This window comes from Ascidiella aspersa, chromosome 4 (genome assembly GCF_963924565.1).
Source record: "Ascidiella aspersa chromosome 4, kaAscAspe10.2, whole genome shotgun sequence".
Classification (NCBI taxonomy): domain Eukaryota; kingdom Metazoa; phylum Chordata; class Ascidiacea; order Phlebobranchia; family Ascidiidae; genus Ascidiella; species Ascidiella aspersa.
The window spans coordinates 4,880,729-4,933,199 of record NC_139450.1 but is presented as its reverse complement, the minus strand read 5'-3'; the positions used below and the strand labels follow the sequence as shown (position 1 = coordinate 4,933,199).

The following is a 52,471-nucleotide window of genomic DNA, read 5'->3' as shown; positions in this document are numbered from 1 at the left end:
ATGCTAGATCATTTTGCAAAGATGTTAAAGGAATGCCCGAAGCACAAAAAAGATTCAGTCCTTGTTTGCAGAGCTTTCATAAATGTTTCTGACTTACGGCTTTGTAGTCTTTTTAAGTAGACGACAATGAAATCTTAATATGGTTTCTTGTTTTTGTTTCTTTTACTTGGGAAGCAATGCGGTGTTATCTAAATAAACGAGTTGAAAACCATCGTAAATATAACGAATGTTTGGTAGCAAAAATACAAGGCCCTAAGTCGATAAATTACGAGAACCATAAGTGTTCCATTACTAAAACTAAAACAACGTCCTTCGACCCCTATTAATGAATAACTTAAATTGGAAAACCTTTACTATAGGCGTGTAGTTGTTGTATGTTAAAACATTGAAAACGTAAAAAAACAAACATGCGTACAAAGCAAAACACAGGCACGTTTTAGAAAGTGACAAATAATAACTAGATTGCTCTAAAGTAGAGCAAGTAATGGAGTCGCCTACTTTTCCAGTATATTGCAGTTGTGAACGAGAGTGAGTGAAAGTGCTGTATGTACGATGCAGTTGGTCACAGCTGTTGGCAGCAAACGCCGCTTCCAAGGGTAGTTCGCCCCTTGGCCTTGTATAGTGACGTACATTGCTGGCGGAACGGTGTCAATACTTGCTGACGAGCTAAGCAGTAATTTCGTGTTAATTGTCCCTAAAGCGACCGGTTTGGCAGCGAATGAGGGCGAACGTGACCTTGCGGTGCCAGCGCCTGCCGATAATGTGCGGTCGCCGCTGACATCACCGTGGTCGTCCGCGCCTAGGCCGAAACTTTTTCCTTGTTTTCCAACGCGGAGAGCTTAACCGTCGAGGAAACGATTTTGGCAACGCCCCTAGCTGAAACGGCCCGTATAGTGTGAAATTTACTACGTTCTGTGACGTGCGATCTCGGGTTGTTTTGCCAGTTGATATGTTTGTCTAAACCCGCCTCTGGCAGCGGGTATTGTTTTCGCGCCTTGATTTTGGTATTATTCCTTTGTCAGATATAAATACAGCCCATTTATAGTTTTAGATGGTATACCAATAATCTGCAAAGCACCCTAATACAAAATAGAGTTTTATTGTTCTTGTACAACATGTGTAGCCAACTTATGTTTGATTTTGATCGACTGAAATATTTTTTAGAGACTCTCGATCGACTGGTTCAGTAAAATATCACAAGAACACTTATTGAACATTTTTGGGATTAAATGCATTCCAAGCCAGCGATGGAGGTTAATTTGTTAGGTCAAGAAACGCTTTATTAGGCTTGTCCAGACAACAGTTGGTCATTCTAATGTTTCGCTTGTGTGGGACAGTTACCGCAATGACGTAACACATATTCGACGCGATCGACCAGGTAAAATGTGGCGATCGACATGTTGGCCACCCCTGTTGCATAAGATCAAAGGCGCTCTCGTCACCTTTTAAATTGGTAGCTGTTGTTTTTCAGGACGGATGCGGTTGTCGTGAAATATTCAGGTTTGGCAGCATCGCTTCAATGCGCCTTTCACCCTGAGTTGGACAATCCCGGTCATTACACCTTTCGTCCTTCTAACATGCCATTACACGACCAGAGGAACACAATATACGGGTTTTTGTAGTAATTTCAATAAAAATATCAAAGCCATAATATTCGATAAAATCTACATTTCGCAATTTACAAACGTTTCAGCAATACCATCACCAGTGTTAGATGGCATTAGTTATTGCTGAAACGTCTGTAAATTGCGAAATGTCGATTTTATCGAATATTATGGCTTTGGTATTTTTATTGAAATTACGACCAGAGGGTATTCGTAAAACTAGCTGGTGTTGCTTTACCCCTGATGTCGTGTTCAGCGCAATCGTTAAATCTGGCGTCGAATTTTTATGCGTATATGGTATACGTAAGGATATACGCTTTTGGCGTAAATAGTTTTCCGGGCGCTTGTCTTCGTCATAAAGCGATAACAACGTGCGTCACTCGGGATAAGTGTCGAACTCGGCAACCGGGAATTTCGTGGCGTCGGTTTCTCTTCAACCGACGACAACAACAACAAAAAAAACAACAACAAAAAACAATATAATCGCCGTGGTTCGGAGCCGCCTTGTGGCGAATTTCGCAGCAGGCAAAGCTCTATAAACTTGCCGTCACGCGATAGAAATAAAATATTAATGAATGACTGATGCCGAAAGAGGTGCCATATCGCTGCCGCACCACTATGCGAGGCTGGCTGTTTCTCGCCGAAAAAGACCCAGCCATTTGCGCGCGGCCGTGTAGCGCGGTAACACGGCGCTGGGCGGCTGGCTGTTTTTCTAGACTTGTTTACGTCGAATGCTACCTCGTCACATGACCAGCGCCAGACTACAAGCATTAAAAGGGGAGCAGCAACTCCCGAGTGCTAACCCTTTGTTCGCTTTCCGTTAAGTAGAGAGAGCGTCGCCGCTCATCGCCGAAAACAAGGATCTCTCTCTCTCTCTCTATCTATCTCTGGCAAAACACAAACAGGCGTCGCGAAACACGGCGGCTTGCATGTTGCCAACAAACACTATAGATGCGGCGATATCAAATGGCGAAAAAGTTCACATCGTTCTAGGTGTAAACATGGTACTTTAACAGAGAAACTCACCTTTTTAAAATAGGTTCTTACATGGGAAGCTTTAAACGTTAATGTTGTTGTCAACATACTTCTTTCTTTTTTTTAACATCGGTTTTCAACATAAAAAATGTAAATCATTAGCAACCTCTCTATGTTTACATACCCACTGTATCGAGTTGACTGGACTATTTTTTGAGGGCTTTGTTAAATATGTATTGGGGCAGAATGTTTGTCAATATTTGATGTGGAAACACCTGATGCTGGTAAAAGTGGACTATTGACATACGGACAAATATTAATACTAAATCAAAAACAGCTCCTCTGCTAGTTTCAATTGTTTATTACGATTCCCGGTAGCAAGAGTTTATATATTAAATTTATAACACGGTAGACAAAAATAGTTTGTCACACATTTTTAAAGTTTTCTTTACGCACTTACTAATGAATTAAATAGGTATGGAAATCCAGTGGCATAAAATTATTATCGAACTTAGTTGATTTTATATGGTCGTCGCCTTACTATCGTCAGACCTTAACTCTGCTGAATAAATAATGACGTTGAAAGACTTGAATGCTTTTCGAGAAATCTTTTGTATTTTTGGCATCTGAAGCTTTTTGATTGAGTAATTTAGTAAAATGTTGGTGTACATGACTCGGCGAATTTAAGTTCTAGGCGCAACAAAGTATTGGCGTTTCCTTTGCTGGAGTGCACCGTTAAACCGCCATTCCAAAGAATAAACAAAGCAAAGTCGTTTTTATTGTACTAAGATTAAAATTTCGATAAAAATGATTACCACAATAAACACTTCGAAGCATAATGGTTGGAGGTTGTAGTAAGACGTAGTAAGAATATCAAAAAGCCCATAAAGAAGTAGGTAGCATTTTGAACGTTTCGAACGTTTGGTCATCATTTTCATCGAAATTTTCGAAATATATAACTCAAAACCGAAGGCAATTTATGAATAGAGTTATTCGATTACCGGGTTTTCTGATTAGTAAAACCCAATGATTCAATGAATAACACGAAACATGTGGACCGAGTTAGACGTGTGTTTGTTAATCTTTATCGCCGTCTAGTGTTGGGAATATAAACTCGTATATTTTCGAAAAACATTCTTCGGATCGTCAATATGATTTAGATATATAATGATATCGAACCCGCTAAGAGTAGCAGTAAGTAGTGTCCTATGCAGTAAACAAGTCACTTTGAAACAGAACGTCGAATTAAATCGAACAGTTTCGACTTATGTTTTACAGAACATAAGTTTTCGACTTATGTTTTACAGAGTGGAGTTATATCATGTTCAAATTTTGCGCTGTTTTAAAACCTAAAGTGATCAAAATATGAAACATCTCAGGACAACGTTTATTCGGTAATTTTTATCATAATTTTTAACATGCTGGTTATGGAATAAATTTGAGCCACAAAATATTTATCACATAGGCTAAAACAGGTACTACAGATTATCTCCAGTATGCAACAAAATCATACTCTGTATCAGCGTGAAAATAATGGTAAAACACTGCATGTTTTTTTAATGTAAGCGTTTTTTCATTGTTTATAGCAGGAATGACCAACCTTATAGCAGAATGGGCTGCATTGTCACTTTAAAAATTTCAATGGGCCGCAAACCTATTATATTAAAGGGGTTGACGTCATAAGTTACGTCATATCGTGACGCCATAAAACAACTTAACTTATAAACACCCCGTCTTCCAGAGTGAATTTGCGTGCAAATATGCAAGTAAATTCCGGCCTTATCGCGCGAAGCGCGAAAAATTCAGTTTACATGCCGTATTATGCCATGGTAAGACACCTTGGGCTGATATATTGCCTTAAAAACAGTCCACAAAAACACACATTTTTACAATGATGGCTAAACAAATGTTTGATGCTGTTGAAATGCGACATTGAACTCGATTATAGTCTCAGAAAAATATGACATGAGACCTTCATTAAATACGTTTTGACGATAGTCAAAACAATTGTTTTCAATAAAGGATACTGGAAATGAGAATAAGTGATGGGCCGCACGTTAAGATCAGGCAGGCTGCGGGTTCATCCCTGTTTTAAAGTAACTCTGTAACCATAGTATCATTGCTGTGACGTTACGTTATGTTACCAAAATTATGCTTTGTTTAAGAACTCTATGAACGCAGGCCTAATATGCGTCATGCTTGAGTGCTTGGTGTTCCAATAAATAAGTGCAACTTGCAAATGTGCTTCGTATTTATTATTTAATGCTAACCTTTTACAAAACTCTTATCATATTTCAAAATGTACTTATTATCACCTGTAACATACATATTAAATCCTGGTACATATTATGTTATTTCTGACTGTGGTATATGCCAGGTGACATCTGACATGCTTGCCGTAATGCAATATTCCTAGATTGTTGTTGTTATTTGTTTTCCATTCTTTCTTGAAAGTTACTACCGAGTGAGAGAACACTCTTGGCGCAAGTCTAGAATCCTACAACAGTTTTGTCCGGGGTTTAACATTATTTGGGTTGCAGTACAAGTTAGCGTTTAGGTTCAGGTCGGTCAAATATTATTATTATATGTATTCTCCCATTATTTTCTAGTCCTTACTATTTTTTTTTCTTAGTCCTTACTATTTTTATAAGATGACTGTATTTGCAATATATATAATCAACAAAGCTGGAGGGCTAATCTTTCATTGTGACCACCACAAATCAAATGTTGAAATGGAAAAGACATTCAGGTAGAATCCCCCAAATTTGTTGCTATTCAATCGAAACATATTTGTCAACATTGAAGCCAATTCAGTGTTCAAAATATTCTCTTTTCATGTTATGTCTGTTTCTTAATTTTAAATTAAATTTAAGTAACATTTCTTGTTGCTCCTGTAGTTATCCATTGGATTTAAAGTTGGATTTTCAGTCAGACCAGGTGGCAGTTGTATTTGGTCAGCGAGACGGTATTCATGTAGGACACATTGTCCTTTCTGTAAATGGAAAATTAGCTAATGGAAGAAAGCTTGAAGATGGTTCTGATACTATTGAGGTTTGATGATTTAAGGCTCTGAGAATAGAATTTTACTGTTTAGGGCCATGTCCCATTTAATATTACTTAAAAAACTTGCTGAAATGCTGTCCTGTTCAAATAATGCCTTTCGCAGTCACAAAAAATGTTTGCTCATACTGTATCCCTTAGCATAGAAGTTTTATATTTCCAAAAGCAGCCCCAAAATAGTACAAGCAGGCACCTTAAATATAAAACTGAAGGATAGTGCAAAATGCTGAATGTTTTTTTAAATGATGTGAAAAAAGGGGTGCTCAAAGTAGCTCAATTGTATATTGGAAATATTTTATTTCACTAATAGTTCCTTTTTTGAGTTACAGCCAAAATAATTTAATAGTAGAGAACGACTGAACATTCATACATCTACTTAAATTATCACTTGAGTGACTGGTTTGGTTAATTCGATTAGACTATAGAAGGCTTCAAGGGTGGTAAAAATACTAATATCCGCCATCTGGTCAAGTAAAAATAAAAACTAATGATAGATGTTTCTCAACATTAATGAATTGATGTTTACACATTTTTTAGACAATTGCAAATGAGAAGAACTATCCAATCAGTATTAAGTTTGGAAGGCCCAAACTTTCCTCCAACCAAAAAATCATGATGGCGAGCATGTTTCATTCTTTGTATGCAATCAGTGTCCAGCTTTCCCCAGTGCCTGGAAGTTCTGGCATTCAAAAGCTTGAAACCGATATGTTTACGCTGCACTGTAACCAAACCTCCACTGGTGTGAAGTTTGTGGTTATAGCAGATCCAAAGCAGGTTTACACTGATTACATTGTTGTTTAAATCAGGGCTGCGGAGTAAGTTAAAAATAACTGGAGTCCAACTCCGGCCAAAAAAATAAACCCGAGTCCGACCTCGGCTAAATGTGCGATTTTGTCGAGCCTCGAATCAGGCTTCGATTCAACAGAATGCATTTCACCAAATTACATAACTCAATTAAGGTGGATTTTTAGCAGTCCCTGCATAGGAGTGTCATATAATTCATTTAATCACAATACCGGAAATATTTCACCATTTGGTATTGCGCTTTTACGATTTATAAATGGCGGTAATATCAGTTTTTAAATTTGGAACTGCACACGTCGGACTCTGGACTCTGGTAGTTTTCTGTGGTCTCACCCGAGTCCGACTCCAGCAAAACAAACCAACTCCGTTGAGTCCCTAGTCCGACTCCGACTCGGCAGCCCTGGTTTAAATATATGTGTGTGTTTAGTTTGTAGAATTTTTGCAATGCATTTTCAAGTATCTAGATATCAATATTTATTGTTGCTTGTTTCCAGGTTGGAGTTGATTCCCTGCTCAGCAGACTTTATCAAATCTATGCAGACTTTGCTTTGAAGAATCCTTTTTATTCCCTGGAAATGCCAATAAGGACAGAACAATTTGACGCAAACATTTTAATTGCCGTTGAAAATACAGAAAAGACTGGTTCTGCTGCCTAGTTAACAGTGCCATTTTATGTGTTGGACATTTTTTGCTTGAGAAAAATCAAGCTGCTGTATTACACCGTAAAAGTTAAATATTCTTTTATCCAATATGTCTTGGACTAACTGGTTTGAATAAGTTTTCCTTTTACATAACTTTAGACAAAAAGCACAATTAACAAAGCTTAAAACTTAAATTCCTCAGAAATAGTTTGTTAAACCTTAAAACAATAATAAATAAAATTCCCATTTTATAAGCTTTTATTTACATTGGTAAACTGTAGGATACTCTTATTTGACCTACTAACAAAAACTTTTTTTTCATATAACTATACCTAAGGTATTGGAAACAACTCATTTTATTTTTTTTGTAATTTTCCGTTGATTTCTAAGGTATAACTATAAAGCAATCATTAAGCAATCATTAAATTTTTCTGAAAATAAAAAATAGTGCAATAAATACTGTTTTTAGCTTACTGTGTGAACTATTTCATGGTGTGATTTGACCTGATGCGATGCTAATAAGTTTCCATTAGTTCTTCATTTAAACGTCGGTTTTTGAATATACTATTGTAATTTTTTGTTCCGTGTATTTCAATACCAAAGTAAGCTGCTCTGCTTACTATTATTTTTAGTATTGCAAAAACAATTTTGTTGTTTCTATTGGAATATTTTCTATTATATATATTTGCCCAGTTTTGCTGCACATGTGTGCAAGTAAATAACTTTTTCAAATGACAAAGTTTAAGTTTAAAAGCTTTGAACCGTCTTTCTGAAAGTAGTAGAGTTGTACAAGGTCAGGGTGGTCCAAGGTTGCCTGCATCATGGGCCACAAAATTGTATTGTGTTTGAAGTTGAAAAGGTGCTTATGACTAATTGACCAAATTTCAAACAACTTATTGATTCATGCAAAAAATGCCTTTGGGTTTGGATCTAGCTTTTAGACATAAAAAAACATGTCAAAAAATACTTCCAATAGTGTGTTTAGTTTTATTGTTTATTTGGTTTAAAGTTGTACAAATTGTATTTTAAATAAGTCCAGTGTTCTTTCTATGTTGCCGTCAAAGGAAAAGACTGGGGCCCTGGATTTGGACCACCCTCTGTTAGAGTATGAACTAACTGTAACTATATTTATTTATTGTTTACATTGATTACTTAACTTTACAGCACCGTATCAATTATTCCTTCTTATATTTTTTGATAAAAATTGTAAAAGATTATTTTGGTGTGTTTTCACTACCAACGATGGATGAGTTTATTGGACCCGCACTTCCAAGCTCAAAGGTAGTTAGGGATGATGCCAACACAATTGGCCCTGCAATGCCACCTGGTTTTCAAACAAGCTCATCAGAAAATGACATCTGTGGACCAGCATTACCGCCCACAAAGTCGTCTACACACTCTGTAAACAAAAGTATTGGTCCAGTATTACCAGCAAGCAAACTCGAAGATGCAGAGGTTGATGATGAGATTTTTGGACCGGCACTTCCTCCAACTTTCAAAAAGACCCAATCCACAGAACAGCAAAGAGTAGTTGGACCCTTACTGCCACCTGGGTTCCTAAGGTATGCCATTTGTTTATTTATACAGATAGTATTTTAGTTTCTAACTTAAACTCTCACCTATTGTTGATAGAGTTTAATCGGACCAAATAAAAATAAAGTAACACTTTAAGAATAATATCCATGTGCCTTCTCTCTATGTTGAAAGTGAATAAAGAGTTATTTGAAACGTTCAAATTGCTACCTACTTCTGTAGGTTGCTACCTACTTCTGTCAAAATATCCACATAATTATGTTGGACAACAAATAAACTAAAATTGCTATCTAAATTACTGTTTTTTTTGTTTAAAATTATTGTGTTTAAAAGACAGAGTGATGAAGAAGACGTTGATGATGACAATGATGATGTCATAGGTCCTCTTCCTCCTTCAAAAGATCAAACTATTGACAGCAAAGAAATCATTGCCAAGGAATTCGAGGAGAGGTTGTTCTGCTTATTGCATGTTTATAGATAACTGCTACTTTTGTTTACTCCAATTTTTCAACACACTCACTGGCACATACATACTACATTTTTTCACTATTTTTTTATTAATAAATTATCCCCTTTAATTTCAGACATAGTCCAAGTCAAGTCATCTGTAAAATAACTACAGTTTAAGTCAGTCATTTGTAAAATAACTTCAGTTTAAGTCAAGTCATATGTAAAATAACTTCAGTTTGAGTCAAGTCATATGTAAAATAACTTCAGTTTGAGTCAAGTCATATGTAAAATAACTTCAGTTTAAGTCAAGTCATTTGTAAAATAACTTCAGTTTAAGTCAAGTCATATGTAAAATAACTTCAGTTTGAGTCAAGTCATATGTAAAATAACTTCAGTTTGAGTCAAGTCATATGTAAAATAACTTCAGTTTAAGTCAAGTCATATGTAAAATAACTTCAGTTTGAGTCAAGTCATATGTAAAATAACTTCAGTTTAAGTCAAGTCATATGTAAAATAACTTCAGTTTAAGTCAAGTCATATGTAAAATAACTTCAGTTTGAGTCAAGTCATATGTAAAATAACTTCAATTTAAGTCAAGTCATATGTAAAATAACTTCAGTTTAAGTCAAGTCATATGTAAAATAACTTCAGTTTAAGTCAAGTCATATGTAAAATAACTTCAGTTTGAGTCAAGTCATATGTAAAATAACTTCAGTTTAAGTCAATTCATATGTAAAATAACTTCAGTTTAAGTCAAGTCATATGTAAAATAACTTCAGTTTAAGTCAAGTCATATGTAAAATAACTTCAGTTTAAGTCAAGTCATATGTAAAATAACTTCAGTTTAAGTCAAGTCATATGTAAAATAACTTCAGTTTAAGTCAAGTCATATGTAAAATAACTTCAGTTTGAGTCAAGTCATATGTAAAATAACTTCAGTTTAAGTCAATTCATATGTAAAATAACTTCAGTTTAAGTCAAGTCATATGTAAAATAACTTCAGTTTAAGTCAAGTCATATGTAAAATAACTTCAGTTTAAGTCAAGTCATATGTAAAATAACTTCAGTTTGAGTCTTTTTGAATAAATAACAGGCCAAGTCATAATTAAAGCAAGTCAATTCCAAGTCAAGTGCTTGTCATAAAAATTACATGTTAAGCTATTAAAATTGGGTAAACTTGTTTGATTATGAGCAATAACTTAACTAAAAAATACCAAAAAGGCCATAGAGGGCAAGTAAATTGTTTTATGTGCAAAAATATGGATAAATAACCCAATTTTACCAAAAAATGCTTCATTACCACACTGGTGTAAAGTCAATATAGATTCTGATCTTCTCGTTTTCAAGTTTTTAAACCACTTTGACCAGGGTTCAACAAATGATTTTATGCGACCCTATTTTAACAAGAAATATGTTTTTTCTTAGAAACAATTTCTGTAATTTGAATTACAATATTGTAATTTTTTATTGAATCTTTTTTTTTTCTGGAATATATTCAACATGCAACAATACGTAATAGTCCCTAATAAAACTTTTTACCGAAAAAGATAAATTATAATTTGGAAGGGTGTTTATCTCGATTTTTTTTGCCTCATGCTTTAGAACAAGGTCCAGTGTTTTTTCCTTTATTGTTTGTCACGTATAATATATATCTTTTTTGCCTATATTTGCAATAATATTGCCATGAAGAAGATTGCCGGAATAGGTGGTCGAAGATTGCTATTTGATTTATAAATGACAGCATTTTTTATGGCGCCTATTTATTTTGGAAATTTTTTCCACGAAAAAAAATAGGCTTTCAAGTCATTCCTTTATAAGTTGACTGATATGTAGCCTGGCCCATAGTTACTGGTTTTCACTATTGAGCCAACTTATATTTCCATGAACACAGATCTAAAAGAATGAAAGATAATCTAACTGGCAAAGGAAAACCTAAGAAGCTTGAACGAGAGGAATGGATGACAGAATTGCCCCCTGTGCTTCAGGTAATTCGTACTTCTGTATAGAGATGGACCGATATCACTTTTTGAGACCGATACCCGATTTTTTTTAAATTTAGCTAACCGATACCTGAGTTTTTATATACCTGGGAAATCTTCAAAACTTAAATTAATTGAAAATAAAATCGAAATACCATTTTACATTATATACCTCTATTCATTTATAAACTATTATTTTGCATATTAACTTAGCGTGATGCTAAAACAGAAAATTTTTGGTCAAAAATGGGAAAAAAAATTTGTTTATTGTACAGTAACAATTATATCATATTAAAATATCGGCCAAAGTATCAGCCTACATTTACTGATACCAAAATATCTGTAGAAGCCAAATATTGGCCGATATTATTGATAAACCGGTATATTGGTCTATCTATAGTTCTGTAGCATTTGCGGTCAAAAACTAACTAATCAAGGATCTTTATAGGGCTTTGGAATGGGTCCACGGGCGTTTAAAGCAAACCCAACGCAGATTGGAGACAGGTCTGTGTGGACAGACACACCAGAGGATAAGCTCAAGCGGGTTTGTTCCGATTTAACTTTTATTGCTAATTACAGCCGTACAGATTTAAAAAAATCCTACAGTACGTAACCTTAATGCATATATTTATCCTAGCGCTTAGCTAATTTTTCCACTGCTTTGTCATTTTTGTTCTTCTAAAATTTGTTTTAACCGTTAGAATCTATATGTTGTTTATCTATGCACTTTTTATTTCCAATTAGTGTTACTTTGAACATTGCCACTAAACTAATTTAGTTTTGATGGGCAGCTTGATCCGATGACCATAAGGTACTTTTACTGTACTTGTGTTATTCTTTAGCACTCTTTCAAATGTTTGCAAAAATGTTTGCAAAAATGTACAAAATTAATTTTAATCTTGGATTTGAATTACATCTGGTGTGAGGTAATCTGTTTTAATTTGGTAATTTTCTCTAGGCCAGTAAAAAACCTACTAAAGTTGAAATTGATCCTTCTGAAAAGTATGTCCAAGAAAGGGACACTGCAATTGCGCAGCAAATTTCAAAATACGAGGTAAGGCCAATAGTACTTCCATGTGAACAACATGGGATATTTATTATAGCAGTTACAACTTTGTGTGATGTGGAACAAAAATCTAATATTGAATAGGGAAATGTTAGTTGAATACGAGAGCAGTGGTGATAAGGCAACATACATGTAAATGCTAGTATTTCTAAAACTGGTTGCTACATTGTTCAGTGAAATTTGTGTTATTTAAATGTTATCATGCAACCAACAAAGTATTATTCAAATTTCAAAGTAAATGTTTACTTTTAAAAAAGACCGAAACTTACTTTATGTTGAAAATATGCACAAATGTAATTTATGCCACCTTTGTGGTTATGGAATCGCACATATAAAGTCACTTGACACTTAGGGCAAAAACAGATCTGCGAATGTGTGATTTCCAACCTTATTGGCTATGTTAGTGATTTAAATGATAACAAACCAAGCAATCAACAATAATGTTCTCCTTATTGGGTTTGATATATTATTACATATATTTCATATGCTTTATTGATCTCTATATCATACTGTTTATTAGGATGGAGTAGAAGCAGAATCTCTTATGTCTCTTCATGAAAAGTCAAGAAAACGAAAGTTAAAGGAAGAGAGCAAAGACGGCCCTGTTAGGCGTCCGTTCGATCGTGACACCGATCTTCAGGTTTTTATTTTTTCTAGTTTTAATTTAATTATAAACTTGTCATTTACTACCTTGAAAATAAGTTCTTTTGGTATTTATTTGTTTATCGTGCGTTTCGGCTTCCTATTTAGAAAGCCTTCGTCAGGGACTCACAAAAAGGAGATAAAAATGCGCTAAGAGCGACAATGCCCATTTTTAAACATTATTTGGCACTTTTTTATTTCTTTTTTGTGTCTTTTTACTTTGTGTGGTTTTAGTTTCATTCCCTGATAAGGTATCCTAGAAAGGTAGCAGAAACGTCATATAAACAAATGAATGCCAGAGAGAACCTATTTTCTTTATGTACTATGCCTGTTAGTCACAGCATATTTATTGCCATTTACTACCTGCCTTATAAATGTAATTTAACTGAACAAATGCAATTGCTGAGAGTTTAAAAGTTCAGAAAACACTTTTAATTGTCGGCCCTATTGATACTCTAATATTACATTGGTACTCTAATATTACGAGTGAAACAAAGCAAAATAGTTTTTCTATGTTGTACAGTTAGCATGTAACGTTCAAAGAAAGTTTATTGTGACATCACAGTTACCCACTTGAAATATTGCAGTAAGGGTGCCGCAAAAAAACATTTACATTTCATGGAAGGTGCCCAATAAGTTTGGGTACCACTGCTCCCTTTGTATATACATTTATTTTAAAATAGATATTGTATTTGTACTTTATTCAAGTTTATTAATTATATAATTAAAATTTTCAAATAGGTAAACAGATTTGACGAAGCAGCAAAGAAAAGAATGATGAAACAATCAGCTGGTTTATCGTCAAGGTTCTCCCATGCTGAAACAACAGGGACATTTCTATGAACACGACATTATCAAATTTCATTCATTTGCTAACGTTCATCACATTAGACCTGGGTTTCTCAACCAGGGGTGCAAGAACTGTTCCTGGGGGTGTGGGGATGCTGACTCAGACATAGAAAATGTATTACCATAATTTTTCTTTGCTCAGTTAAATTTAAAACTAACTCACATTTTGGTATGTTGTTACTGTGTTATCAGTTACCTGAATGAAAAGTATATTACAATGGATTTGTTATTTAAGCACTTTCTAGAAGGTGGTCTGCGAATTTGTTGATTTAAAAGGGGAGCAGCAAGAAAAAAGATTAAAAACCACTGGATTGGACTAATTATTCAGGCAAAGGCATGGAAAAAGCTGGATTCAAGAGCAACCGGTGACACTTAAAGAAAGGACTTTCTTTAAGACTTTTCCGCAAATTTCAGTCTGAAATTGAGGAGAATACCTTGATTTAACATTTCTTGAGACATGTGCACCATGTTCCTAAAAAGAAAGCCAACTATTGCGCTTATGTTATTAATTTCTTTGTCAAATTTCATCTCTTCTTGCTGTGTTAAAATACCATTTCAATTGGCGTTGTTGCATGTTATGGTTTTACGAAGGTAGTTCCACTAAGTACTTTTTCTCCTATTCCTAGCATAGGTGGTAGTAAATTTTGTTTATGTGATGGAAGTTGACCCTGACTATGCTTTTGAGGCTGTGGAAGAACACCAACCCAAAACCAAAATTGGATCAAGATTTCTGGAACAGAGTGGTATGTTGGGAAGAAATGACCCTATGTTTATCTGTTATATGCAATTGTCATTGTGATATATGCTGCCAACATTAGGGATATTTTCTATGCTTAGTCTGTGTATATAAAACATAAATTTTTATTTCTAGGATGTGAGCAGGCCAAAGAAAAGATAAGAAAAATTATCAAGGAGCAATTTTCCCAGGAAATATTACGAAAGGTGTTATTTTTATAATTTTTTTACTTCATAAAAGACATTAATTTCTTCCACCATAAGACCGAATTCTACCTTTTAATGATTTACTAAAAAGTGATTGTCCACTACAAAACATTGGCTAATAATATGTAAGAATGTAATACATACTGGCCTTAAAAAATACAAAATTAAAAATCCATCTTCCTCTTATTTAACAAATCCATACAAAATTAAAAATCCATCTTCCTCTGTTAGTAACTTCACCACATAAAACAAAGTTTACTGCTGATTGCACATTTTAGGTTAATAACAGCCCCGAATTTATACGCATTTGTATTTCAACTAGACATTAACTTATATGCTTTGTTCTATCCCTTAGAAATTTGTGCTAATCTTTTATGATTTTCCTAAAGGAAGAAGAGGCCGCTCTGATAACTGATCGCTTAGTGGAGACCCGGCAGCTCTTAGATCGACTTCGAGCTTGCATTGTCGCAAGTTACTATGCGTCAAGTTTCACAAAACCACTGGAGAAAAATAAAGGCTCTGTTCCAGGAACTGCTCAGCACCCAGCTATCCAGGTTATATTTATCAATTTTGATATAGTATTTATTGCTAATAAGGTGTTTCTTGTTAGCACTCCAGTTAATTGTATTTTTGCAAATTTATGTAAGACCCTAGTGTCTGTGGACCCTAGTGTTTGTAGTCAATAAAGCAATTACACAACACAACTTTAAAACAATTTATTAAATAAGGTAAAAAACAAAAATGCTCTGGACAGTTGCCACAGCTTAAATTTCCTGCGTTCTTTTCATGAATTGGAAAACCAAAAAATGAACAACTGACATAAAAACGATGATTGTAGCAAGATGCCAGGTGAAGAACATAGTTGCGAACATCACGTTGACATGCAAATCTGGCGCCCATGGTTCTCCATTTGGTGGATATAAAATAAAAGAAACCTGAAAAATGACAGATGGAAATCAAGTTAAACATACTTTTTAAAAATAGCTGTGCCAAGCACAAAAGGCTTTTTTTTTTTTTCGAAACAAGTCTTCCAAAATAAACCAAATGTTCTGTAACAAACTCGTACTTACAGCTATTAATGAAATTTACCTTTTTGTTTAAATTAGGCAAATTTTTAATTTAGAAACAGATACGTTGGACACATAAAGGAGATTGCATGTTGCTTGTTATATGGTTGTTTATCAAAAGATATTGGTTACAAATTATGAGGGCCATTAGATCTATGTGTGTAAGCGCTGTGACAAAGTGCTAAGAAAAAGAGGTGTCTTGTTTCAAAAAATTACCCCAAATTGCAAAAATTCATTAACTGAATAGATTTTGCAGAAATGGAAGTCCACACATCGCTAGCCTGCAGTGATATAGAAAAGGTGTCAGAAAATACTTTCAGGCAGTGGGCTAACTTTTTTGTTAATCCAATTCAAGTTTGCAAAAAACAGGATATGCATGAGACCCAGGAGTGAACTGATTCAAACAGGCTAAAAGATCCCCAGTGCAAAATTGTTGTGTTTAAATTGTTGTGTTTAACAGTAAAATTTGGCAAAAAGTAATTTCAGGGGGCACAGTCTTGTTTTCACTTATTTCTGAATTTGACCTGCTTTTATTGTACATTTTTGGTATTTTCTTGATATAGGGGGTACAAGATTAGACTCAACGATATGTTGTCCATATGTGGCCCCCTGAACTGCGTTTAAGCCTTGGGCAACCCTGCTTTAGTTGATGGTCATAACTTTTACGAGATGCTTATTTGCCATTCTTCAAATGCTTCTACTTCAGAGTTTTTTGTATGTTTTAAAGAAATAACTTTACTCCTAGTCCATATTACATGTTTAATTAAAAGAAACAATGCTTTACTTAAAAATGCCATGTTAAGATAAACTGAGATTAATTTTACTTGCCTGCCAAAACCAAGATCCCTGAAGTAAAATTGATGCAACTGCTGTAAATCTAATAAGAGTTGAAAATCCATTTTCCGAGTTGTTATTGTTTTTCTCCATTTTACCATTGATTGCTTGCAAAAGTAGTTTAAAGTCCATATCATGAAAAATCTTCGATCTTGAATTTTCTAATGCATCATTTTCATCAAGGGATGTTGTTTCTAGCACTTCGCCATTTTCTTCAATTGCAGCATACCTTTTATTGTTGTACTTTTTATCATCTGAAAAAATGCAGATTGTTGCATTTTCTGTATTGTGTACTCAATGAGCTTACCCGAAATAGAAACAAAAAAGGATAAAAAATGAATGTTAAATATACTTTCATTGGCCTGCGGCAAACCAGTTGGAAATGCTTACCTAAAGCCATGTTTAATTAACCATTGATGTATTTAAATTGGTTTAATGTTTTATTTTTGCAAATTGAGAAAAATGCTAACTATTTTGGTGAATTTGTCTAATAGGTTAAATATAACATCACAAAAAAGCCATGTACATGTATATATATGTGATATATATATACATTTTATATATACATTAAAAGCAAGATAGTTTTTGGTGACCAGCCTTACTTTGTGGAAGTTTCTCGTCGTGAAAAGCAGCCAATAGTAGCATTGCAAAGGCCCCTGTCCATATTGCAAGCACCAGAAGCATATGAAGGCGTACATCCAATTCTTCTCTTCCGTGAGTGTGAAAATAAAACAGATAGCCTTCCACAAACAAGGCAAGGCTCATCATAAAATCCGAAGAACCTAAAAAACAAATTCTCATGGCTGTAGAATAAGACCCCGTAACTATATTTAAGTGCAACACTAAATATTCGAATATAACGGCTTTAATCTTTTCATTTAAATTGTTGTATTTCTTGTATTGTTCGCTCGAGGAGTAAAATAGAAAGGGAGTAACGAATAAATGAAACAAGCATTTATAGCTTGGATAATTAGCAATTTACATAGCACAGATGAATAGTAATCACCACAGGCAAAACAGTAAATAAATGCGGTACAATTAATGAATCACGTGACTGTGAAATGCGCATACGCAATTACTGCCTTAAGGAAAGTAAACGGAGTGAGACCACAACAGAAATTACGAAAGAAACCTGTGTATTGTGTTCCAAAATAATATTATATTTCAGTATATGATTCTAACTGGATCTTATCAAACAATGATTTTCTTAGAGCTACAATTAACTGGTTTAACCAACCTTTAGGTGTTCCTTTTGGAAAATATACCACAAGAATATCTGCCATTCCGGCAAAGATAAAGAATGTGTACATTGTGCAGTGAGACCAGTTGTTACCCATTTGGAATTCTGTTGGTTTATTTGGGTTCATAATATGAAATTCAGGCCCATTGTTGGTAACTTGCTCCATAAGAAATCCTGCATTTGGATAAGAGACACATTTAATAGGGTATTTAATCTATTGTATTTATCTATTGTGTTGACCTGACTGAGCCTGTGTGACACAGATAATCTCAATTTATTAGTGTTTTAGATTTTTTGGAGTATGTTTTTTACTATAAAAGTTATGCAAAATAACAACTCTAATTTGATGTTGGTTATACATACCAATAGCAGATAAGAAGACTTTTGTTATTCCCTCAAACAATACCACATTACACCTGCAGCACCTTTTCTTTTGTTGATTTGTTTTTCTTAGCGAAGCAAAATGTCTAGTAATAAACTTAGTGTTATTACTGAAATAATGTTGTTTAGCAAAATAAATAGAGCAACAATATCCAAATTATAATAATCTATAACAGGGGCGTGCAACCTTTCATACTGCCGGGCCAAATATCTGTATTCGGATTAGACCACGGGCCACTTGCATATCTCATCGTCTACCTGTTAGTGCAGTCGTCGGCAAACATTTTGTTGCGGCCCAAAGTAACCTTTTCAGAGCTACTTAAAGGCCCACTACGTAAAACCACCACGAAAACAGTGGCGAATTCTGGGGGATATTTGGTTTTAAGGTGAAATATTGTATGGCGCTTAATGGCCAAAACACTACCATGCTATAATATAAAACATTATATAAAAAAAGAATATACGCGCGAAGCGCGAAAATTTTGCGTTTAGAGTTAAAGTTGGCAGAAAATATAGTTTTACAGGCTCACAAGACCACATTTGGCATGTGGGTCTTTCCAAGCTGAGCCAATTTAAAACATTATATGCCACACCAATTGTTAAAATAAAGTGCAATGAATGTACGGCTATCATGCGGCCAACAACTACGGTACATGATAACACCAAGCTATTCAAAAATAACTCGCGGTCCACAGTTGGCCTACCACTGTGTTAGTGACTACCACAAAAAAATTTGGTCACACACGTACGTACGTTGAACCGAACAATGCCACCTTAAATGCGACAAATTTTCTCAGCTGTGGAAACTTATTTAGATTGAGATGTTCGCGGTAAAAAAAATACTTTTTGGCTGCGCAGAGAGAAATTTGTTTCTTTTTTTTACAACTCACATGATCATTGAAATTGAATGTAAAACAATAACATTTCATATGAGCGCCAAAGAACAAACGGACATTTTTAACATGCTATCTTTACATGGCCATAAGTAGCTATTCGAAAGCATTTCAAGAACAAAAATATTGCAGCGCTCAGTGCAATTCACTTTCACACAAAGTTGTACACTTTCCGCAACAGCATCCAAAACACATTTTGTAGTTTTATTTTGTTAGCAGGTCACATTCTATTCTAATATGTTAGCAGGTCCATTATATTCTAATTCTAATAAACTGAAAATTTACATGCTATATAAGGCGACCTAGACTAAGGAACATTCAGGAAGTCTAATTTTAACAGTTACCTGAATGTTAAATGGTGCGGGCCAAAAATCAAAGCACACCGCGGGCCACATATTTCGGTTCCGCGGGCCGCAGGTTGCACGCCCCTGATCTATAATACCACAGTATTAAGACCAGCAACATAATAAGGCCTAATTTGGAGTAATAACCCTGCAAAATAAAATCTAAAATTGTCTGAATAAGACTCTGAATAAGACCTAAATGGTCAAAATACGCCTAAAATTCTAATTTAAATTATTAGGGGAGTTAGTGATAAAGCTAGGCGTTGGGTTTGAGGTGTTGGGTTAGGATAAACAGTGTATAGTCCTTATACTGGCCATTTAGGTCTCATTCCGACATATATTAGGCCTTATTCCGAATTGTGTTTTATTACGACATTAGTGTTGTTCTAATTTTGATCGTAAGGCTGGAGTCCATAATAATATTGTGATATAGGTAACAAAATCAATAAACAACATGATTAATACAGGGTTTACTGTAAAATGGCGAGGAATGTTGTTAACAATTGTGTTTTTCAATTATCCTAAATGCAAAAACAACTTTTCCATACTGAAAATTAATACATAAAACAGTTCAGACTAAATAACTGCAATCAATTCACTTACTTGTATGACGACCTTGCTGTCAGCCAGATACCAAATAATATAAAAAACGTTCCTGGCAACGCATGCCCTGCAAAACTTCCCATTATTTTATCATAAAACCTAAGATTTCTAAAAATAACCAAGGTTGTTATACATGTGTCTTACCTTACTATCTTTCCAACATACTTAAAAAGCATTGCATTTTAGTCTACCTTTAAAAGGTTTTAGGGGTTTGGCTAACAAATTATTCATGAGGTTGGTAAAAGGATGATTAACGTGGCCAGCTCTATGCATGTAGTGAAACACATTCAGTGTCAACTATATCACAATAAGAATGTTATAAAACTTTAAAATATAGACTAGTGTTCCAATTTGAAAACTAACAAAAGCTGAATACTACTTATTATTTGCATGAATGTCATATGGTAATAAGCCTATTTCTGCACTTATGTCTTGATCTTTAAATTGTTGATACCAAGGCAATGTAAGATAATATTTTACATTTCAGAACATTTTGCGAAAAGCTGTTACATCAGTTTTGAGCAAAAATTCTCCAGTAGATAATATCAAAGATCAAAAGGAGTCTGTAAATGAACTTCACCAAGCTTCTGTGGTTGATGAAGCCCTTATTGAAGAATCCCTGCCCTGCCCAAACGATGCTGCTACAGGTAATCTTCAATAAGCTTTTTTATTAGGTCAATTCATATTATCTGAACCAATTAACTGTTGCAGGTGCAGAGACGAAAATTAATGACACGAAAAACATCACAAGCGATGCTCAAATGCAAGATGCAACGCCGAAAAAATCTACAACCTCTTTACCGGCAAACAACAACCAAAGTAACATCGGGTAATGGCTGATAATCTAATACATTTAAACTGCGGTAAGAAACCGCCATCCTGGCGCAACGCCTGGCAATAGTCAACCCAGTGATTAACGCCGCCTTTTGGCCTCGGGCGATTTTTCTAAAGACTACTATGAAAGATTAATGTGGTTTGCATGTTGCGTTGCTGCCAGCTGACACGCATGCCATATTGCTCGCGCAGGGCCCGTCACAGAATTAAGAAGACGGTAATCGTAGGAAATGTGTCGAAGTACATCCCGCCTGACAAAAGGGAAGGCAATGACAAGTCGACGCACAAGTGGATGGTGTATGTGCGCGGCAGTAAAGATGAACCCAGGATTGACCACTTTGTTCGAAAGGTATCAACCTTAAATTAAAGTTTACCCTGTTCAATGTAACATTTAATGCCTAACGATGTGCAGGTGTACAAAAAGCGTGTTTTACTCGATTGATAGCTTGTTTAAAGCAACGTTTCTAGAAATGAGCTATTGCTGACAGGCATAATGTATGACCGAGTGTTGCTCATCGAGCAGTAGTATATAATCAATCGACGTTTCGACGTCCTATACAGAACGCCTTCATCAGGATACTGACATATCTTGTGAAACAGATTCCTTATAAAGCGACAAATGACAAATCGTGCGATTACTAACTAGTTCGATTGACAACAAGTAGTAACCAACGTTTGTAGGAGCATTTAATATTGACAGATATCCTACGTACTTTGTATCACATCTATTTTGCGTGTCACATAAAGGTTTTGTTTAACTTTTGAGCGTTAAAAGTTCTAAGCCAAAACGTCATATTCTAACATTTTAGGTGTTTCCAACAATCAACTCTTTCGCATTGAAACAACAACCAGACTTAAGAATAGCAATTTACCATTACCGAAATTACCCCAAGCTATGCTCGATTTTAATCAGAGTGCAGATAAGACCGTGTACCAAAAGCAATTCACATCGACCAAATTCACCCTAAACTGACTTGGTAGTAACCTTACAGTCCATTCTCCATTTTTATTAGTCAGTACCGGTCGATAAGGGAAGTTCGTTTTTTTTTTTTTTTTTTTTTTAAAAGTGCGATTTGAAGTTTTATTTAAACCGGACTTCAAACTACCCGGAGTGTCACGGGTCTAAAACGGAAGACTGCCTGTTGCCACATATTTCGTTCTGCGGACGGCAGGTTGCACAACCCTTTACAGAGTTTACACAATGGGCAACATACGGCCCGCGCGCCATATCCTGTCAACGCAAATCATGCGCCCGTCGATCTATTTTACAAACTGGGCACGAGGTAATTTCTCGTATTTTTTAGTTTTTTTTTCCCAACCTTTTTTAGGTTGCGGCACCCTACAGAAGTTATAAATAGTTCGCGACACCCTTGCTCGTATTTTGGCTTAATGGTTAACTGTAACGGTGCAATAAATGAGATTGAAACAGCACAATAACTGTGCAATAAGGTTGAACAAAACCTTTCTAATGTTTGGCCGTTTTATCGTACCCAAAAAATTGTTTTAAGAAGCTCACCAATAGAGCGAAAATTGGAATACTAAATAATTTGAAATATATCTCGGCACCCTTGAGTGTTAAAATAGCACACTAGAGTGCCGCGAACCCCCGGTTAAGAACCACTTGTCTAGTGTTACCCCGGATTAACAGTCGTTACGATTGTTTTAGTAACATGCAAGCCCTGTTAGCACGTTAGAACAGTTCGACATATTTTTGTAAGGTTTGGTTTTTCCTTCATCCGAGCTACAGACCGAATGACCTTGTAGAGGTCACCGAGGCGCCGTTCCATCTGACCAGGAGAGGCTGGGGGGAATTCCCGATTCGCTGTCAGCTCCACTTTTGCGACCCGAGAAATCGTCGGGTCGACATTATTCACAACTTGAGGCTTGACAGGTAATATAACTTGTCAATATGGGAAACCTATGAAACTTGCACACACATATGTGTGTTAACAACTGTGATCTAGCCCTTCTGAAGCTGATTTTTGACCAACGATTACGGCCTACGAATCATTAGTACACCGAAAGCCATCGCGGACTCGCCGAATCTGTCGATGGTCGTGAGTTCGAACCTCACTGCCGGCTAGTTGTTTTTCTAGCTTTGCCTGTTTGCATCATTGGTCGACAAATTCGTTGAGTCTGCAATGACTTTCGGTGTAGTTTCAATAAAATAATTTCGGTGTACTATGGCAAACCTAATGTGCAAAATATTAACAACTAATCGACAAAATAAACTAGTCAAATAACTCGTTTACTCAACTAACTTAACCACTTACTCACCTAACCGACCTACTCACCCAAATCACCTAACATCCGAACCCGACTACTCACCGATCTAACTACTCATCAAATTCGACTACTCCCATACAAACGCAGACTAGAGTGTAATTGCACGTCCTATAGTTGCCTATTCCTTTAAACTTAACCTCTTAATTTCGTATGACGTTTTACCTTTTTAGTTATTTCTTTAGGACTTACACCGGCCTCCAGACGCTTGGAGCCGAGACTGTGTGCAATGTCGAACTTGACCAAAGCACCATCGACTTAAGAATTGATCGCTTCCTGAATCAACCTGTTTCTGACAAGGAGCTTGAGAATAAACAGAATAAAGCGGGTAAGTACAGCACTACTACACCGAAAGCCATTGCAGACTCACCGAATCTGTCGATCAATGATACAAGCAGGACAGGCTAGAAAAACATATAACCTGTGGTGAGGTTCGAACTCACGACCTCCGGCCATACCGAGACCGTCGCTCTGCCAACTGAGCTACACAGGCTCAGAGAGGAGCGAGTCGAGAAACAACCCTACGCCAATGCTTGCTACATACTGTAGGTATAAGCAACTTCATATTGAAGGAGATCTACTGTACGATATCATTCATGCACATACATATGTGTGTTAATTACTGTGATCTGGCCCTTTTTGACCAACGATTACGGCTTACACCACGTTAGACTTACTCCACATCAGTGTTGAACTACGATGGCTTTTTCCCGTGCAAATCTATTTATCCTTTTGCAGATGCAGATGTGAACGAAAAGGAGTTTGACGGGAGCGTCTCCCAAGCCGAACCCATGGTAAACATACTTTGATTTTGACTTCTTATATATTAATTTTGGAAAACATTCGTAAATGTTGTTTTACAGGAATCGGAAGAAAATGTCGCAGAAAACGCAAATGATGCCTCGTCAAGTTTAGGTATTTAAATATTAACTTAAATTAAATAGAGCTGTGGCATTATAGATGCTAACGATTGTAACCCTTTACTATAGCATTCAATGAAAGATACACACACATATACGTGTTTAACAACTGTGATCGAGCCCTTCTGAAGCTGTTTTTTACCTTTACAGGCATATTACGCCGTTAACTTTTCCGTTTTTATTTAAATGATTATTTCAGTCAAAATGTTGCATTTGCCTTTATAACCCTATTTGCGGATAATTGTGGCATGGCTAAGCATTTTAACTGATATCCAAATTTAGTTTGTTTTTATATTTTCTCATATTCCTGAAAAGAAGGTGTCGCCTTTACCTTTGTGCTTTTTAGTTTACCACTTAATGGAACGCAACGCCTTTCTCATAATTCCTCCGACACAGTTTATCGTATTTACTTATGTCAGCGGTTCTCAACCAGTGGGCCATGGCTCACTGGTAGGCAAAGGAAACAGTTTAAGTAGGTCACAGACCAATTTAAAAAAGCTAGATTTATTGAAGGATAGTTTCATTTGTGTCACTATACCTAATTTTACTGGAATAATGGCTTGGGGAGGAATTGAGAAGGAATGTAAATGAAATGTAAATGTATTGGTATATGTTTCGCTGTTTTTGATATAAACCTTTTTTATAGTTTGTTCTTTCATAAAAAATTTTGGGGCCACAGAATTTTTGTGCAACGAAAATGTGCCACGAAAGAAAAAAGGTTAAGAACCACTGGCTTACGTTGTCAACTAAGTTTTATTAACCTTTGGCTACAGATGGTAAACCACAAGGCAGTTTGCCAGAATCACCTTCAGAAGGTGAAAAGACGGACACGCAAGTGGCGCTCGTCAGTGAGAAGAAAACACGACGAAGAAGGGGTGACAGTTGTGCTTTGGCTGATCAAGAAGATACGAACGGGATCCACGAAGCTGTAAGTTTGCGTAAACGGGCGCTTACCTTTTTTAGTCTTAAATGGCCGTGTATGTCTAGTTCTAAATCAGTGGTTCCCAAACTTTTTAATTTCGTAGCCTAATTTTTTTATAAAACAGTTTGTGGCCCACCATGTGCCGTAACCTTTTTGATATGCACTTTAGACCTTCATCTAAATAAGATATTTCAACCTGCCTGATATACATATAGCAAAAGTCTGCAATTTACGTCTACATAGTCGGACACTTCTTCAATAAATGTATTGATTCTAAAACATACAAATAATCCTTTTTACATCCGGTTCATTTTTAGATTGAAGTTAAATATCTCTTTGACAACAATTTGAATTTCAAGTAAACTGCCGTGCTAACTGCGTAGCAAATAAAAAGCATAATTCGTGAGATATTGCCTTTACCTATATAGTTCATAAATAGCCAAAACTATGGAAAAGAACTCGTTTCTATATATTGTTTTAGACTAACAATTTTTTAAGTAGAACAAAACAAATTTAGTTGCAACATTTTCAAATAGCTCTATGGCCCACTTTAAAATGGTCACTTCTGGGCCACTTCTGGGCGACGAGCCCACAATTTTTGAACCACTGTTCTAAATAGAGGAATAAAATGGCACTGTGTAAAGACAAATTTCATTGAATTCTCGACAAAGCTTTAAAGTTTACTTTGACCTGATGAAGCACGGTTGTGCAAAAGCTTGACGAGAATTCAATAAAATTGTTATACTTTATACAGTGCCGCCTTATTCCTCTATCTTTTTCAACTGTTTTTAACTTTTTACCTTGCGACGGCCTAACAATAGCCGTTCTTCTAAGGGTAATTTAACGTATGAAGTTACCGACCTTACCAGATTGTAATTAATCGAACTCCGAACCGACGCCATATTTGGTCTCAAGCTCGGCCCAGGATTGCCACAACCTTCACCCTGGTTGCTAGTCCTCTTTGTATATTGCCTTTACATTTCAAATCTAACTTCTACGCTATTATCCCGGCTGTAGGGCATAGGACTAAGTAACAACTGGTTAATCATTGTTTTTCTTGATCAGAAAAAGTGCTTGATAGAAGACTTGTCAGACCAAGAATTGGATGACGTATCTTTATCAGGTTGGTGGTAATATGTTAGTTTTCAAAGTGTTGTTACAGCTATCAAAATATCAACCAAAATATATCAAGTGCTCACTGTAGGGCAAAATATATAAAAGCGCGACAACAAAGCGCAGGCTTCAAGTACAATGATTGCCACGACACGAGCTATAACAGTTTTAAAGTTTAATAAACTTAGTAATTTTATGTAAAATAAGTGATGTTCTATTCACAATCGAAATAATGAAATATATAGTGTTATCATTCTTAACCTATGTTCTAACCTATTACGGAAGACATATTATGCTGTGCAAATAAAATATATTCTCTCTGATATGATATTTCAGCTAACGAAGTCATAGAAGAAACAGAAACTTCAAAAAGGTAAGAGGCAAACATGAACACTATACTCTTAACCTGTTCTAAGCATTTTTCGCGACAATATTTTTGCATATACCTTCAAGGTCAACTGACTCACCATGTGTATTTTTGTTCTACTTTCGCTACTAGTGTTTGCGTCGACAAGTAAACAACGTACCTCTGTTTCACTGTGCAATGCACGCAGCACAACTGATTAGCGCACAAAAAGAGCTATGTTATAGTGGCCCAAACGCTAAACTGATGTTAACCTTTTCAGACAGTATATTTTACTGTGCAATGCACGCAGCAGAACTGATAGGCGATTACATACACATACGTTGCACTGACTTAAACGCTAAACTGCTATTTACCTTTTCAGCGATACGCCACAACCTTCGCCGAAAGAGGTCAAAGTCGAGCTCGGGGCGCCTTTAGACGCAACAAACACCGAAGCGAGCGAATCGCAATCACCTCACGCCACCCAAGCCGCCTCCCAAAATACACCACCGACCACAAACACCACAAACAACAGCAGTAGCAGTAACAGCGGCGTCGTAACTCCAACAGGCACACCCGCCAAGTCCCTATCACTGCCAGGCACGCCGGTGCGCTCCAAAACTTGCGTGATACTGACTGCCAGTCCAAAACCGCTGACGTCCAAAGGCGCAACAACAGGCGCGACGGCCGACGCTGGTCGCCCGAGGTCGGTGTCGGCCGACAGCGGCTCCGTGATCGCGCAGTCGGCCGACAGCAGTGGCAAGCTGGTTGTACTGCAACGCGGTGGTGGAGGCTCCAAACAACAGGTTGTCGTACTTCGCGGTCGCTCGCAGTCGTCCGCTGGTGAAGCAGCCAAGTTGGGCGCACAGGTCGGGCAAAACTACACTGTTTTGAAGCGGATATCAATTCCCGGGGCCGGACAGTCGTCTGCTGTCCAGCTTTCAAGCGCCAGCCCCCGTAAACGCCAGTTGCAGCTTTCGCCAGGCAGCGTCGTGCTTAGCGTGGTGCCGGAAAAACAGATTAAACTGAGTTTGCCGGAAAAAAGAAGGTCGTCGTCCGACCCACTTAGTCAGAAGATTGTATCGACCACTCTGCTGAACAGCTCTGGCGTTTCGAGCAACGGTAAATATTTTCTAACGACCTGTTTTTCGCAGCTAGTTTGCCGGTGTTTAGCCTCAGCAGTAATATATGCGCCCTTGGGTAAAAATATTGAAACTGTTTGCGAAATGACCTTTCCAGCTCCCGATTCGACCACTTACATAACCTTATAACTCATTCGATCGACATTTTGGGACAAACTTAATAAAATTATTTAAACGTTTCAAATGATAAACATGATTTTCTTTAATATTATGTAGAATGTCCGAAAATATAGGTGCAGGGCCGATACACAACGAGCGGTAGTATCGATAGTTGTCCGATACTAGGCTGGTATCGTGGCCGATCCGATATCAAATTAACTGAAACGTTTCTGACTCGACCTGAAGCTTCTAACTTTGAAACGTTTCAAATAGCAACGACCGCGCTTGGTAAAAGTTGTACACATTCTCTGATCTTTTCCACTAAACGTCAACGTGTTTTCTAGGCACGAGCTCAATTGTGCCAACGGCAGGTCGGCCATTGCTTGGCTCAAATCACCCTCATACCGCGCAACCGAAATCCTTCATCGTCAAGAACACGAAACAGGGCTTGGTTCTGGTCAGCGACAAGCATCAGTCGGCAAAGCCCTACCAGCTGCCAGCGGCCACCGTTAAAACGAAAGTAAGTGTCTGGAGGGCCGAGTTTTTTTTTCGAAGTGTGCCTTGGTGCGGTCGATCGATATCACTTTTTTGGACCGATACCGATAAACGATTTTTTACAATTTTGTCAACCCGATAGATACCATAACGATTTTTTTATGTACCTCGGAAATGTTCAAAACTTGAATTGATTGAAAATGTCCAAATGACGCTTTTATATATACCTTTATTGATTAATTATTAAACTATTATTTTGCATATTAACTTGGCGTGATGCTAAAACCAATTTTTTTTATATCAAAAATGGGTAAGTTGTTTGTTGTCAGGAAAAATTATATTATATTTTCGTCCTAAAATATCGGTCAAAGTATCGGCCTACATCTACCGATACCGATATATCGGTAGAAGCAAAATATCGGCCGATATTATTGGTAAACCGATATATCGGTCTATCTCTAGTGCTGTCGGTTGCCATCATAATGATAAGTCGTAAAAATGTTTTACACCAGAGTTTATCCAAATGTGCATCGCGACGCCCTGGTTCGTCGGTTAATTTTTCCAAGAGCTAACTGATTTCGTTTCGTTTATGTTATGCCTTACCATGACTTGTTTAGTGGGCCTTATGCCTAAAAGCCCGTTTACACTACAATGTGAATTTAAACGTTATCAAATAGCAGCAATTAACATATATTTGTTTTAAACTTAATGTGAGCGAGCCAGACCGCCTATTACGGCGTCTGCCGTCTAACGGCTGAGCAAAACCAACTGCTTTTACGCTTATATACACAAAATATAACTGTTACAAACAATAATTTCAATCGTCCGTCAGTTAGCCAAGTATTTTAAACGTCTATGTGCAACCCAGCTGTTTCCAAACTTAGGTCCGTACAATAGTTTCGGAGCGTCCGCAAGGCGCATTAGTCTTTAAGTTTTTTAACATTAGGCTTTAGCGAATGTTTTTAAACATTAGTCTGTCTTTTAAACATTATCTCTCATTATTATTAGTCTTTAGTTATACTTTATTATTCTATAATAAAGCGTGTTTTATGATGTCTCTTGACATCATAGAGCATCTATTATGTTGTACTACCTTCTTTCAGCGAATCGTTCGCATTAGTCAGAAAGTTGTTACATTAGAGAGACTCGTAACCGCACTAGTGTACAAGAAACATGGGTCAACTGACCCTTGAGTTTTATAGGGCCGCGAATTATCAAAATAATTGCAACGGGGCCACCAGGCAAAATATTTAGAAAAGTTTGGAAACCGCTACTGTAACCCGTCGCCAGACGGTCACTTTTGGCGTCACGCGAGAAATATCTTAAAGCGTCCATTGTAAGAAAGGCCGGTAAATATTAACACAAAAGAAATGGAAGGGTCATATTACGAATCACCAGTGTAAATTATAAGCCAACGGTTAAATTGGTAACACAGTGAACACAAACGTGTTGAACACAGGCAAGTCACTACATCATGAAATAATACTTTTATGCCACCAATAAAAACATTTGATTATGTAAAAGCTAGAACGCGCTAATCTAAGACCCTATTGATCTATTTGAAAAAAAACCTAATGATAATAAGAACTCTGAGATTTGGCTGATGACAATTAACCGATTTAGGTTATTAATGTGTCAGTGAAAACGTAACAGTTTCTAACTCTAAACGTTATGGCGGTAATAAAATGCTTGCAGATATTATTAAAATTGCATTCGAACTTAGTATTACGCAAAACCAAATCTGATTTTTCTAAACGAACAAATAATAATTGGCTTTAGCGTACGAGTTTTAGTAAAAATTAATAAAATTTTCATTTCCGAGTTTGTCAAGAAAGTACAACAAACTTTTTCAAAGGCGTGAAAAAAAAGTTTGAGAACCACTATACTACAGTACTACACCCTTCAGTCATCACGTCTGCTGTTTTTGTGTCAAAAGTGTTGTTTTCAAAGTACGTTTTTTTTTCGATTTTGATGGTTTTGACATGTTTTGCAGGTTAAAACAGGTTTTGCTGGTCGCCATTAAAATAGATTTACAAAATGTCGTAAAGTGTCTCTTGCAAATTTAATAAAATTAGACTAAACATTCGCATTTTGCTGTCCTAAGCGGTAACCTGTCACATTAAGGAGATCCAACTAATAAACAAGAAATTATAGAACACTTTTGACAAACATAAAACGCCCCATTATCCAAATATTTGATTTCCAGACTTGTGTTTATACAAAGCAAAAACACATACGTTCCCTGTGAGCGTTGACGAGCCACAATGCTCTTTGAAACACTTAACCTAGACACAAATATTTGGTGTTTAGGTCACACACGCTTCAAACCCATTGTGGCCATGCAATTATCCTGATTCTCTGTCCAGCAAAGCCATGCCCATGTAAAAATACTAGCGTATCGACTTTTTAAAACGCTACATATCAGTCATCCGTATCAGGTATCACGTAAAGTAGTGGTTTTTAATCTTTTCTGGCCGTAACCACCAAATAAGTTTTCTGCCGCGGTCTACCTCCTGGTTTTAGAAGAAAACACTTCAATTAAATTAACTTACTAATAGTAAAGCCAAAAGTATATTAATAAAATATCGCCTCCATTGCCAGCCGAAGACTATTTATATGTAGAATGAATTTGACAACGAGCTAATGTTACTTACAGCAGCCGTACTATAATAACACTTGCTGTAACTTTACGCAAGTCCGCTTAGGAACCGAAAGCTGCCCTCGTACCTGGAAACCTTTAGCGTACAACTGTTACTGCGTGCGTTCAACATATTGTGAACCACTGGCGCGTTAACTGTTCAAATATTTGTTTCGCCAGACCGAAGGAAAAGTGGTAAAAGGCTTATCTCAGCAGCAGCTGGTTTCCCTCAAGGCACTGCAAACAGCTCTGCTTGGCGCCGGAGTCAGTATCAACAAACCGGTGCAAGTTAAACTGGAAAAAACTCAAGGTAAATTTTGCCAAAGCGCCAAATCCAAGGGTATTACCACCACTGGTGGGTAGAGATTTTTAACTCCTTATTGTAATCGCTTTTTGGTATTTTGAATTGAATTTGCTGAAACGACTTTGTTTATTGGTCCATTTGCTTTTTTCACATAACAATATCAGCCCACAGAGTTAGACGATATAATTTATAGTCTTTCAACCAGACTTTTGACAACTAGATAGCACCCGGTTGGATTTGTTGTAGACGTTTGTAGCGCTCAAGTTAAAGGATAAGTCGGGGCTTTGAAGCGTCTGTGTTAGAACATGTGTTAGAAATTTTACGCTTCAAGCGGACTGTGTTATAACTGGATACAGGTGAACAGCGAATGTGCAGACTAATCATCCATAACGAAACGTTGCCAAGCGATGCAGACTACAGATTTTTTATCTTACAGTTTAGTATATTATAAATGTTTAAAATTTTACCCGGTTAATAGCAGTAGTTTACCCGGTTAATAATATTTTACCCGGTTAATAATAGTAGATTAAAGACTTTTATTGTTTCTAAAGCATTGTTAATTCAACATAAGTACGATTACGTTGGGAATGGCTTTATTTTTCGGTTTAGGAAATCTATTTAATTATACACGTTTGCTGTACTGGTTAATAATGCTGTTCCTGGTTATCATTTTTCATACCAAACCATGATTAGTGTGCGCATTCTTGTTCACCTGTATCCAGTTATAACACAATTCGCTTGAAGCATAAAATTTCTAACACATGTTCTAACACAGACGCTTCAAAGCCCCGAATTATCCTAACTTGAGCGCTACAAACGTCTACAACAAATCCAACCGGGTGGTTATAGTATTCTAATTCAATGAATTAGTGAAAAATGCAGCTAATTCTAATTCTGATCTAGTTTTTAAATTGCTTGTGTGCTCGTAATTTTAGTTTTAATCTAATTCGGATTTAACAAAAAATGCTACTTTGTCCAACGGCATTTTTGGTCTCCTAGTCGAAACAAAGAATTCGAATAAATACTGTTTGGTTGGATCGACTGGTAGTTGATTTTTACATTCTGAAAAGAATATGCTATGCTATTACTTATCGAAATTATGCAACAAATAATAAGCATTCACATTCTTATTACAATTTAAATTAAATTGATTATGAATAATTAAATGTAATTTTAGTTTAAATTTTGGTTTTGAAGAATTCGGTAATTCTAATCTAACTTCGAAAGCACTGAAATGCTCTAATTCTAATCTAATTTTGAAAAGCTGAAATAAGTCTAGTTTTCCAAGTCTGCTTTCAACCTAGTAAAAACAATAATAAGGTCTCGCAAAAGGAATCATCTTGTAAGGATACCTTGTCTTGAAATACTATCTGCCCACTTTACAATCGCCTTTGTTACATAACTTTTAATCAGGGTTGCCATCGACATGGACACAAAAATAAGGACAACCGAAAAATTAGATTAGCATTTAAAAAACGTTTAAAAAAAAAAAAAATTTGCTCCAGCAATTTATCAAGGTTTATTGTTTGGTTTTTGGTCTACTCCTGTTAGTATTGCTTGACGGCTATTTTAAAAATTCGACAAATAACGCGATCGACCAGGTGAAATGTGGCGATCAAGCGGTGGGTCGCGATTGAAGTGTTCACCACCCCTGCTCATAGCTTTACTTATTTAATCGAAGTGTCGATTGCACTGCGCATCCATTTCCCAATTACCAACCTCTTTGCAAACAATGCTGCCTTCGCCGCACCCATTATGCAGCAGCCTAAACAGCAGTAACCTTGTACTGCTGTTTATTGCTAAAATGTCGTCAGCTGCTGTATCCTGGTAGAGCAGCCAAAACTGCTGTACCACTGCCCTACTTATCTCACCACTTAGAAGTAAAATCCTGAGACTTGTACGCCGCGGAAGCACCTTTTCATTTATAATGTCATAAAATCTCGGCACAAAAGCATAATTTTAGAATATTATACAACACCGGTTACCAGAGGAAAACGATCAAAGTTCTGTGGTTGTTGTAAATAAGACAAAATAAGGACACAAGTCGGAAATAAGGACAGTTAGGTTTTCTAAGACCTGCCCTTAAAAATAAGGACAAATCTTAGAAATAAGGACGGTATGGTAACCCTGCTTTTAATGGTAAAAAGCTGTCGGACTTTATATTACCTTTCTCTTTACTTCAGGCAACTGTGTAATTTCACTACTAACCACCGCGTTTAGTTACACTGTTGGTAAAGCTATATGCTTCCCTTAATTAGCACCGCATGTTGCTAAGCCGTTGGCTAAAATGTCGTGACTGTTTAGTAATAGTTTATAGGGGCCTGCATTTATCAATGCGTTCGGCGACACTACGTCATTTCCGGTTAAACTCGTTTCAAAACTCGCAATACAATCTGTCTACATCATGCGCTTTGCTTTTTAGGAGGGACACAGCAGGCCAAACCCCTGCAAAAAACTCCACAATTCGTCCTTACAACTGTAACTGACGGCCAGGTAAGTGGATGATAATTAACTTTATTTTTATTTAGTCATATTGCCCGACGAACAGTTCTAGGAAAAAAATGTAAAGACATTCGAAGACTTAAAATTGGAACGCTGGACAGTTTTTTTAATATAACTCAAAAACAAAACAGTATCGATACCATGTTCAACCTAATAAAAAAAGTTAACATTAACAAAATGTTTTTAACTGCTTCACTTGACACATAGCTTTCAAGCTACACTCCAAAAAAAATGACAAAACTTTGGAAAAGCGTCAGGATTTTGAAATACTTTTTTAATACGCACATCAGCCTAAAGGCATTCAACAAACCTTTTGGTTAATTCGAAACCTTGTTAAAAGACGCTTTCTCTTTTGCACTTGTTTCGATTAGCCTTTTAAGGCCAAAAAATCATAAGCTACCTTAAAAACGCAGGGCAAACAACAATTGGCGTTAGTCAGTGCTGATCATCTGAAGCAAAAAAGTGATGGATCTTGCAAAGGTAAGGTTTCGGTAAAAAATAATCAGCGGAAAACAAAGCCACTTCAGATTTATCATACCACACGCACTGTTTCATATACTCACTCAAGGTCACCCGATCCGTTAGAAATCAGTGCATTTCTAAGCAAAAAGGTCTACGACAATCAGGGCATCCAATGGCAGAAAAGTCTAGACTTTTAGACCTTGAGGTCCTGGCAATGTACTGATTTGGACCTTTAGGTAACTTGACCCACCTAAACCCTAACGCTAACCCGAATCCTAACCCAAATAATGTGCGTTATTTTAATAATTCTTTAAATGCTGGGGAAAAAAGCCCATACTCGGATGGGCATAAGATGGTTTCTCGTCCATTGTATTTAAGATTATTACGTCACAAATTGAGGTACTGGGGCCTGAAGCGTTATAATTATTAAATTATCGCACATTATTTGGGTTAGGGCGCTGGTTAGCGTTTGGGTTTGGTTGGGTCAAGTATTGTTAAACTTAATCTTCTTATGCACATTTGTTAATGCAAATTAGTGCGTTGTCCAAGACCTCAAAGTCTAAAAGTCGGACTTTTTGATCCTTTGAATGCACTGATTGTCGTAGACCTTTTTGCTTAGAACTGCACTGATTTCTGACGGATGGGGTGCTCAAGACTCATGATACGACCCATCGGCAATTACCAATTCGTTGTTTCGGGCCGAAATTTAAACACAGTTTAACAATTTGCTTCTGTTTTAACAGAGAAGTCGACTGTCATCGTTTGACATATTTTTATTTTTGCAAAACTACGATGTAACCTCACAGTAGTGATTTTTTGTAGTAAGTTGTGTGTGCTATGTCCACCATTTAAAGTAAAATATTTATGTCTGCTTAACAAGCACCTTTTGCTCATTTATTTAATCTGAACAAACGAGTATGTAAAAGACAGTTTAGACACCAAAATATTGATTTCATTGCTTCACTGTAAATCCGCCCTAAAAACCGTAATTTGCAGATTCAGTGTTGAAGCATGTTGGAAAGCAAGATCAACTAAGTCTAATAAACATACAAACCAAACCAAAGGAAAACCTTCCATTCTACAAGGTATACGTCGCCCATTGCTGTGTTTAACGGAAATACTTTTAGGACGGTACTTACAAAGTATAACTAACAAATTTTAAATGATCTAATATAATTTACGCCCAAAATGTTTTTATTTAATATATAGGCATAATATCAAGTTTGTAGAGCTCTTCTGACGCATTCAGTGTTATTACCCTGATGAAGACGACCTGTTTCGGACGTCGAAACGTCGCAATAAAAAATTACTTGCCAGAAGAGCTCTACAAACTTGATGGTTTTATTTAAATCTTACCATATTATATAACACAACAATCGTCTGTACATTCATGACGTTATATGTAGCTACATGATTGTACAATGCACATGATGAACACAATGTGTGATTTACAATACGTACAGGGCTTCTACATTTCTCCTAATTTAGTTTGATACGACTAAATATTTCCACGAATCGAAGTCCCTGCTTTACCTGTTAAATCAAATTGATTTTATTAATAGTATTTCTGCATTGAAACATTTTAAATCCAAATGAAAGTTACCCAACTTTGCCCCTTTTGTCACGTTTCGCTATTCGTGCAGAAGTTTAAAAGCAATTTACATTTTACTCGCCAATGTTGTCGTTCGAACAATCTCATATTTGTCTTTTACTCTTCAACTGATTTTTGTACGGCCTGTTGTGATATTTAACTTTCATCCTACATTGCAACCCGCTCGTAAGTAAAAACATTTAAAGAAAATCAAGCTGGAAGAGCTGCCTCAAACCGTTACTTCCCGTGTGTAATACGTTTTTAATGCGTCCAGATGGTTGCTTGCACGATAATGAAAAACAAGGTGTTGGACCTGACTGAAGATGCGATGCCACTGGCTGGCGCTTTGGTGCCGCTGGTGCAACAAGGTCGCCAGGTTCAGCAACTGCCTTTCGCCGCCGAAAGCGAATCGGAATTTTTGGAGTGGAATGTCGGAAAGCAACGAGCCGCCGAGGTTAGTGATCACCCCCGTTCTTTTTATCGCAACCTGATAAAATGTAAAATAGCCGGCTGAATCGCAGCTATGGCATGCTGAGTGGTTTTACTGCGATTTCATAACAATAACGGTTGTTTAGCCTTTCCTTACCATTACCAGTGTTGTACACAAGTCATTTGAAATGACTTAAGTTTAAGTCAAGTCTTTTAGAAAAAATAGTCCCAGGCAAAAGTCATCAGTTGACCAAGTCAAATCCATTTCAAGTCATTATTACAAGAAGTCGTCTCCCAGTCAAACCACTAATATATAATAAAACGATAGACCATTAAAATAGCTAAACTCGTCCGATTACCAGCAAAAAAATCAACGAAAAAATAACCTGTAGCAATCTAATCGTTTTTTGTGCAAAACCTGCGATAAATTGCTCAATTTTATAATAAAATGGTAAATAAAAACACTTAGTTTTAACCAAAGTCATTTGACTCCATAACTTCATTTCAAGTCAAGTCATTTGTCCAAATAACTTAATTCAAGTCAAGTCATTTTACCAAAACGACTTGTGTCAAGTCAAGTCATTTCAAAACAGTGACTTAAGTGCACTCAAGTCAAGTCATTGACTTAAGTCACTACAAATTAAAAAATCATAAACACTTCACTGCAGTGGCAACGGGCTTCTCTGGTTCAAAGAATCCTGGCGTTCATCAAACAAACCAAGAAGCTGGACCAAAATGTGCCAAGCAAGCGTTCTATTGTAAACTGGTTTTTAAAAAGAGGATACTCCGTGTTCACAGACGGTCAGTACCATATAAGAACTGCTTTCATGATTTAAAATGTAACGCATTAAAATTTAATATTTTAGCAATGTTCTACTGCTACATTGTATATTTCAGGCAAAAAAAGGGCCAATGCGACCTTTTCGTAGCCAGAATAACAAACACTGGTGCTACTGGTACTTTTTTTTTTACTTCTTTTTAACTTAAATTACCAAATATATTGAAGCCAGCTTAACGAACTCATATATACCGAATTGCAATTTAATATTTTAGCAATGTTCTACTGCTACATTATATATTTCAGGCAAAAAAAGCCAATCTAACCTTTTCGTAGCCAGAATAACAAACACCGGTGCTACTGGTACTTTTTTTTTAGTTCTTAACTTAAGTTACCAAATATAGTGAAGCCAGCTTAACGAACTCAAATATACCGGCATTGTAGTTTAATATTCTAACAATGTTTTACTGCTACCTTCTATATTTCAGGCAAAAAAATAAAAAAAGCCAATGCGACCTTTTCGTAGCCAGAATAACAAACACTGGTGCTACTGGTACTTTTTTAATTTAAATACCAAATATATCGAAGCCAGCTTAACGAACTGAATTTCGTTCACAATACGTAACCACCGTATGGTTAAAACACAACCGGAAAACAAATTATTTCTCATCTGTTCCGCGCGCAGAATACGAGGTCGGGGCAGGAAGCGAATCGAGAGCGAGCGAGTGCTCAGAAGCTACAACAACAGCAACAGGAGAAGTAAAACCTCTTAACCTCGCCCCAACCCTAACAGCGCATACAGGCCTACTGCAACAACTGGCCGATGCTGGGCTTCGCGAAGCTACAAATAACGATGAGGGTGAAGTAGATGTAGTGGGCTACTCGCCGCCCAAGTTCGTCAAGCAGGAGTTCGTTCAGGAATCGGACGCTTTTGATGCCAAGGACTGTCCCGAATTTCGAACGCCGGAAATTCTGGCCGCGGAAATGGCAGCTAAAGAAGTAGGTTCAGGCTCATTCTTAAGTTGCAACATAACATGGCCTGGTACAACTCTCGATTTATTTTAGCAACGCGCTCGTACGATTTACTGGGTTTGCTTGTGGACAGTGACTTATTTAATAACTCACTAAAAACATTCATTTAGGGCCTAATTGCCATTCGTACATAAAAATAAAGATTGGCAAGACTTAAGTTAATTCGCAACACGTGTTGTGTATGAAGGCCAAAACAATTATGCGGCATATATTACAAATAATAGTTAAATCATTCTTGTCTCCCTCCATTTGTAGGTTGGTGTTAAGTTCCCCTCCGTCCCTATCACAACAGAAGTAAGCGCGCCGCTGTGCCAAGTTGTTCTGGCCAAGGCGTTAAAGTCCTTTTGCCAGGAAATGCTGCGCGAGAGCCTGGCCAGTGCTATAGAAAGGTAGGTGTCATGACAGTTGCTGAAATGTTTACGATTATAAGTTTATCAAAGCCCATACAGAAGTACATCGACGATGTTCGAAAACGTTTAAAATGATACCAACTTTTGTATGGGCTTTATTTTTTTTATTACGTCTAACTACAACCTCCAACCATTATGCTCCGAAGTTTACGATTCTATTGTTGGCTCAAGCCAAACTCAGGCAATTATTCTTTTTTAGGCGCGACGGTGCTAACAAACTGCAGAGAATTTTGCCAGCAGAGATCACTGTTGAAGATGTGATCGGCAGCGTGATTCAATGTGACAAGCTCAGCTTGGTTTCTGATAAATTTATTGGAATTTAACCAGGGCTATATGCCCCTATGGGCGTTGCTGCAGTGACCCAAATTGATGCAAAAACATTGATGTTGCAATAAAGGATTTAATAAATACGCAGAAGCTTAAAGTTGTAGTTTGCTGTGTGCAGTGGCTATATTTGTCGGATTGCAATACATTCTTTTCTATAGATTTTTTTAGAGCTAAGTAAACCAGGGCTGCGGAGTCGGTCTCGAGAAGTCGGTTTGTTTTGCTGGAGTCGGACTCGGGACTCGAGTAAGACCACGTAAAACTACCCGGGTCCCGAGTCTGACATGCGCATGCGCAGTACCAAATATCTGATATGGCCGTCAACTGGAAATTGTAAAGGTGTAATGGCATATGGTGGAATATTTTCAAACCATGTATTTTGAGTAAATGAATTATACGACACCCCTATAAGTGGATCGCGAATGTCCACGTTATTTTAGTTACTTAAATTGACGGAATACAGGCTGTAGAGTCTGAGCCGGACTCGGGACTCGACGAAATCGCATATTTGACCGGAGTCGTCGGACTCGGGTTATTTTTAACCGACTTTGCAGCCCTACTTTAAACCGTCTGCACGTTGATGAAAACATAAAACGCCACGGACTAAACTTGAATAACAACAGTAGGCTACATTTTTACGCAAAGTTGCAAAATTACTAGTTAATTGATTGCAATGAAGAAAATAGAAAGCAAAGTGCTTATGGAATGTGGTTTAATAGGAAAAGTTGAATTTTAGTTGAGTGATGGCAAATAGAACACCTGAAAAGCTAGTTCAAGTTTCAACTCAGGCCATGCCAAGTGCAAACGGGAACCAGTGGCTCACAACCCTGTGGGGACCAGTGGATCAGTAAATCAGCAGTATTGTTCGCCTCCCTAATGAACAAATCACAGAGATAACCAAATTTCTTAATATATTTTCCACGGTATCTCTAAACTTTAAAGTTGAAGGTAGCCTTGACAGACCCCCATGCAATCATTAACTCGTAGTGATGACATCAAAATTGCTTCTAAGTGACACAGTGCGTAGCCTACATAGTAATTTTCAAACGTACTTTTGTTGCTAGAAATATAAATTCAATGTAAAAGTAATAAAAATAAATTAGCAAATAATGCAGATAAAAATTGCAATTGTTTTGGATGGTGCTTGCATTTTCTTGTACACGATCTGGTAAACCAATGGTTCCCAACCCTTGAACCAACGTTCACCATGGGTGAGGACCAATGGTTTATTTGAGTAGCATTTTTTGCATGCCAAATAAACAACTTTTTTTCTTTCTTACATTTCAAGTTAAAAGTTGTGGTATGTTGAAGGGTAAATTAAAGTTTTTCTTAAGACTTTCGAATCCTATTTTACGGGGCAAATAAAATCTGCACATATGTATAAACGACACGTCTAAACTGGCCAACTGGTTCCACATCTTCCCTATTCATTTTAATTAGTTGATTGAAAAGAGTTTGTTGAAGCGTGGAGGTGTTGTAGGGAGCTATAGGAAGGCTGCTGACCCTATAGACGAGGGCCGACGACTGCCTAAGTCTCTTACAAGTTCTTAATCCGACTCCAAAGGAGCAGGCCGCTAGAATACCTGTCCTTAACTTCTTGTACTCTAAGCAAAGACAATCCACTCAGTAGATAGTTGCTCTTAGAGTATATTCACAAATCTCAGAAATACAGCGATAAACAGAGCGGTGATTCAAGCCGCTAATCAGTAAGACGTATTAAGTAGAATGGATTGTCAAATGCGGAAAAGCAATTCGCTAGGTGCGGCGGTCACACATCAGTGGACAATGGTCACGTGTATAGTGACGTAAAAGTAGGCTAAATGCTACATTTGTAATAAATTTCCTTTACTGAACATTTGTTGTTTTGTAAGGCCGGTCCGAGACCAAATTTAAGTTTTAAACCGGTATACAGTGCAAAAATGGCTGCCGACCCCTGACCTATAGCATTCGGTCGGTCAAAGAAACTATAATAAAGGAATCCAAAGCAAGAGCTTTCAAACGCCACCCACATAAAAAAAAATCGTCATGATCCATTAACGTAAAAATACGACTTCCATTATTTCACTAAATCCCCGTGTTTAGATCTGGAATTAGTTTAGCGATGCCAACACTCTAAAATTACTCCAAAACAAATACAATATTATTAAAGGCTTTCTTGTATTATTTTGGTTTATCTCATTGAACAGGCAGTCCCAGTATAAAGATAAGGCAAGGTCCTTGTAATAGAAGATACAAGGCCCATGTAAAAAAGGAATTTAAGCCTAATGTCGGTATAACTTGCGCCCGCCACGTCTTTAAGCGTGTCGCGAGGGAAAAAGGCTGGCAAACACTGTTCGAGTCTACGACTTTGTCAGCCATATTTACTTCTCGTCTACGACTTTGTCAGCAAGGTTTATGTCGTAACAATAGGTTATTGTAAATGGTAATGTTTATCAGTAAGGTTTGTTTTCTAGCGACAGTCACAGGCGTTTCTTTATTACGAGCAGACTAAATTGCCACTATTTTTGGCGCTGGTCTAGAATCCTACCACAACGTTGAAATAATTATTAAGCAATGCATAATATGTGGGTTAGGGTGTCGGTTAGTTTTTGGGTGTGGGTAGGTCAAGTAATATCGTTTAACACTATTACTGGACTCACCCAAACCCAAACGCTAACCGGCACCCTAACCCAAATAATGTTTGTTGTGGTAGGATTCTAGACGAGCGCCCTATTTTTTTGTCGTTTTATTGCGAGCGCACGCTTTGCTAAAGAACGATTTTCAGACTAAATTACAATGGACACAACGCTTTGTTTCAGTGATACAGAACATGTAAAAGCGGAAAATATATTTTTTTAAATAACCGTTACGTTTTGTGGTGTTAACTGTTTGGTAAGCATTTTGTATGCCTATTGAAAAAACACCCTGAAATTTCTAAAGTTCGCGCCTATGATTATGTGTGTTCAATGGTAATCGAGACGTAATACTGCAAAGTTTACACGATGGAATATACCAAGGGCGTTCAACAACATTGCAATTTGGATTTTGGATATCTTCGTTCTATTGGCAGGTAGACAAGTAAAGATTTTTGGTGCTTTATAATTTGGAGATACATATACCTTTCTAGATTTAAAAGACAAGTATTAGGCCTTGCCTGATACTGAAACTGTACACTATAAGTATATAAATGTTAAAAAACAAGCAATCTTTATGCTTTGTTCAAACCTTTTCTTACCAAGTCTAAAAACAAGCTTTTTTTTTAGATTTTATTTTAATTTGACCTGACGACTTGTGCAATAGCTTGCAGTTTAAATTTATTGAACAATGTGACACCCTCTTTTTACTTAAACGCTGTAGCAAATTCATTCTTCAGTTAACAGCTTTTGAAGTTGATTCTGGTTTATTCTCAGTTTGTTTTATGTTCTTTACTCCCCCAGGCATAAGTTATATACCCCCTTGTTTTATAATCCCAGCTTACGCCAAACACAGAAGTCCTTTCCTTCTATACTTCATCACAATCATCAGACTGGAAAGGTGAGAAAAAGCTTGCTTTGTTGTCGTTACAAACCGTATGTTATCAATTCAAACACTTCTAAGCTGGGTCATTCCCATTAAATAGCATTTAGTTTGATTTTTTTGTTTTTTTTGTTTTTGGACTTTTTCATGACCCCGGATACACGACAAAAAGGTGTCAGATTTTGGACTTTTTTCATGACCCCGGATATACAACAAAAAACTGTCAAATTTTGGACTTTTTTCATGACCCCGGATACACGACAAAAAACTGTCAATATTTGGACTTTTTTCATGACCCCGGATACACGACAAAAAACTGTCAAATTTTGGACTTTTTTCATGACCCCGGATACACAACAAAAAATTGTTTTTTTTGAACTTTTTTCATGACCCCGGATACACGACAAAAATCTGTCAAATTTTGGACTTTTTTCATGACCCAGGATACACGACAAAAAACTGTCAAATTTTGGACTTTTTTCATGACCCCGGATACACGACAAAAAACTGTCAAATTTTGGACTTTTTTCATGACCCCGGATACACGACAAAAAACTGTCAATATTTGGACTTTTTTCATGACCCCGGATACACGACAAAAAACTGTCAAATTTTGGACTTTTTTCATGACCCCGGATACACGACAAAAAACTGTCAAATTTTGGACTTTTTTCATGACCCCGGATACACGACAAAAATCTGTCAAATTTTGGACTTTTTCCATGACCCCGGATACACGACAAAAAATTGTTTTTTTTGAACTTTTTTCATGACCCGGGATACACAACAAAAAACTGTCAAATTTTGGACTTTTTTCATGACCCCGGATACACGACAAAAAACTGTCAAATGTTGGACTTTTTTCATGACCCCGGATACACGACAAAAAATTGTTTTTTTTGAACTTTTTTCATGACCCCGGATACACGACAAAAAACTCAAATTTTGGACTTTTTTCATGACCCCGGATACACCACAAAAAAATTTTTTTTTGGGACTTTTTTCATGACCCCGGATACACAACAAAAAATTGTTTTTTTTGAACTTTTTTCATGACCCCGGATACACGACAAAAATCTGTCAAATTTTGGACTTTTTTCATGATCCCGGATACATGACAAAAAACTGTCAAATTTTGGACTTTTTTCATGACCCCGGATAAACGATAAAAAACTGTCAATATTTGGACTTTTTTCATTACCCCGGATACACGACAAAAAACTGTGAAATTTTGGACTTTTTTCATTACCCCGGATACACGACAAAAAACTGTGAAATTTTGGACTTTTTTCATGACCCCGGATACACGACAAAAAACTCAAATTTTGAACTTTTTTCATGACCCCGGATACACGACAAAAAACTGTCAAATTTTGGACTTTTTTCATGACCCCGGATACACGACAAAAAATTGTTTTTTTTGAACTTTTTTCATGACCCCGGATACATGACAAAAATCTGTCAAATTTTGGACTTTTTTCATGACCCCGGATACACGACAAAAAACTGTCAAATTTTGGACTTTTTACATGACCCCGGATACACGACAAAAATCTGTCAAATTTTGGACTTTTTTCATGACCCCGGATACACGACAAAAAACTGTCAAATTTTGGACTTTTTTCATCACCCCGAATACACGACAAAAATCTGTCAAATTTGGGACTTTTTTCATGACCCCGGATACACGACAAAAAACTGTCAAATTTTGGACTTTTTTCATGACCCCGGATACACGACAAAAAACTGTCAAATTTTGGACTTTTTTCATGACCCCGGATACACAACAAAAAACTGTCAAATTTTGGACTTTTTTCATGACCCCGGATACACGACAAAAAAATGTCAAATTTTGGACTTTTTTCATGACCCCGGATACACGACAAAAAACTGTCAAATTTTGGACTTTTTTCATGACCCCGGATACACGACAAAAAACTGTGAAATTTTGGACTTTTTTCATGACCCCGGATACACGACAAAAAACTGTGAAATTTTGGACTTTTTTCATGACCCCGGATACACGACAAAAAACTGTCAAATTTTGGACTTTTTTCATGACCCCGGATACACAACAAAAAATTGTTTTTTTTAAACTTTTTTCATGACCCCGCATACACGACATAAAACTGTCAAATTTTGGACTTTTTTCATGACCCCGGATAAACGATAAAAAACTGTCAATATTTGGACTTTTTTCATTACCCCGGATACACGACAAAAAACTGTGAAATTTTGGACTTTTTTCATTACCCCGGATACACGACAAAAAACTGTGAAATTTTGGACTTTTTTCATGACCCCGGATACACGACAAAAAACTCAAATTTTGAACTTTTTTCATGACCCCGGATACACAACAAAAAACTGTCAAATTTTGGACTTTTTTCATGACCCCGGATACACGACAAAAAATTGTTTTTTTTGAACTTTTTTCATGACCCCGGATACACGACAAAAATCTGTCAAATTTTGGACTTTTTTCATGACCCCGGATACACGACAAAAAACTGTCAAATTTTGGACTTTTTACATGACCCCGGATACACGACAAAAATCTGTCAAATTTGGGACTTTTTTCATGACCCCGGATACACGACAAAAAACTGTCAAATTTTGGACTTTTTTCATGACCCCGGATACACGACAAAAAACTGTCAAATTTTGGACTTTTTTCATGACCCCGGATACACGACAAAAAACTGTCAAATTTTGGACTTTTTTCATGACCCCGGATACACAACAAAAAACTGTCAAATTTTGGACTTTTTTCATGACCCCGGATACACGACAAAAAAATGTCAAATTTTGGACTTTTTTCATGACCCCGGATACACGACAAAAAACTGTCAAATTTTGGACTTTTTTCATGACCCCGGATACACGACAAAAAACTGTGAAATTTTGGACTTTTTTCATGACCCCGGATACACGACAAAAAACTGTGAAATTTTGGACTTTTTTCATGACCCCGGATACACGACAAAAAACTGTCAAATTTTGGACTTTTTTCATGACCCCGGATACACAACAAAAAATTGTTTTTTTTAAACTTTTTTCATGACCCCGCATACACGACAAAAAACTGTCAAATTTTGGACTTTTTTCATGACCCCGGATAAACGATAAAAAACTGTCAATATTTGGACTTTTTTCATTACCCCGGATACACGACAAAAAACTGTGAAATTTTGGACTTTTTTCATTACCCCGGATACACGACAAAAAACTGTGAAATTTTGGACTTTTTTCATGACCCCGGATACACGACAAAAAACTCAAATTTTGAACTTTTTTCATGACCCCGGATACACAACAAAAAACTGTCAAATTTTGGACTTTTTTCATGACCCCGGATACACGACAAAAAATTGTTTTTTTTGAACTTTTTTCATGACCCCGGATACATGACAAAAATCTGTCAAATTTTGGACTTTTTTCATGACCCCGGATACACGACAAAAAACTGTCAAATTTTGGACTTTTTTCATGACCCCGGATACACGACAAAAATCTGTCAAATTTGGGACTTTTTTCATGACCCCGGATACACGACAAAAAACTGTCAAATTTTGGACTTTTTTCATGACCCCGGATACACGACAAAAAACTGTCAAATTTTGGACTTTTTTCATGACCCCGGATACACGACAAAAAACTGTCAAATTTTGGACTTTTTTCATGACCCGGGATACACGACAAAAAACTCAAATTTTGGACTTTTTTCATGACCCCGGATACACGACAAAAAGGTGTCAAATTTTGGACTTTTTTCATGACCCCGGATACACGACAAAAAACTGTCAAATGTTGGACTTTTTTCATGACCCCGGATACACGACAAAAAACGTTCAAATTTTGGACTTTTTTCATGACCCCGGATACACGACAAAAATCTGTCAAATTTTGGACTTTTTCATGACCCCGGATACACGACAAAAAACTGTCAAATTTTGGAGTTTTTTCATGACCCCGGATACATGACAAAAAATTGTTTTTTTTGAACTTTTTTCATGACCCCGGATACACGACAAAAAACTGTCAAATTTTGGACTTTTTTCATGACCCAGGATACACGACAAAAATCTGTCAAATTTTGGACTTTTTTCATGACCCCGGATACACGACAAAAAACTGTCAAATTTTGGACTTTTTTCATGACCCCGGATACACAACAAAAAATTGTTTTTTTTAAACTTTTTTCATGACCCCGGATACACGACAAAAATCTGTCAAATTTTGGACTTTTTTCATGACCCCGGATACACGACAAAAAACTGTCAAATTTTGAACTTTTTTCATGACCCCGGATACACGACAAAAAACTGTCAAATTTTGGACTTTTTTCATGACCCCGGATACACGACAAAAAACTGTCAAATTTTGGACTTTTTTCATGACCCCGGATACACGACAAAAAACTGTGAAATTTTGGACTTTTTTCATGACCCCGGATACACGACAAAAAACTGTGAAATTTTGGACTTTTTTCATGACCCCGGATACACGACAAAAAACTGTCAAATTTTGAACTTTTTTCATGACCCCGGATACACGACAAAAAACTGTCAAATTTTGGACTTTTTTCATGACCCCGGATACACGACAAAAAACTGTCAAATTTTGGACTTTTTTCATGACCCCGGATACACGACAAAAAACTGTGAAATTTTGGACTTTTTTCATGACCCCGGATACACGACAAAAAACTGTCAAATTTTGAACTTTTTTCATGACCCCGGATACACGACAAAAAACTGTCAAATTTTGGACTTTTTTCATGACCCCGGATACACGACAAAAAACTGTCAAATTTTGGACTTTTTTCATGACCCCGGATACACGACAAAAAACTGTCAAATTTTGGACTTTTTTCATGACCCCGGATACACGACAAAAAACTGTCAAATTTTGAACTTTTTTCATGACCCCGGATACACGACAAAAAACTGTCAAATTTTGGACTTTTTTCATGACCCCGGATACACGACAAAAAACTGTCAAATTTTGGACTTTTTTCATGACCCCGGATACACAACAAAAAATTGTTTTTTTTAAACTTTTTTCATGACCCCGGATAAACGACAAAAATCTGTCAAATTTTGGACTTTTTTCATGACCCCGGATACACAACAAAAAATTGTTTTTTTTTAAACTTTTTTCATGACCCCGGATAAACGACAAAAATCTGTCAAATTTTGGACTTTTTTCATGACCCCGGATACACGACAAAAAACTGTCAAATTTTGCACTTTTTTCATGACCCCGGATACACGATAAAAAACTCAAATTTTGGACTTTTTTCATGACCCCGGATACACGACAAAAAACTGTCAAATTTTGGACTTTTTTCATGACCCCGGATACACGACAAAAATCTGTCAAATTTTGGACTTTTTTCATGACCCCGGATACATGACAAAAAATTGTTTTTTTTGAACTTTTTTCATGACCCCGGATACACGACAAAAATCTGTCAAATTTTGGACTTTTTTCATGACCCCGGATACACGACAAAAGACTGTCAAATTTTGGACTTTTTTCATGACCCCGGATGCACGACAAAAAATTGTTTTTTTTTAACTTTTTTCATGACCCCGGATACACGACAAAAAACTGTGAAATTTTGGACTTTTTTCATGACCCCGGATACACGACAAAAAACTGTAAAATTTTGGACTTTTTTCATGACCCCGGATACACGACAAAAAATTTTTTTTTTTTAACTTTTTTCATGACCCCGGATACACGACAAAAATCTGTCAAATTTTGGACTTTTTTCATGACCCCGGATACACGACAAAAGACTGTCAAATTTTGGACTTTTTTCATGACCCCGGATGCACGACAAAAAATTGTTTTTTTTTAACTTTTTTCATGACCCCGGATACACGACAAAAAACTGTGAAATTTTGGACTTTTTTCATGACCCTGGATACACGACAAAAAACTGTGAAATTTTGGACTTTTTTCATGACCCCGGATACACGACAAAAAATTGTTTTTTTGAACTTTTTTCATGACCCCGGATACACGACAAAAATCTGTCAAATTTTGGACTTTTTTCATGACCCCGGATACACGACAAAAAACTGTCAAATTTTGGACTTTTTTCATGACCCCGGATACACGACAAAAAACTGTGAAATTTTGGACTTTTTTCATGACCCCGGATACACGACAAAAAACTGTCAAATTTTGGACTTTTTTCATGACCCCGGATACACGACAAAAAATTGTTTTTTTTTAAACTTTTTTCATGACCCCGGATACACGACAAAAATCTGTCAAATTTTGGACTTTTTTCATGACCCCGGATACACGACAAAAGACTGTCAAATTTTGGACTTTTTTCATGACCCCGGATACACGACAAAAAACTGTAAAATTTTGGACTTTTTTCATGACCCCGGATACACGACAAAAAATTGTTTTTTTTGAACTTTTTTCATGACCCCGGATACATGACAAAAATCTGTCAAATTTTGGACTTTTTTCATGACCCCGGATACACGACAAAAAACTGTCAAATTTTGGACTTTTTACATGACCCCGAATACACGACAAAAATCTGTCAAATTTGGGACTTTTTTCATGACCCCGGATACACGACAAAAAACTGTCAAATTTTGGACTTTTTTCATGACCCCGGATACACGACAAAAAACTGTCAAATTTTGGACTTTTTTCATGACCCCGGATACACGACAAAAAACTGTGAAATTTTGGACTTTTTTCATGACCCCGGATACACAACAAAAATCTGTCAAATTTGGGACTTTTTTCATGACCCCGGATACACGACAAAAAACTGTCAAATTTTGGACTTTTTTCATGACCCCGGATAAACGACAAAAAACTGTCAAATTTTGGACTTTTTTCATGACCCCGGATACACGACAAAAAACTGTCAAATTTTGGACTTTTTTCATGACCCCGGATACACAACAAAAAACTGTCAAATTTTGGACTTTTTTCATGAGCCCGGATACACGACAAAAAAATGTCAAATTTTGGACTTTTTTCATGACCCCGGATACACGACAAAAAACTGTGAAATTTTGGACTTTTTTCATGACCCCGGATACACGACAAAAAATTGTTTTTTTTGGACTTTTTTCATGACCCCGGATACACGACAAAAAGGTGTCAAATTTTGGACTTTTTTCATGATCCCGGATACACGACAAAAAACTGTCAAATTTTGGACTTTTTTGATGACCCCGGATACACAACAAAAATCTGTCAAATTTGGGACTTTTTTCATGACCCCGGATACACGACAAAAAACTGTCAAATTTTGGACTTTTTTCATGACCCCGGATAAACGACAAAAGACTGTCAAATTTTGGACTTTTTTCATGACCCCGGATGCACGACAAAAAATTTTTTTTTTTTAATTTTTTCATGACCCCGGATACACGACAAAAAACTGTGAAATTTTGGACTTTTTTCATGACCCTGGATACACGACAAAAAACTGTGAAATTTTGGACTTTTTTCATGACCCCGGATACACAACAAAAAATTGTTTTTTTGAACTTTTTTCATGACCCCGGATACACGACAAAAAATTGTTTTTTTGAACTTTTTTCATGACCCCGGATACACGACAAAAATCTGTCAAATTTTGGACTTTTTTCATGACCCCGGATACACGACAAAAAACTGTCAAATTTTGGACTTTTTTCATGACCCCGGATACACGACAAAAAACTGTCAAATTTTGGACTTTTTTCATGACCCCGGATACACGACAAAAAACTGTGAAATTTTGGACTTTTTTCATGACCCCGGATACACGACAAAAAACTGTCAAATTTTGGACTTTTTTCATGACCCCGGATACACGACAAAAAATTGTTTTTTTTAAACTTTTTTCATGACCCCGGATACACGACAAAAATCTGTCAAATTTTGGACTTTTTTCATGACCCCGGATACACGACAAAAGACTGTCAAATTTTGGACTTTTTTCATGACCCCGGATACACGACAAAAAATTGTTTTTTTTTAACTTTTTTCATGACCCCGGATACACGACAAAAAACTGTAAAATTTTGGACTTTTTTCATGACCCTGGATACACGACAAAAAACTGTCAAATTTTGGACTTTTTTCATGACCCCGGATACACGACAAAAAACTGTCAAATTTTGGACTTTTTTCATGACCCCGGATACACGACAAAAAACTGTGAAATTTTGGACTTTTTTCATGACCCCGGATACACGACAAAAAATTGTTTTTTTGAACTTTTTTCATGACCCCGGATACACGACAAAAATCTGTCAAATTTTGGACTTTTTTCATGACCCCGGATACACGACAAAAAACTGTGAAATTTTGGACTTTTTTCATGACCCCGGATACACAACAAAAAACTGTCAAATTTTGGACTTTTTTCATGACCCCGGATACACGACAAAAAACTGTCAAATTTTGGACTTTTTTCATGACCCCGGATACACGACAAAAAACTGTCAAATTTTGGACTTTTTTCATGACCCCGGATACACGACAAAAAACTGTCAAATTTTGTACTTTTTTCATGACCCCGGATACACGATAAAAAACTCAAATTTTGGACTTTTTTCATGACCCCGGATACACGACAAAAAATTGTTTTTTTTGAACTTTTTTCATGACCCCGGATACACGACAAAAAACTGTCAAATTTTGGACTTTTTTCATGACCCGGGATACACGACAAAAAACTGTCAAATTTTGTAGTTTTTTCATGACCCCGGATACACCACAAAAAACTGTGAAATTTTGGAGTTTTTTCATGACCCCGGATACACCACAAAAAACTGTGAAATTTTGGACTTTTTTCATGACCCCGGATACACGACAAAAAACTGTCAAATTTTGGACTTTTTTCATGACCCCGGATACACGACAAAAAACTGTCAAATTTTGGAGTTTTTTCATGACCCCGGATACACCACAAAAAACTGTGAAATTTTGGACTTTTTTCATGACCCCGGATACACCACAAAAAACTGTGAAATTTTGGACTTTTTTCATGACCCCGGATACACGACAAAAAACTGTCAAATTTTGACCCCGGATACACCACAAAAAACTGTGAAATTTTGGACTTTTTTCATGACCCCGGATACACGACAAAAAACTGTCAAATTTTGGACTTTTTTCATGACCCCGGATACACGACAAAAAACTGTCAAATTTTGTACTTTTTTCATGACCCCGGATACACGATAAAAAACTCAAATTTTGGACTTTTTTCATGACCCCGGATACACGACAAAAAATTGTTTTTTTTGAACTTTTTTCATGACCCCGGATACACAACAAAAAACTGTCAAATTTTGGACTTTTTTCATGACCCCGGATACACGACAAAAAACTGTCAAATTTTGTACTTTTTTCATGACCCCGGATACACGACAAAAAACTGTCAAATTTTGGACTTTTTTCATGACCCCGGATACACGACAAAAAACTGTCAAATTTTGGAGTTTTTTCATGACCCCGGATACACCACAAAAAACTGTGAAATTTTGGACTTTTTTCATGACCCCGGATACACCACAAAAAACTGTGAAATTTTGGACTTTTTTCATGAGCCCGGATACACGACAAAAAACTGTCAAATTTTGGACTTTTTTCATGACCCGGGATACACGACAAAAAACTGTCAAATTTTGGAGTTTTTTCATGACCCCGGATACACGACAAAAAACTGTCAAATGTTGGACTTTTTTCATGACCCCGGATACACGACAAAAAACTGTCAAATGTTGATCTTTTTTCATGACCCCGGATACACGACAAAAAACTGTCAAATTTTGGACTTTTTTCATGACCCCGGATACACGACAAAAAATTGTTTTTTTTTAACTTTTTTCATGACCCCGGATACACGACAAAAATCTGTCAAATTTTGGACTTTTTTCATGACCCCGGATACACGACAAAAGACTGTCAAATTTTGGACTTTTTTCATGACCCCGGATACACGACAAAAAATTGTTTTTTTTTAACTTTTTTCATGACCCCGGATACACGACAAAAATCTGTCAAATTTTGGACTTTTTTCATGACCCCGGATACACGACAAAAAACTGTGAAATTTTGGACTTTTTTCATGACCCCGGATACACAACAAAAAACTGTCAAATTTTGGACTTTTTTCATAACCCCGGATACACGACAAAAAACTGTCAATATTTGGACTTTTTTCATGACCCCGGATACACGACAAAAAACTGTCAAATTTTGAACTTTTTTCATTACCCCGGATACACGACAAAAAACTGTGAAATTTTGGACTTTTTTTATTACCCCGGATACACGACAAAAAACTGTGAAATTTTGGACTTTTTTCATGACCCCGGATACACGACAAAAAACTCAAATTTTGAACTTTTTTCATGACCCCGGATACACGACAAAAAACTGTCAAATTTTGGACTTTT

At 36.5% G+C, this 52,471-nt stretch overlaps 4 protein-coding genes and 1 non-coding gene across 5 annotated transcripts; 3 read left to right on the top strand and 2 right to left on the bottom strand.

Moving 5' to 3' along the window:
* The first annotated feature begins 4,911 nt into the window (after positions 1 to 4,911).
* Positions 4,912 to 7,492, top strand: LOC146146775 (trafficking protein particle complex subunit 4-like). The gene is made up of 5 exons (XM_083387042.1): positions 4,912 to 5,142; positions 5,212 to 5,328; positions 5,477 to 5,630; positions 6,177 to 6,413; positions 6,938 to 7,492. Exons 2-5 carry the CDS (start codon positions 5,231 to 5,233, stop codon positions 7,097 to 7,099), a joined length of 651 nt encoding a protein of 216 aa, XP_083243168.1. The 5' UTR covers positions 4,912 to 5,142; positions 5,212 to 5,230; the 3' UTR covers positions 7,100 to 7,492.
* A 726-nt stretch (positions 7,493 to 8,218) lies between these two features.
* Positions 8,219 to 14,229, top strand: LOC146146774 (GPALPP motifs-containing protein 1-like). The gene is made up of 7 exons (XM_083387477.1): positions 8,219 to 8,646; positions 8,951 to 9,067; positions 10,959 to 11,052; positions 11,495 to 11,590; positions 12,005 to 12,100; positions 12,633 to 12,752; positions 13,496 to 14,229. The coding sequence occupies exons 1-7, from the start codon at positions 8,327 to 8,329 to the stop codon at positions 13,595 to 13,597; spliced, it is 945 nt and encodes a 314-aa protein (XP_083243603.1). The 5' UTR covers positions 8,219 to 8,326; the 3' UTR covers positions 13,598 to 14,229.
* On the top strand, positions 14,229 to 38,575 carry LOC146146771 (uncharacterized). The gene is made up of 24 exons (XM_083387057.1): positions 14,229 to 14,346; positions 14,475 to 14,545; positions 14,935 to 15,099; positions 20,395 to 20,554; positions 20,619 to 20,736; positions 20,934 to 21,090; positions 22,460 to 22,632; positions 23,210 to 23,352; positions 23,763 to 23,818; positions 23,888 to 23,939; positions 24,718 to 24,872; positions 25,932 to 25,989; positions 26,316 to 26,352; positions 26,708 to 27,587; positions 27,907 to 28,086; positions 30,880 to 31,009; positions 33,429 to 33,496; positions 33,919 to 33,985; positions 34,970 to 35,052; positions 35,833 to 36,012; positions 36,656 to 36,788; positions 37,451 to 37,764; positions 38,053 to 38,186; positions 38,407 to 38,575. Exons 1-24 carry the CDS (start codon positions 14,259 to 14,261, stop codon positions 38,528 to 38,530), a joined length of 3,726 nt encoding a protein of 1,241 aa, XP_083243183.1. The 5' UTR covers positions 14,229 to 14,258; the 3' UTR covers positions 38,531 to 38,575.
* Positions 15,267 to 20,011, bottom strand: LOC146146773 (transmembrane protein 45B-like). Its single transcript, XM_083387718.1, has 6 exons — positions 19,908 to 20,011; positions 18,050 to 18,153; positions 17,684 to 17,860; positions 17,049 to 17,228; positions 16,441 to 16,700; positions 15,267 to 15,480 (listed from the first exon to the last, which is right to left on the bottom strand). The coding sequence occupies exons 1-6, from the start codon at positions 19,988 to 19,990 to the stop codon at positions 15,310 to 15,312; spliced, it is 975 nt and encodes a 324-aa protein (XP_083243844.1). The 5' UTR covers positions 19,991 to 20,011; the 3' UTR covers positions 15,267 to 15,309.
* Trnat-ggu (transfer RNA threonine (anticodon GGU)) lies at positions 23,443 to 23,517 on the bottom strand. Its single transcript has one exon. It is a non-coding gene; the product is annotated as a tRNA-Thr (tRNA).
* Positions 38,576 to 52,471: the final 13,896 nt, after the last annotated feature.

Coding starts and splice junctions, on each gene's coding strand:
- LOC146146775 (XM_083387042.1), top strand. CDS start 5,231: ATGACTGTATTTGCAATATATATAATCAACAAAGCTGGAGGGCTAATC. Junction 5,631..6,176: donor ATGGTTCTGATACTATTGAG/GTTTGATGATTT, acceptor CACATTTTTTAG/ACAATTGCAAATGAGAAGAA. Junction 6,414..6,937: donor TTATAGCAGATCCAAAGCAG/GTTTACACTGAT, acceptor GCTTGTTTCCAG/GTTGGAGTTGATTCCCTGCT.
- LOC146146774 (XM_083387477.1), top strand. CDS start 8,327: ATGGATGAGTTTATTGGACCCGCACTTCCAAGCTCAAAGGTAGTTAGG. Junction 8,647..8,950: donor CTGCCACCTGGGTTCCTAAG/GTATGCCATTTG, acceptor TGTGTTTAAAAG/ACAGAGTGATGAAGAAGACG. Junction 11,591..12,004: donor CAGAGGATAAGCTCAAGCGG/GTTTGTTCCGAT, acceptor AATTTTCTCTAG/GCCAGTAAAAAACCTACTAA.
- LOC146146771 (XM_083387057.1), top strand. CDS start 14,259: ATGGAAGTTGACCCTGACTATGCTTTTGAGGCTGTGGAAGAACACCAA. Junction 15,100..20,394: donor CTCAGCACCCAGCTATCCAG/GTTATATTTATC, acceptor TTTACATTTCAG/AACATTTTGCGAAAAGCTGT. Junction 38,187..38,406: donor CTGGCCAGTGCTATAGAAAG/GTAGGTGTCATG, acceptor ATTCTTTTTTAG/GCGCGACGGTGCTAACAAAC.
- LOC146146773 (XM_083387718.1), bottom strand. CDS start 19,990: ATGGGAAGTTTTGCAGGGCATGCGTTGCCAGGAACGTTTTTTATATTA. Junction 18,154..19,907: donor ACAGCAAGGTCGTCATACAA/GTAAGTGAATTG, acceptor GTTTATTACTAG/ACATTTTGCTTCGCTAAGAA. Junction 16,701..17,048: donor CGACGAGAAACTTCCACAAA/GTAAGGCTGGTC, acceptor GCATTTTTTCAG/ATGATAAAAAGTACAACAAT.